The 70,300-nt window shown below is 47.8% G+C and overlaps 1 protein-coding gene across 1 annotated transcript; it reads right to left on the bottom strand.

The window, feature by feature from the left end:
* Window positions 1–31,209: 31,209 nt before the first annotated feature.
* Window positions 31,210–61,321, bottom strand: LOC142085227 (uncharacterized). The gene is made up of 13 exons (XM_075157018.1): window positions 61,255–61,321; window positions 61,000–61,124; window positions 56,818–56,856; window positions 56,422–56,433; window positions 56,057–56,127; window positions 53,873–53,998; window positions 52,505–52,540; window positions 51,561–51,687; window positions 47,691–47,745; window positions 47,370–47,382; window positions 35,931–35,990; window positions 35,370–35,514; window positions 31,210–31,414 (listed from the first exon to the last, which is right to left on the bottom strand). The coding sequence occupies exons 1-13, from the start codon at window positions 61,258–61,260 to the stop codon at window positions 31,210–31,212; spliced, it is 1,020 nt and encodes a 339-aa protein (XP_075013119.1). The 5' UTR covers window positions 61,261–61,321.
* Between the last annotated feature and the right edge of the window lie 8,979 nt (window positions 61,322–70,300).

Genomic DNA, 70,300 nt, shown 5'->3' with positions numbered 1-70,300 from the left:
ACTCGGTCTTTTTTCCTCGGTCTCTGCGTTTGTTCCTCGGGCTCTGGTTTTATTCTTCAGGCCCTCTTTTTGTTCCTCGGGCTCTGGTTTTCTTCCTCGGGCTCTGGTTTTCTTCCTCGGGCTCTGCTTTTGTTCCTCGAGGGCTAGTTTTGCTCCTCGGGCTCTGGCTTTGTTCCTCAGGCTCTGGCTTTGTTCCTCGGGCTCTTGTTTATTTCCTTGGGCTGTGGTTTTCTTTCTCGAGGGCTGGTTTTGTTCCTCGGGCTCTGGTTTTTTTCCTCGAGCTCTGTTTTTTTTCCTCGGGCTCTGGTTTCCTTCCTCAAGCTCTGCTTTTGTTCCTCGAGGGCTGGTTTTGTTCCCCGGGTTCTGGTTTTGTTCCTTGCGCTCTGCTTTTGTTCTTCGGGCTCCAGTGTAGTTACACGGGCACTGGTTTTGTTCTTCAGGCCCTGATTTTCTTCCTCAGGCTCTGGTTTTGTTCCTCGGGCTCTTTTTTTCTTCCTCGGGCTCTGGTTTTGTTTTTCGAGCTCCGGTTTTGTTCCTCGGACTCTGGCTTTGTTCCACGGGCTCTGTTTTAGTTCCTCGGGCTCTGCTTTTGTTCCATTCCCTCTTTTTGTTCCTCGGGCTCTGGTTTTCTTCCTTGGGCTCTGGTTTCCTTCCTCAAGCTCTGCTTTTGTTCCTCGAGGGCTGGTTTTGTTCCTCGGGCTCTGGTTTTGTTCTTCAGCCCCTGGTTGTGTTCCCCGGGTTCTGGTTTTGTTCCTTGGGCTCTGCTTTTGTTCTTCGGGCTCCAGTGTAGTTACACGCGCACTGGTTCTGTTCTTTAGGCCCTGATTTTCTTCCTCAGGCTCTGTTTTTTTTCCTCGGGCTCTCGTTTTCTTCCTCGGGCTCTGGTTTTGTTTTTCGAGCTCCGGTTTTGTTCCTCGGACTCTGGCTTTGTTCCACGGGCTCTGTTTTAGTTCCTCGGGCTCTGGTTTTGTTCCTCAGGCCCTCTTTTTGTTCCTCGGGCTCTGGTTTTCTTCCTCGGGCACTGTTTTTCTTCCTCGGGCTCTGCTTTTGTTCCTCGAGGGCTGGTTTTGTTCCTCGGGCTCTTGTTTTGTTCTTCGGGCTCTGGTTTTTCTACTCGGGCCTGGTTTGTTTCATCGGGCCCTGGTTTTGTTACTCGGGCTCTGGCTTTGTTCCTCGGGCTCTTTTTTATTTCCTCGGGCTCTGGTTTTCTTTCTTGAGGGCTGGTTTTGTTCCTTGGGCTCTGGTTTTGTTCCTCAAGCTCTGGTTTTCTTCCTCGGGCTCTGTTTTTTTTTCTCGAGGGCTGGTTTTGTTTCTTGGGCTCTGGTTTTTTTCTTCAGGCCCTGGTTGTGTTCCCCGAGTTCTGGTTTTGTTCATTGGGCTCTCCTTTTCTTCCTCGGGGTCTGGTTTTGTTTTTCGAGGTCCGGTTTTGTTCCTCGGACGCTGGCTTTGTTCCACGGGCTGTGCTTTTTTTCCTCGGGCTCTGGTTTTGTTCCTCGGGCCCTCTTTTTGTTCCTCGGGCTCTGGTTTTCTTCCTCAGGCTCTGTTTCTCTTCCTCGGGCTCTGCTTTTCTTCCTCGAAGGCTAGTTTTGCTCCTCGGGCTCTGGTTTTGTTACTCGTGCTCTGGTTTTGTTACTCGGGCCCTGGTTTCTTTCATTGGGCCCTGGTTTTCTTTCTCGAGGGCTGGCTTTGTTCCTCTGGCTCTTGTTTAATTCCTTGGGCTCTGGTTTTCTTCCTCGAGGGCTGGTTTTGTTCCTCGGGCTCTGGTTTTGTTCTTTGGGCTCTGGTTTTTCTACTCGGGCCTGGTTTGTTTCATCGGGCCCTGGTTTTGTTCCTCGGGCTCTGTTTTTTTTCCTCGAGCTCTGTTTTTCTTCCTCGGGCTCTGGTTTCCTTCCTCAAGCTCTGCTTTTTTTCCTCGAGGGCTGGTTTTGTTTCTCGGGCTGTGTTTTTATTCTTCAGGCCCTGGTTGTGTTCCCCGGGCTCTGGTTTTGTTCCTTGGGCTCTCCTTTTCTTCCTCGGGCTCTGGTTTTGTTTTTCGAGGTCCGGTTTTGTTCCTCGGACTCTGGCTTTGTTCCACGGGCTCTGTTTTAGTTCCTCGGGCTCTGGTTTTGTTCCATTCCCTCTTTTTGTTCCTCGGGCTCTGGTTTTCTTCCTCGGGCTCTGGTTTTCTTCCTCGGGCTCTGGTTTTGTTCCTCGAGGGCTGGTTTTGTTCCTCGGGCTCTGGTTTTGTTCTTTGGGCTCTGGTTTTTCTACTCGGGCCTGGTTTGTTTCATCGGGCCCTGGTTTTGTTCCTCGGGCTCTGTTTTTTTTCCTCGAGCTCTGTTTTTCTTCCTTGGGCTCTGGTTTCCTTCCTCAAGCTCTGCTTTTTTTCCTCGAGGGCTGGTTTTGTTCCTCGGGCTCTGGTTTTGTTCTTCAGCCCCTGGTTGTGTTCCCCGGGTTCTGGTTTTGTTCCTTGGGCTCTGCTTTTGCTCTTCGGGCTCCAGTGTAGTTACACGGGCACTGGTTGTGCCTTCAGCCCCTGATTTTCTTCCTCAGGCTCTGGTTTTGTTCCTCGGGCTCTTGTTTTCTTCCTCAGGCTCTGGTTTTGTTCCTCGTGCTCTTTTTTTCTTCCTCGGGCTCTGGTTTTGTTTTTCGAGCTCCGGTTTTGTTCCTCGGACTCTGGCTTTGTTCCACGGGCTCTGTTTTAGTTCCTCGGGCTCTGCTTTTGTTCCATTCCCTCTTTTTGTTCCTCGGGCTCTGGTTTTCTTCCTGGGGCTCTGGTTTCCTTCCTCAAGCTCTGCTTTTGTTCCTCGAGGGCTGGTTTTGTTCCTCGGGCTCTGGTTTTGTTCTTCAGCCCCTGGTTGTGTTCCCCGGGTTCTGGTTTTGTTCCTTGGGCTCTGCTTTTGTTCTTCGGGCTCCAGTGTAGTTACACGCGCACTGGTTCTGTTCTTTAGGCCCTGATTTTCTTCCTCAGGCTCTGGTTTTTTTCCTCGGGCTCTCGTTTTCTTCCTCGGGCTCTGGTTTTGTTTTTCGAGCTCCGGTTTTGTTCCTCGGACTCTGGCTTTGTTCCACGGGCTCTGTTTCAGTTCCTCGGGCTCTGGTTTTGTTCCTCAGGCCCTCTTTTTGTTCCTCGGGCTCTGGTTTTCTTCCTCGGGCACTGTTTTTCTTCCTCGGGCTCTGCTTTTGTTCCTCGAGGGCTGGTTTTGTTCCTCGGGCTCTTGTTTTGTTCTTCGGGCTCTGGTTTTTCTACTCGGGCCTGGTTTGTTTCATCAGGCCCTGGTTTTGTTACTCGGGCTCTGGCTTTGTTCCTCGGGCTCTTTTTTATTTCCTCGGGCTCTGGTTTTCTTTCTTGAGGGCTGGTTTTGTTCCTTGGGCTCTGGTTTTGTTCCTCAAGCTCTGGTTTTCTTCCTCGGGCTCTGTTTTTTTTTCTCGAGCTCTGTTTTTCTTCCTCGGGCTCTGGTTTCCTTCCTCAAGCTCTGCTTTTTTTCCTCGAGGGCTGGTTTTGTTTCTCGGGCTGTGTTTTTATTCTTCAGGCCCTGGTTGTGTTCCCCGGGCTCTGGTTTTGTTCCTTGGGCTCTCCTTTTCTTCCTCGGGCTCTGGTTTTGTTTTTCGAGGTCCGGTTTTGTTCCTCGGACTCTGGCTTTGTTCCACGGGCTCTGTTTTAGTTCCTCGGGCTCTGGTTTTGTTCCATTCCCTCTTTTTGTTCCTCGGGCTCTGGTTTTCTTCCTCGGGCTCTGGTTTTCTTCCTCGGGCTCTGGTTTTGTTCCTCGAGGGCTGGTTTTGTTCCTCGGGCTCTGGTTTTGTTCTTTGGGCTCTGGTTTTTCTACTCGGGCCTGGTTTGTTTCATCGGGCCCTGGTTTTGTTCCTCGGGCTCTGTTTTTTTTCCTCGAGCTCTGTTTTTCTTCCTTGGGCTCTGGTTTCCTTCCTCAAGCTCTGCTTTTTTTCCTCGAGGGCTGGTTTTGTTCCTTGGGCTCTGGTTTTGTTCTTCAGCCCCTGGTTGTGTTCCCCGGGTTCTGGTTTTGTTCCTTGGGCTCTGCTTTTGCTCTTCGGGCTCCAGTGTAGTTACACGGGCACTGGTTGTGCCTTCAGCCCCTGATTTTCTTCCTCAGGCTCTGGTTTTGTTCCTCGGGCTCTTGTTTTCTTCCTCAGGCTCTGGTTTTGTTCCTCGTGCTCTTTTTTTCTTCCTCGGGCTCTGGTTTTGTTTTTCGACCTCCGGTTTTGTTCCTCGGACTCTGGCTTTGTTCCACGGGCTCTGTTTTAGTTCCTCGGGCTCTGCTTTTGTTCCATTCCCTCTTTTTGTTCCTCGGGCTCTGGTTTTCTTCCTGGGGCTCTGGTTTCCTTCCTCAAGCTCTGCTTTTGTTCCTCGAGGGCTGGTTTTGTTCCTCGGGCTCTGGTTTTGTTCTTCAGCCCCTGGTTGTGTTCCCCGGGTTCTGGTTTTGTTCCTTGGGCTCTGCTTTTGTTCTTCGGGCTCCAGTGTAGTTACACGCGCACTGGTTCTGTTCTTTAGGCCCTGATTTTCTTCCTCAGGCTCTGTTTTTTTTCCTCGGGCTCTCGTTTTCTTCCTCGGGCTCTGGTTTTGTTTTTCGAGCTCCGGTTTTGTTCCTCGGACTCTGGCTTTGTTCCACGGGCTCTGTTTCAGTTCCTCGGGCTCTGGTTTTGTTCCTCAGGCCCTCTTTTTGTTCCTCGGGCTCTGGTTTTCTTCCTCGGGCACTGTTTTTCTTCCTCGGGCTCTGCTTTTGTTCCTCGAGGGCTGGTTTTGTTCCTCGGGCTCTTGTTTTGTTCTTCGGGCTCTGGTTTTTCTACTCGGGCCTGGTTTGTTTCATCGGGCCCTGGTTTTGTTCCTCGGGCTCTGGCTTTGTTCCTCGGGCTCTTTTTTATTTCCTCGGGCTCTGGTTTTCTTTCTTGAGGGCTGGTTTTGTTCCTTGGGCTCTGGTTTTGTTCCTCAAGCTCTGGTTTTCTTCCTCGGGCTCTGTTTTTTTTTCTCGAGGGCTGGTTTTGTTTCTTGGGCTCTGGTTTTTTTCTTCAGGCCCTGGTTGTGTTCCCCGGGTTCTGGTTTTGTTCCTTGGGCTCTCCTTTTCTTCCTCGGGGTCTGGTTTTGTTTTTCGAGGTCCGGTTTTGTTCCTCGGACTCTGGCTTTGTTCCACGGGCTCTGCTTTTTTTCCTCGGGCTCTGGTTTTGTTCCTCGGGCCCTCTTTTTGTTCCTCGGGCTCTGGTTTTCTTCCTCAGGCTCTGTTTCTCTTCCTCGGGCTCTGCTTTTCTTCCTCGAAGGCTAGTTTTGCTCCTCGGGCTCTGGTTTTGTTACTCGTGCTCTGGTTTTGTTACTCGGGCCCTGGTTTCTTTCATTGGGCCCTGGTTTTCTTTCTCGAGGGCTGGCTTTGTTCCTCGGGCTCTGGTTTTGTTCTTTGGGCTCTGGTTTTTCTACTCGGGCCTGGTTTGTTTCATCGGGCCCTGGTTTTGTTCCTCGGGCTCTGTTTTTTTTCCTCGAGCTCTGTTTTTCTTCCTCGGGCTCTGGTTTCCTTCCTCAAGCTCTGCTTTTTTTCCTCGAGGGCTGGTTTTGTTTCTCGGGCTGTGTTTTTATTCTTCAGGCCCTGGTTGTGTTCCCCGGGCTCTGGTTTTGTTCCTTGGACTCTCCTTTTCTTCCTCGGGCTCTGGTTTTGTTTTTCGAGGTCCGGTTTTGTTCCTCGGACTCTGGCTTTGTTCCACGGGCTCTGTTTTAGTTCCTCGGGCTCTGCTTTTGTTCCATTCCCTCTTTTTGTTCCTCGGGCTCTGGTTTTCTTCCTCGGGCTCTGGTTTTCTTCCTCGGGCTCTGGTTTTGTTCCTCGAGGGCTGGTTTTGTTCCTCGGGCTCTGGTTTTGTTCTTTGGGCTCTGGTTTTTCTACTCGGGCCTGGTTTGTTTCATTGGGCCCTGGTTTTGTTCCTCGGGCTCTGTTTTTTTTCCTCGAGCTCTGTTTTTCTTCCTCGGGCTCTGGTTTCCTTCCTCAAGCTCTGCTTTTTTTCCTCGAGGGCTGGTTTTGTTCCTCGGGCTCTGGTTTTGTTCTTCAGCCCCTGGTTGTGTTCCCCGGGTTCTGGTTTTGTTCTTCGGGCTCTGCTTTTGCTCTTCGGGCTCCAGTGTAGTTACACGGGCACTGGTTGTGCCTTCAGCCCCTGATTTTCTTCCTCAGGCTCTGGTTTTGTTCCTCGGGCTCTTGTTTTCTTCCTCGGGCTCTGGTTTTGTTCCTCAGGCCCTCTTTTTTATCCTCGGGCTCTGGTTTTCTTCCTCGGGCTCTGCTTTTTTTCCTCGAGGGCTAGTTTTGCTCCTCGGGCTCTGGTTTTTTACTCGTGCTCTGGTTTTTGTTACTCGGGCCCTGGTTTTTTTCATTGGGCCCTGGTTTTCTTCCTTGGGCTCTGGCTTTGTTCCTCGGGCTCTGGTTTATTTCCTCGAGCTCTGGTTTTCTTTCTCGAGGGCTGGTTTTGTTCCTCAGGCTCTGGTTTTGTTCCTCAAGCTCTCGTTTTCTTCCTCGAGCTCTGGTTTTTTTCCTCGAGGGCTGGTTTTGTTTCTCGGGCTCTGGTTTTTGTCTTCAGGCCCTGGTTGTGTTCCCCGAGTTCTGGTTTTGTTCCTTGGGCTCTCGTTTTCTTCCTCGGACTCTGGTTTTGTTTTTCGAGGTCTGGTTTTGTTCCTCGGACTCGGTCTTTGTTCCTCGAGCTCTGCTTTTGTTCCTCGGGCTCTGTTTTTTTTCCTCGGGCCCTCTTTTTGTTCCTCGGGCTCTGTTTATCTTCCTCGGGCTCTGTTTTTCTCCTCGGGCTTTGCTTTTGTTCCTCGAGGGCTGGTTTTGTTCCTCGGGCTCTTGGTTTTTTCTTCGGGCTCTGGTTTTTCTACTCGGGCCTGATTTGTTTCATCGGGCCCTGATTTTGTTCCTCGGGCTTTGGCTTTGTTCCTCGGGCTCTTGTTTATTTCCTTGGGCTCTGGTTTTCTTTCTTGAGGGCTGGTTTTGTTCCTCGGCCTCTGGTTTTGTTCCTCAAGCTCTGGTTTTCTTCCTCGGGCTCTGGTTTTGTTCCTCGAGGGCTGGTTTTGTTTCTCGGGCTCTGTTTTTTTTCTTCAGGCCCTGGTTGTGTTCCCCGAGTTCTGGTTTTGTTCCTTGGGCTCTCGTTTTCTTCCTCGGGCTCTGGTTTTTTTTTTCGAGGTCTGGTTTTGTTCCTCGGACTCGGTCTTTGTTCCTCGAGCTCTGCTTTTGCTCCTCGGGCTCTGGTTTTTTTCCTAGGGCCCTCTTTTTGTTCCTCGGGCTCTGTTTATCTTCCTCGGGCTCTGTTTTTCTTCCTCGGGCTCTGCTTTTGTTCCTCGAGGGCTGGTTTTGTTCCTCGGGCTCTTGTTTTGTTCTTCGGGCTCTGGTTTTTCTACTCGGGCCTGGTTTGTTTCATCGGGCCCTGGTTTTGTTCCTCGGGCTCTGGCTTTGTTCCTCAAGCTCTGGTTTTCTTCCTCAGGCTCTGATTTTGTTTCTCGAGGGCTGGTTTTGTTTCTCGGGCTCTGGTTTTTTTCTTCAGGCCCTGGTTGTGTTCCCCGGGTTCTGGTTTTGTTCCTTGGGCTCTTGTTTTCTTCCTCGGGGTCTGGTTTTGTTTTTCGAGGTCCGGTTTTGTTCCTCGGGCTCTGGCTTTGTTCCACGGGCTGTGCTTTTTTTCCTCGGGCTCTAGCTTTGTTCCTTGGGCTCTTGTTTAATTCCTGGGACTCTGGCTTTGTTCCTCGGGCCCTCTTTTTGTTCCTCGGGCTTTGGTTTTCTTCCTCGGGCTCTGGTTTTCTTCCTCGGGCTCTGCTTTTGTTCCTCGAGGGCTAGTTTTGCTCCTCGGGCTCTGGTTTTGTTACTCGTGCTCTGGTTTTGTTACTCGGGCCCTGGTTTTTTTCATTGGGCCCTGGTTTTCTTCCTCAAGCTCTGGCTTTGTTCCTCGGGCTCTTGTTTTATTCCTTGGGCTCTGGTTTTCTTCCTCAAGGGCTGGTTTTGTTCCTCGGGCTCTGGTTTTGTTCTTTGGGCTCTGGTTTTTCTACTCAGGCCTGGTTTGTTTCATCGGGCTCTTGTTTTGTTCATCGAGCTCTGGTTTTGTTCCTCGAGCACTGCTTTTCTTCCTTGAGGGCTGGTTTTCTTCCTCGGGCTCTGGTGTTGTTCCTCGAGCTCTGGCTTTGTTCCTCGGGCTCTTGTTTATTTCCTCGGGCTCTGGTTTTCTTTCTCGAGGGCTGGTTTTGTTCATCGGACTCCGGTTATGTTCCTCAGGCCCTGCTTCTATTCCTTGAGCTCTGTTTTTTTTCCTTGGGCTCTGGTTTTGTTCCTCGGGCTCTCGTTGTCTTCCTCGGGCTCTACTTTTTTTCCTCAAGGGCTGGTTTTGTTCCTCGGGCTCTGGTTTTCTTCCTCGGGCCCTGCATTTTTACCTTGAGGGCTGGTTTTCTCCTCATGCTCTGGTTTTGTTCTTCGGGCTCTGGTTTTATTCCTCGAGGTCTCGTTCTCTTCCTCGGGCTCTGGTTTTGTTCCTTGAGGGCTGGTTTTAATCCTCGGGCTCTGGTTTTTTTCTTCGGGCCCTATTTTTGCTCCCCGGGCTCTGTTTTTTTTCGTCAAACTCTGCTTTTCTTCTTCGGGTTTAGGTTTTCTTCCTGAAGCTCTGGTTTTCTTCCTTGAGGGCTGGATTTGTTCCTCCGGCTCTGGTTTTTGTCTTCAGGCTCTGGTTATGTTCCTCGGGCTCTAGTTTTGTTCCTCGAGCTCTGGTTTTGTTCCTCGAGGGCTGGTTTTGCTCCTCGGGCTCTGGTTTTGTTCCTCGGCCTCTGGTTTTTCTGCTCGGGCCTGGTTTGTTTCATCACGCCCTGGTTTTGTTCCTCGAGCTCTGGCTTTGTTCCTCGGGCTCTTGTTTATTTCCTCGGGCTGTGGTTTTCTTTCTCGACGGCTGGTTTTGTTCCTCGAGGGCTGGTTTTCTTCCTTGGGCTCTGGTTTCCTTGCTCGAGCTCTGCTTTTGTTCCTCGAGGGCTGCTTTTGCTCCTCAGGCTCTGGTTTTGTTCTTCAGGCCCTGGTTGTGTTCCCTGGGTTCTGGTTTTGTTCCTCAGGCTCTACTTTTGTTCTTCGGGAATTAGTGCAGTTACACAGGCACTGGTTTTTTTCTTCAGGCCCTCGTTTTCTTCCTCGGATTCTGTTTTCATTCCTCGGGCTCTTGTTTTCTTCATAGGACTCTGGTTTTGTTTTTCGAGCTCTGGTTTTCTTCCTCGGCCTCTGTTTTTCTTCCTCGGGCTCTGGTTTTGTTCCTCGAGCTCTGGCTTTGTTCCTCAGGCTCTTGTTTAGTTCCTCGACCACTGGTTTTCTTCTTCGGGTTCTGGTTTTCTTCCTCGAGCTCTAGTTTTGTTCCTTGAGCTCTGGTTTTGTTCCTCGGGCTCTGGTTTCCTTGCTCGAGTTCTGCTTTTGTTCCTCGAGGTCTGGTTTTGTTCCTTGGGCTCTGGTTTTGTTCTTCAGGGCCTGGTTGTTTTCCCCGGGTTCTGGTTTTGTTCCTTGGGCTCTGCTTTTGTTCTTCTAGCTCTAGTATATTTACACGGGCACTGGTTTTGTTCTTCAGGCCCTGGTTGTGTTCCCCCGTTCTGGTTTTGTTCCTCGGGCTCTGCTTTTGTTCTTCGGGCTCTAGTGCAGTTACACGGGCACTGGTTTTGTTCTTCAGGCCCTGGTTTTCTTCCTCGGATTCTGGTTTCATTCCTCAGGCTCTCGTTTTCTTCCTCAGGCTCTGGTTTTATTTTTCGAGCTCCGGTTTTCTTCCTCGGGCTCTGGATTTGTTCCTCGGGCTCTGGTTTTCTTCCTCGGGCTCTGGCTTTGTTCCTCGAGGGCTGGTTTTGCTCCTCGGGCCCTGGTTTTGTTCCTCGAGCCCTGGCTTTGTTCCTCGGGCTCTTGTTTAGTCCTCGACCTCTGGTTTTCTTCTTCGGGTTCTGGTTTTCTTCCTAGAGCTCTGGTTTTGTTCCTTGAGGGCTGGATTTGTTCCTCCGGCTCTGTTTTTTTTCTTCAGCCTCTGGTTTTGTTCCTCGGGCTCTAGTTTTGTTCCTCGAGCTCTGGTTTTGTTCCTCGAGCTGTTTTTTTCATCCTTGAGTGCTGGTTTTGCTCCTTGGGCTCTGGTTTTGTTCTTCGGGACCTGGTTTTTCTCCTCTGGCTCTGGTTTTTTTCCTCGGGCTCCGGTTTTGTTCCTCGGGCCCCGGATTTGTTCCTCAGGCCTTGCTTTTGTTCCTCGAGGGCTTGTTTTGTTCCTCGGGCTCTGGTTTTTTTCCTCAGGCTCTCGTTTTCTTCCTGGGCTCTGGTTTTGTTCTTCGGGCTCTGGTTTTCTTCCTCAAGGGCTTGTTATCTTCCTCGGCCCCAGTTTTCTTCCTAGGGCTCTGATTTTGTTCCTCAGGCTCTGGTTTTCTTCCTCAGCCCCTCCTTTTGTTTCTCGGGCTCTGGTTTTGTTCCTCGAGGGCTGGTTATCTTCCTCGGCCCCAGTTTTCTTCCTCGGGCTCTGATTTTGTTCCTCAGGCTCTGGTTTTGTTCCTCAGCCACTCCTGTTGTTTCTCGGGCTCTGGTTTTTTTCCTCGGGCTCTCGTTTTCTCCCTCGGGCTCTGTTTTTTGTTCCTCGGACTCTGTTTTAGTTCCTCGGGCTGTGGTTTTGTTCCTCAGACCCTCTTTTTATTCCTCGGGCTCTGGTTTTGTTCCTTACGCTCTGTTTTTGTTCCTCGGGCTCTGGTTTTTTTCCTCGGCCTCTGCGTTTGTTCCTTGGGCCCTGGTTTTCTTCCTCGGTCTCTCATTCTCTTCCTCGGGCTCTGGTTTTGTTCCTCGCGCTCTCGTTGTCTTCCTCGGGCTCTACTTTTGTTCCTCGAGGGCTGGTTTTGTTCTTCGGGCTCTGGTTTGGTTCCTTGGGCTCTAGTGTTGTTACATGGGCTCTGGTTTTTTTCCTCGGGCTATCCTTTTGTTCCTCGGGCTCTCGTTTTCTTCCTCGGGCCCTGCATTTTTACCTTGAGGGCTGGTTTTCTCCTCATGCTCTGGTTTTGTTCTTCGGGCTGTGGTTTTCTTCCTCGGGCTCTCGTTCTCTTCCTCGGGCTCTGGTTTTGTTCCTCGCGCTCTCGTTGTCTTCCTCGGGCTCTACTTTTGTTCCTCAAGGGCTGATTTTGTTCCTCGCATTCTGGTTTGGTTCCTTGATCTCTAGTGTTGTTACATAGGCTCTGGTTTTGTTCCTCGGACTATCCTTTTGTTCCTCGGGCTCTGTTTTTCTTCCTCGGGCCCTGCATTTTTACCTTGAGGGCTGGTTTTCTCCTCATGCTCTGGTTTTGTTCTTCGGGCTCTCATATTATTCCTCGGGCTCTCGTTCTCTTCCTTGGGCGCTGGTTTTGTTCCTTGAGGGCTGGTTTTGTTCCTCGGGCTCTGGTTTTGTTCTTCGGGCCCTATTTTTGATCCTCGGGCTCTAGTTTTTTTCGTCAAACTCTGCTTTTCTTCTTCGGGTTTAGGTTTTCTTCCTCAAGCTCTGGTTTTCTTTCTGGTGTTACTTGAAAGTCACATGTGCAGTCATTGGCGCTTCTACTTAATTCGACTGTTACAGGGCAGATCTTTTCTTGTGATTTCTCTTGCTCTCTTTACAGAAAATAAGTTTTACAGCATAGCTCTGCTCTGGAAAGGTTAGCAGCTATAGCTAAACACTGAGAAAAGCTAACCAGTGCTGTGTGCTTTTTTTCAAAATAAAGAGCATGCACAAGTTCAAAAATGTTTTCCAAGAGATAATATGGAGATGAATTAAGAACATAAACGAATTAAGCTTGGCTCTTCCTCCTTCACTTTTTTCACAGGAGGTTCCATTCGAGGAGATTTTTCACAATCGGTGTCCACCTTCTCTTGGGAAGCTTTAACTGGTTTTATTATATTGTCTTTCTTAGGGGGAACAGCCACTTCTACCTTCTGCTTTGTCTTGTCAATTTTTGCTTTTGGCTTATCCTTCTCTTTTTTCTCCTTTTCAGACACCAATTTGAAAGCAATAGAATCTGCTTCCATAGGCTCATCTCTCACAGGGGTGGCATTGTCTCTGCTTGGGAGCATGAACAGGGAGTCCATTTTAACATCTTCTGTTGTAACTGGCTCTCTTGGATTTTTCACACCTTCTAACAACTCAGCATCAGGAAAGCCTTCATTCTCATCCCCTTTTCTTCTCTTCTGGTATTTTTAATGTTTATTTCCTTTGTCATCTCCCAGTGGATTTTCCACCTCCTTCTCTTTTGATTTTATAGGATCTTTGATGCCATGGCTCTCTCTTCCAGAAGGTTTTTCAGGGTAATTTCCAGCTATCTTACGATTTTGGTGGCTCTGCCCACCACGATAATCCTCCCTACGTCCCCAAGCATATGGATAGAGTGAGAGAGAGTGTTGGTACCATTAGGTGGCTAGGCAAGCACAGAGCCCCAGTGTTGGTGGGGCTGTGAAAGGGCTGCCAAGGGAAGGTGAAACAAAGTGAGAAAACATCTCCATGTTGGAGATGGCAGACAATGAAAGGAGACAATAATCCTGCTATGTTGACTGTAGCGCATGTGTTTGACTTGCTTCTGTAGTCAAGCAGACTTGGAGTGCTCCCCCAACCTCAGTGAAGGGGCATGCCGGAGAGGACAGAGGAAGGATCAAGCCCCCTTAACCAAGGGTTTTGTTGGTCTCTGCTTCTTCAATGATTCAAACCTTAATATCTGACAGGAAAAGGGTGGTCCCACTGACTTATGTTTTCTGTTGTCTTGTAGTTATTAAAAATGCCAAACGGATCAATAAATTAGCTCATTAGAAGAAATAAGTCACGTGAATGTTTCCTTGTTTTACATCTGTCTTGAAAAACATTTCAAGTCACACTGAAGTTGTAAAGGGAAGGTCTGGATTCGTCCTGTTTGTACTGATGGGCTACGACCGCCCCTGCTAAGACCGCAGATGGAAACTGGCTGTGTCTATACTCCCGTATGGGCTCTCCTTTATTGTCTGCGGACAAACAGATGTATTTACTGTCTTACACATCAGCTTGCTGTCTACTTATGAAATGGCCTTCAGTTCAGATCACAGGCCTATGCACAGGTCACGCTTAGATTGTTTTCTGTTTCTCTTGTTCTGTTTCTTTCCTTTCTGAACATCCTTGCCAAGATCTACACAGAAATCTGAGCATGACATCAGTTTGCCATACCCGCGCAGAAGGATGCTTGCAGGCGCAAATGCATTCCTCCCTCTCCCTCCAAGTGTGGACAGCTTGAGGTAGACTTTCAGAAGGTACCAGCTCTTCTCTGGATTCTGATTCGTTCTTTGCTCATGAAACATGTTAATATTTTTTTAGGTACTCCTTAGGGAGTGTGGCAGGTGCACCTGCCCTGATGAAAGACCAGGGGCATCAGGACCGCAGTGCTCTTACTTTTCGTGCCCTTACTTTCGCACCTTTATGGTGGCGAGTGCCAACCGTCATGTACACACCTTGGGTGTCACATATACACCTCGGGCAAGGAGTAAGAAAGTTAAGGCCCTCAGCCAATTAGAACTGGCCACAGATCACATTTGACTAGGGTATAAATGGAGCCCCGCCGGAGGACAAGTCGAATCGGTCCTTCTCGGAGCAGCGGGTCTGCAGTTGGGGACTCTCCGCTTGGGTCGGGACACCGCCCAAGAAAACTCCTCGAGGTTGAGAGCCCTCATCTTACAGGTGAGCAAGTGTGCACATTTTGGATCCTCATTTCTAAAGCCAGCTGTGCAGTATTTAATTCCTTGTACACCATCCTGAACATGTGGTTTACCGATGGTGTCGGAGTGTTGAATGATTTTGATGAGCCTCATTTCTAGTTAGCTTTCTGCTAAACAATTTTGGTTTAAATAAAGTTTATTTTTGAATCTATCACCTGCCTAATTTGATTTTGTGAGCCTCCACGACATTAAATTGGCATAGTCAGCAGGATGGTGTCAATAGAGGAATTATTACGGAGGCACGGCTGCAGCCCTTCTTCCCCAGGTATAAAATGGGCAAAGGAGAAGTGGTTCGACCCAGCAGCAGTCGCAGAGAGAGTAGAACGGAAATAATCAAAATGGTAGAGGTAAAGGGACCATGTGTGCCATCCTGGGTGCCTGTTTAATTCAAGCATAAGATCGTTACAATTTTTCGGGAATATTAGAAAAGACCAATTTAAAGAAGCAGTTAGAAATTGATTGTTTAAAAGGAGAACTGGAAAGAGAAAGAGAGTGGACGTGTCTTTTAGAAAAAAAATTGAGGTCATGCTAGCACAAGTGAAAAGACCCCCCAGTGTTGTACAAATCTGAAAACTAATTGCGGGTGCAGATCCCGAGGATTGGGATGGAGATACCTGGAGAGACCCTGATGAAAACAGTTCCGAGGAATTGGAGGGAAAAGAAGTGCGACCTCTTATTAAAACAGAGAGGCATACGGGTCCGCAAGGCAGGAACCCCCAAGCCACCGTCCATTCCACCCCCTGGACAGGACCCGAGCTCAGTGAATTACAAGCCAGGTTTTCCTGCAGACTGGGAGAAATGGAAACCGAGTATTTGTGGCGTGTCTCTTTGACAGGGGGCAATCGGATACTGTTGAGTGATGTCGAGGCTAGGGGATTTTGGGGCCCCGGAGTGTTTCTGAGTGATGGACCGGCAGGCAACCAGTCGATCAAGTCCTGAGTGGCTTATTGGGCTGGGGGTATGGACCCCAAAGAGCAAGGGGAGCCTATTGCCATCCGAGTAAAAGGATTGTCAGAGTTAGCAGAAGGAGTAAAAAAGGCTGCGTGTATTCAGGTGATGTATGAGAGGGAGCAGCAAGGGGTACCGATGGCTGCACTGGTGGACCCCAGCCACCTTAGACCTCTCATTGGAGGGCTACTGGACGCCTTAAAAATACATGTTCAGTCTCTCAGAGAAAGGATCCAGAGGGCCATAGAACACAATCAGCAAAACCCTCAGGATCTGTCCATGCACGTACTGACTTGGGCGGAGACGTTACACAATATCGTCACTCATGGGCGCGAGATGGATGGACTGATCCCGGCAGTGGCATGGATGAGAATAGGAGGGTTCGACAAGCCAGCCAAAACCCCCACCCCAGATGGCCTCCCTGCAGGGAGCTCGTACCTTCCTGAGATAGACCGGATTGAGCCCATGATCCAGGAAGGAATGACCTTTGGCGAAAAGCACTAGCGCTTCACAGGCAACCCACTGACCATATCGAGAAACTGGTGGAATTGCTAGAGGGGAAAACCAAAGATCAAGGGAAAACAAATGGCAACCACCCTTCCTCAAGGTAGCACAGACACAATTAACCCTTTTGCGTCCCTGCGAGGGGAACTGAATGACTTGAAAAACTAGAAGCCGTGGTTTGGGATTCAGGCTGTTCATTCCGCATGGTGAATTCCTGCCAATGGTCCGCTGACAAGGAACCTTATATACATATCCTCATGGGTCCAAAGCAAATAAGTTTAGAGTTCTTAATTGATACAGAGGCCCAAATTAGTGTTCTAAATAAGCAACAAGCCGATCAGTTAGGAATGAAACCATCGAGAAAGACTGTAAACAGAATAGCAGTGATGGGTGCAGCAGAAAAATGTCCCATAGCTCTGACTCAACTTTGGCTACCTGGAGAAAAGCAGATGACGGCCATGGAGGTGGCTTTAAGCCCTTATAAGAGAAATATCTTGGGATTTGGTGTATTCGCAAGCAAGCGGTCTTATTTACCTAATGGCAAGGTGTGGAGTTTTGGAAATAGAGGAGCAGAGGCCGTCCATGTTAGGACCCTGCAGCTTGCTCCTGTGCTACCACAATCTAAATTAACCTGCGTTTCTCAATATCCACTACCAACCGCAGGTAAACGGGGCATTTCAGAGGTAATTAGCGACCTCGAGAAGAGACAGATCATAAGTCGCACACAATCCCCTTATAATTCTCCAGCCTGGCCAGTTCATAAGCCAGGTGGGCGGTGGCGCCTAACGATTCACCATTGAAGATTAAACAATAACACCCCGCTGCTAACGGCTGCCATCCCAAGTCTAACCTCAATAGTAACAGCAATACAGGCAGCCACCCACCCGTGGATGGCTGCCAAGGATGTCAAGGATATGTTTTTCATGATCCCATTAAGAGAAGAGGATAAGCCTCAGTTTGCCTTTAATTGGGAAGGGACCCAATACACCTTTAATCGACTCACACGAGGATACAAACACTCCCCTACTATTGCCCACAATGCCTTGGCCAGACTCCTTGGCACAGTGGAGGTGCCATCAGGCGTCCACATATATTGGTACATGGACGACATCCTAGTTGGTGGAGATAATAAAAAACAGGTCGGGCAAGTGGCCGAAACCATCTGGAACCAGTTGACTAAAAACAGGCTAGACATTCCGCCTTCCAAATGTCAAGGTCCCAGACAATAAATTGAATTCCTAGGAGCCTGGTGGATAGCTGGAGCAGTTGTGGTACCCGATGACACTGTCAGCTATTGAGAAACGGCAAACTCCAGGCAATAAGACAGAATTACAGCAATTAGGTACAATGGGCTATTGGAGAAAACATATACCAGGGTTTTCGGTGATTGCCTGCCCTTTATATGACTTGCTCCGAAAAAATAAGGAATGACATTGGACTCCATGACATACAGAGGCTCTTAATGTCCTAAAGGATGGACTTAAGACCTGTCAGAGGCTAGGCCCACTACACTTACAAGACCTGTTGAAGGTAGAACCGGGGTTTGCAGAACATGCCTCCTATTGTGCCTAGTTCTTTCTCATTAGTATGGGAGAAGTCTACCTCCATTGACTGGGGAAAAAAAAATCTAACCTCAAAAGCAAACTTTCAGATGGCAAAATTTAGGAAAGACAAACCCCACACTGGCTTGCACTCCATTCAGTCCAGAGTTTTCACTGGCAATTAGTGGAGGTCATTGTCCTAAGTCCTTCTATTTTGTGTCACAATATGTCTCCCAAACTTGGTAAGTTCCTGTAAAGGAACTGTAAAATGATGTCAGAAAGCTGCTGCCTCCACCAGATTCGGGCACCCCAGGATTCCTGCTCTCCAGCCCCTGGAGCCCATCCTGGTGCACCCTGAGGACTCTCTGTCCCGGGCCAATGGATGTGGCTGCTGCTTTCCCCTTTGCAGGATCGGCCAGTAGGACGGCTGAGGTGTACACACACACACAGAGGCATACAGGAGACACCAGTATGGCCAGCCCCACAGACTGCCACAACAGAGCATTGCCTTGAACCACACCCATGTGTAAGACTACCAGAACTTGCATAAAAGGTAAGTGGAGAAAGTCAAGTCCCTCTCCTCCTCTCTGGCTAAACAGGACTGAAGCTCACTGGTGAAAATGCACATGGTATCGCTTTCTGGATTCACAAGCCCGCCCACCTTCACAGATCCCTCAAATGTCAGCATGGGCCCTCCATTCATCTAACATCCCTGCCCAGATCCTGGGCCCTCTCACTTGCCCAGTGTAAAGCAGTTTGTTTGGTTAAATTGCGTAGATCCTGCTTGCAAAGCCCCTGCATATGGCACAAGATGCAACAAAGGCACCCAGTAAGAGCAAGTGACATCAGGTAGCTAAACTGATATTTTTCAAGAAGGCAAAACTGCCAATCAGTTTTTTCACACTGAGCCAAATCTTAATGCTTGTGCACGGTTTTTGCTTGGATTCTGTTCAGCCCAAGCTCAGGGAGAGTTCACTCATTCAAGTCTATCACCGTTTCTTTGCTAGAATTCTTACTAGTAATAGTACTAGACTGACTACACTGTTTCTCCTCTGGATTTTCTGTATCAAATTGGACTGTTATCTGACACTGTACACTAACAAAGACTGGAAAAGATCAAAAAACCAGCAACAACAACAACAACAAAACCATGCCAGTTCCTCTGAAAAACCCCAATGCTCTCCATGGCACTAGATAAAATTGGAGCACTTTACCTGCTAACAGCTGCCAGTATTTTTGCTTTCCCTTTGCTAAGAATTATTTTAAAAGCTTTCCTCATTGCATTTATATTGTAAAAAAAGATCGTCAACCTACAGAGGAAAAGATTACTGGTAAAAAATTATTTTAAGCCCCTGCTCTCACTATATAATTCATCAAAACCCATCTTCTTAATAGACACTACAAAATTTTCTGAGAAGATTTTAGTTTATGAAGGGTCAACGTTCAATATATTCCTTACCTGCTTAGATTCACCTAACAAAATGCAAGCCATTCTTGTTCACCATTTGTCAACCTTATGCATGGTTTTTTCAATCTTTACTTCTACCAAACAGGATATAAAATATGGTGGCTCGTCTTTGCCAGAGGAAGTACAAAGAGAAGCTACCATGTTGGCAAAAGATGGAGAGACAGTGGCACCACTTTAAAAAGCAGTGCCCATAAGGTCTGAGAACACCACTTTAAAGAAAGACCAAGTTAACAAGCAGGTGTGACAGTGTGCTCCCCCTGCCTGCGACCTGACCTTTTCCTGTAACCCTGCTTAAGCCATAACCACCTGTGGTGACGGTGATAAATGTGTCTAATGGATGCAGATAACAACACAATAGGCGATGCATTCACCTAACCACAGTGCTGATCGATGTCTCACTCCAGCCAAATTTGGAAGAAACTAACGTCTGCAGTCGGTATGTAAATATGACTATGAGTCAATTATCTTACCTCCATAAACAGTGAGCAGTTCAAGAGCCCTTTGAGCTCTCCTGCATGGCAGCGGGCTGCACGCCAGGATCTCCCCCTGAGTAGGGATGCCTCTCAAGGTTACTCCTCGAGGTTGAGATAATCCTTATCGCACCAGATACTTGGTAATGACTTGGAAATAAGCATGCTGAAACTTTGAAATCTTAGCAAAGTGATATAAAGGATTGATTGCACATATGTAATCCTTTAGACATAAATTATTGACCGAGTCTGGGACTAAGTTTGGATCTAGCCACACCTAGACTCCTCTAAGGGAAGGAGTTTAGAAAGCAAGGGGGTCCTTTCTGAACCTCGTGACTCAACAGGAGGGTCTCCTTGACAGTTTTGTCTGACCCTGTCCTCTATGCAGTAAATAATCGCGTGTACCTTGCCATCGAATCTTGTTAACCACTGTCATATTTACCATTGAATTTTGTTAACTCACTGTCTTACATCAATAAGCATATTGCTGCTTCTCTCTTACAAGTGAAGTGCACCTTTCACTCCTTCCTCGACAAGAGGAGAGAGAGCATTTGGAGACAGAGCTTGGGGAAAGGCAGCTCAAAAACCTGGAAGAAGTTGTGAGAAAACAGCAGGAATGAGGCCCAGGACGCACAAGAGTTGGAGACCGATGGTGACCAGGCTGCGCACATCCTCCACCTCCAAAAAGAATTGCTGCTGCAGAGGCTACTCTTCCTGAAGTACATCCTGGAGTGGTTCGAGCACCCACGTTACCCTGCAGTCCCCAGAAAGCTGCCATGACGCAGGCAGGGCCATGGGGACCCAGTCCCGGCCAGACGTTCCACTGCCCCCAACCCCAGCTCCCGACGTAGGGCAGCAGCCGGGGCAGGAGAAAGTTTTAATGACTGCAGTTTTCTGTCTCTTAGTGACCCAACTCTCTTTCAGTGGAAAGAAATGTGATCTTCTGTGCAGCATGTCGAAATATATTAAAACGGATGTCTGAAGTCACTGGCATCATATGGAAGAAATCCCATTTCTGCCTGCTGGTGAGGAGAGGAAGCAGGTAGTTAACTCAGAGGCAGATGTTTGCCTCTGTCTAAACAAGGCTTCAGGTCACATGGCACCTGTCTAAACAAGGCTTCAGGTCACATCACTCTTTGGTGTAACTGCTCTTCCAAAGAAAAACAATCATCTACAAATAGCAGATAAGTGCTTACACTAACACAGCCAGCCTCAGCTGGCTGTCTGGACTCTTCCTGTCCCCCTCGTGGGGATGTTCCTCCCCTTCCCATATGCTCCTCCCGTGTCTCCCTGAGCCATTTCTCATCGATGCCAGTGTCCACCCCAGCCATGGCAGGGGCGGTGTGCCCAGGCAGGGTCCGGACGGGCGGCTGGACCCACTGCTCTTCCACCCCTCGGCTCACTGGGTCAGGGGTCCTCTCGCCCAGGCCCCCCAGTACTCCCGTCACCCCCACTCCCCCGTTCTGCCTGCCACCCGTGCCCCCATCACCCCTAAGTTTGGTTCCCTCCCATGTCCCTGGTCGGTGCAGGGGTCCTGGCACAGTGGGGGCACTGGGGGAAAGTGCATGGGGGAAAGCACCAGAGGGGTGGTAGGGCTGGAGCTGCCGCGGGCTGGCCCCTGTGCCTGCCCTGACTGGTCCCCAGAGGGGCCATGCCATGGTGGGAGGGGGCAGTAAGGGCCCTGTGGGTGGTGGGAGAGCGTGGCAAGGCCCCGGGCCTGTGGGGATACACTCCCCCCGTGTCATCCGCACACAAAGACCCTGACCTGGGGCCACTGGGCCTAACCAATGGGGCTGGGGTCAGCTGGGCCCGGGGCTGAGGCCCACCCCATCACAGCCACCATGTCACGGCCACCAGCCCCCCGCGGGCACCGGCACCTGTCCCAGCACCACCGTTCCTGACCCGGGGGCCCCAGGAGGTGACAGGGCCCCAGGGTGATGTAATTTGGCAGTGGACTTTGAGGGTGTGGAGAGGAAAATTGCCAGCTCTTGCAGCTCAGGAGATATTATTTTCAATTAAAATAACCAAAATGTCTCATGATGTTCAAAGCCAGACTAGTCAAAAGAACACCAAAAGGCTGTCAGAAGAACTGCATATTCACAGGAGATGGCATTAGATGACCGATGATTGTTTTCTTATACAATTCCTATGTTTAAGAAGGCACTAACCCCCCAATTTTATATTAAAGATGTATTTCATTCATATCCAGCTTCTCATCTGAAGAACTATTGAGGGGTAAAAGGGAAATGAAGCACCATCCAGAAGGAACCTCGTTTTTACAAATGTTTTATAAATGTGGTCTGCTGAGTGCCAGGACATACCATGTAAGGCCACGTGCCCCCCCTCCTCTGTGTGCTGGGGGCCAGGACACATGTATAAGGCCACACTCGCCCACCCCTGGCTGACTGCAGGTGCTGTCTCCGCTCCTGCATGGTCAAGGGAGGCAGCAGCTGCTGAGCGGGAGTGACGTGCAACGTTGGTGGCTGTTGGTGGCAGTGTTTGGGTGCCATCCCCGCAGCCCTGAGCCAGCACATTGCGGGACAGGGGCTCGTGGTGCGCAGCCGCCCCTTGCGCTGCCCAGGCCTGGCGCTGAAGGACGAGCACAAGCGGCAGCTGGAGGGAGCGTGGGCTGAGCTCGAGGTCGAGCGGCTCCGCTCCCAAGAGCTGCTCTGCCACTTCACCGCTGAAACTTGCGAGCTGAAGGAGGCGGCAGAGCGGGGCTGCCGGCTCCTGGCCGAACGGCTACGCTCCAAATGGGAGCAGCGGCAGGCATGGGAGCTCCAGCAGCTGCGGGAGCTCAACCAGCAGCAGCGCTCGAAGGAGGCTGAGCTGTGCGAGGTGCAGGGGATGCTGCAGCAGCAGCGCGGCGACGCCATCCGTCAGGCACGGGACCTGCAGCAGCAGCTGGCCAAGGAGCTGGTGAGAGGAGCCTGGAGCAGCAGCAAGGCTGGCGGTAAGCTCCAGGACGTCCTCAGCAAGCTGTGTTGGGAGACCAATGGCGAGCAGGCCGCCCACATCCTCCGCCTCCAAGACGAACTGCTGCTGCAGGGGAGACTCTTCCTAAAGGACATCTTGGAGCAGTTCGAAGGCGAGCAGCCCGCTTCCTGCAATGAGGCCAGGGCCAGGGCCACAGCCTGGCACCATCTGCAGACCCTCCTGAGTGCCAGGTCCATCGGGCCCTGCTCTTTGGAGAGCCTCATGGCGTCTCACTCCGGCAATGGAGAAGAATAGCAGAAAACCTGCAAGAACTTAAAAGATGCTCGCTTCCAGGAGGAAGAGATCAGTGTGGAGGTTTTGCTAGAGATTGTGGGGCAAGACTTGGTGCTGCACTGCTTGGAATCCCCGCCGCAAGGAAGGACTGGCAGCGGGCGGTCTGTGGCAGAGGTGGGTGTTGCGACCGTAGGGCAGCAGGAGGACTGCCTGCCTGGTAGCACTTACTGCTGGAGCAGAATGCCCATCTCTGGAGTGTCCTGAAGGACCTCGAGAGGTAATGCAGTGTCCTTCAAAAGAACTGTCTTTTGAGGAAGGCAAGCTCTCCTGAAGTGTGGGAGGAAGCGGAGAGGCTCAAGCAGAAGACTGCTAAGCTGGGTCTCATTAGCAAGCAGCTGGGAGAAAGAGCCAGGCGACTGAGAGAGGCCACTTTCCAACCTGAAAACACCATGCTAAAGACAGACCTAATGACCAGTGTGCCTCTGGAGCTAAGGGATTACTTGCAGGATGCAGATGATGAAATGAGTTCCTGCACCAGAAATAATAGCACATGGTCTTGACAAAGGACTCTGTGGTCATGTGTTGGCTGACAGACTCAGGTCAGCTAGAAGCCTTGGCTAGAAGTATTGGAAACAACAAATAAAAGAATAATCTTTAGCCGCTTCATTTCTTCTTTGGGAGAACAAGCCTCTTGGCTTTAGTATGATGCTTATGTCCTGGACGTGCAGTTTTTAATCCATTGCAGACAGAAATGGATCATAGCCCCAGAGCCGCTGGGGGAAGTCTAGCAGGTCTTCTGGGACCTTCTTGGTGACACAGATGTGCTGGCTGGGACCTCTGCTCACCAATATCGTGTGTGTCTTAACCACAGCTGTCAGCACCATGATGTTGAGCATTGCCTGCTACAGAGTACTTACGCCTCCATCGAGGACCACAAGCCCTGAGGCTGATGATGGCTGTTGGATCAGTTTCCCCCCCCCAGATGGAAACACCTCTCACTGCACTGTGCTGAGACCAAGGAAGGAAAAAGCAATACACCCCCGTACATCTAAAGGCATGCTACTCCATTCAAAGGTAAATTTGATTTCTTTAGATAAACTGCCTGGCCAGTTAAAACTGCCTATAGATTATAACTGCCTATAGAGTATACCAACTTCATCCACCCTTACCCACCCTTACCCTTTTGACATGCTGAGTAATGTGGAGAGTCAGGTGGACTTAGACACACACTGTGTCCTGGTTCTGGCTGGGACAGAGTTAACTTTCTTCCCAGTAGCTTGGGGTGGGTGGGTGTGTGTGTACTGTGTTTTGCGTTTGGTATGAGAGGAGTGTTGATGGCCCACTGATGCTTTGGTTGTTGCTAAGTGGTACTCGCACCGGGGACTTTTTGGCCTCCCATGCTCTGCCAGGTGCAGGGGAAGCTGGGGGCGGGAGGTAGCATAGCTGGGGCAGTTGGGCCGGAAGCTGGCCAAGGGGGTATTCTATACCATGTGACGTCATGCTCAATATAAAAACTAGGGGGGGGGATCTCGCCCCACTGTTTGGGACACGTGGTCAGCGGTCGGTGAGCAGTTGCATTGTGCATCACCTGCTTTGTATACTCTGTTATTGTTGTTGTTATCATTGTTATCATTACTGTTCTACTTTGTTTTATTTCCATTATTAAACTGCTTTTATCTTAACCCACGAGTTTTCCTACTTGTGCCCTCCCGATTCTCTCCCCCATCCTACCTGAGGAGGGGGGGTGAGCAAGCGGCTGTGTGGGGTTTAGTTGCTGGTTGGTGTTAAACCACGACACACTGCTACCAGGGGACTGGTTTTTTAACCTATTTACAAGTATCTGTTGCTTTGAAGCTGCTCAAGGGCCAGCATGCTCTCCCTTACTACTGGAGGTTCTTGCTCTGTGCAGGCACTAAGAAAAACATTTCTGGCAATAGATTATTTTAAACTGGTAAAGCACAGCAGAACATACCGTTTATGACCTCCTGAGAATTCTCTCCCAGACAGATCAGGAACAAGGACAAAACTTTTATATTTAACATGCATTTGAGTTACATGACTGTTAAACATACAACACTACCAGACATTTCACTAGACTGAAGGCTGGCAGCAGTGTATCAGGACAGTCCCTTCTGGACACCTCACTCCTGGGTAGAAATTCTAGAGACTTCCTTTATTTTAGTCCATAAAACACTACCTAATTTAATGCCAGAAATCCAAAGAGCCACAGTAAGGGTTTGGTTTTTCATTTGGGAGGATTTTGGTTTTTTTTAACAGAGCATAGCCAATAAAAAGCAAGCAAACAAACAAAAAACCTGAGGTAAGCCCCTGAGGCACTAATGAGGAACACAAGTTGAGCCCAAGCTCAACCCCAGGAGCAAGCAGGGTGGCAGAGGGGAGAGGACGCTGCTGAGTGACCGGGCTGTGGGGCAGGAGGCTTTCCTGGCACTGCGGTGCTGCTCCTGCCTGGCACGGCAGCTCACCCAGCAGGACCCGGCAGCTCTTCTCTCCTGCCGGCAGCGCAACTGCAACTCAGGTTTTCCCTAAAGACCCAGTTCTGCTCCGAACCCAAGCTACAGCTGCGTGTCCACCAGCACCCTGCCTCTCAGCAGCACCGGAGGGATGGAAACGCCAGCCCGGAGCAGACACCAGACCTGTCCCACCTGCTTCACACAGCATCCCTGCATCACAGGCATCTCCTGAAAAGGCTGGAGCGTGCAAGAACAGTTTTTAAATGTGTTTCCACGACGACCAGGCAATTACAGAAAACAGATTCAGCGGAAGAAAACCAGGGAAAAGGAGGAGGAAATCAGTCTGCCTAGCTACATGAAATTGCTACGAGAAACAAAAAGAGATGCAGGACAAAGCAGAACTGAGCAGGATCTTGAAGGCGAGGTGAAGAAACAAATAGGCAAGTTGAACTACATAAGAGTTCTGAAGAGGAGCATTATTTTGTTTAAATCTTGATTTAATTCTTCATTATGAATTTTTCTGATTATTAATTCTATTTTCACACAGGCATTTTTTCAACATTTAAGAAGATGCAGCTGTTACAAGTGCACAGCACAGACCAGCCTGTGACAATCCCCATTGTCTCCTTCCGACGAGGAGCAGCCCCAGGAGCTGCCCTTGGGCAGAAAGACGGTGCAGGAGAAGCACGGAGCAGCCGCTGCAAGGAAGGAACCGGGGACTCGCCAAGGCCGCACTGGGGTGTTTGGCACTGGGGCAGGAGGGGTGGGTCAGGGTTTGGATACTGGGAAGAGGCAGCAGCAAGGCTGCCTTAAAAGCCTGGATGCACAGGTGACCCCAGAGAAGCACCAACAGTCATCTAGTAACGAGGTGACAACCTGCAGACTGACAGCAAATCAGGTGGTACAAGCTCACAAAGAGAAACGATGGCAATTGGTTACATCACATTTATAGCAATCAACAGCCACAACGTTACTGCAGTGAAGAGCAACTATTTCGTGCAGAGCTGTTGAAGAGGAGAGAGGTGGAGATGGAGTATCTGACTTCGGAGGCTAAAGCAGTGCCACCCGCGGCATGAGGTCCTCCTGCTATTTTCAGTCTTAGAGCAAGTGTTGCTGCCGTATTTCCCCATCAGGAGCACTCCTGGTTTCCCAGCACTGGGAACAGAAACTTGTACTTTAATTACTTTTCAATTACTTTTTGTACCTTAATTACTTTAGATTTCTGTTCTGCCCGCAGATGTGAGGAGACTATTTGCTAAATGTGGAGCAGGTCATTCAAACCTGAAAAAAACAGATTTTCTCTTTTGAAAAATGTGCAAAAAGCTTTTTTTTTTGAAAAAAGCTCACCACAGAAACCGAACTCACTTTATCCTTAAAGCCGGAGAAGCAGCAAGGCTCTGCAAAGGCGTTGGGCTCCAGGACATGCCCCTGCTCACCCCTAGCCTCTCCCAGCACCTACGAGTTGCGAAAACCCGCCCGGGGCCAGCTCTCGCCTTCGGGCTTAACACCGGTTTCTGATCGATGCATCTTGGCTCAGGCCACTCAGACCCTCTGAAACACCACTCCAAGACTGTTTAATCACATTAAAACCACCCAATTCAAATCCCCACAAATAGCAGAAAACATTAAACGTGTCATTTTTTTCATATTTGAACTAAAAGTAAAGTTCCCGATGTTCTCAATTATAGCAGATATGTTTACTACATCTTTTTCTAGTTCACTAACTCCTAACCATGGGACAAACCATCGTGCAAAAGAATGAAATAGACCTGTGGGTCTATCTATTAATGGATTATTTCTAACTCCCTTGCGTCTTCGAAGGTATGTTCTTAGCCACATTTTAGATTCTAATTTCTCAACCGCAGTAATGTTTGGTACTACTGCTCCCAAGGTACATATTCCTGACCAATTTGGTGGCAGGATCTTACGGGCCGCGTTTCCACAAATCCAATACCAACGTCTTCCTTCAGGTACCGGCCATTCAAAAGGGCTTAGACTTCCGATATTTATAGTCTTATTACAATCAGAATAATTTCCAACAAAGTCAGTTTCTGTTAGGCACTTGATTTTGTCCATTCCTTTCAGGGGGCTACACCGTTGTACACATGTACAATGTTTTTGTCTTGGAGCTGGAGTCTCAATTATCATCCATAAAGTACTAGCTGGTATAGTGAGTGTTCCCAAATAAGGGAAATCCCTTCTTTGAATGCTCTGGAAAATGAGTGCAGGCCCAACAATCCGATTTATTAGCAATTTGGACTGTTCTTTGTACAAGTCTATATATAAGTTTCTTTCCCATGGATTCCATGATCCCTCATGGAGTAGTCCTATCTGAAAACAACAAAGGAATATCACCCCCCTTACTTCCTTCATTTCTTATTCTAGAAAAACCAGTATATTTACAGAAATATATCAATAAAGGATAAAAGCAGTAGTTGAAACACAATACAAAAATACTAAGCCTTGCATACAATCTAATTCAATGTCAAAGTTCCAAGTGCAATTCATTAGATTCGAGAGAGCTTCAGCCTCAATGGTCCTGTCTCTTCAGAAGTCCATTCTCCTTGCGGAGCTTTCTTTACACAAGTATAACGTATCCGGGAGTCTATGTCCTTCACCTTCTCAGCAGTGTAAGTGGTAAGCAACACCAAATAGGGTCTTTTCCACTTCTCCTTTTAAATGCATTCGGTCTCCTTTTTCTACAACTAAACTAGTAGGGTATGGTTTCTCATATAATATTTCAAAACGGCTTACCCCTTCCCTAACTCTAGGAATAATTCGAATTCTCATTAATGCTATGGGCAGCACATTTACCCACCTCATCTGCATTTCTTGACACAGCTTTGAAATCTGTCTCTTTAGAGTCTGATTCATCCTTTCTACTTTTTCACTTGACTGGGGTCTCCAAGGTGTATGTAAATCCTATTGTATTTGTAAAAATTTAGTTACTCCTTGGACTACTTCTGCTAAAAAATGAGGCTTATTATTGGAAGATATCCCTTCCGGTATACCAAATTCTGGAATTACTTCTTTGAGTAAAACTCTAACCACTTCTCTAACCTTGTTGGTGCGACATGGGAAAGCTTCAGGCCATCCAGAGAAAGTATCTACCAAAACTAAGAAATACTTAAACTGGTGACATTTTGGCAACTCAGAAAAATCTATTTGCCAGTGTTCCCCGGGGGAATAACCTTCTTTCACTTTTCCAACTGGAGGTTTCTTTTGAAATTTTGGATTGTTCGCACAACACCATTGACATTGTCGTACAGTTATATTAGCTAATTTTTGCATTTTTGGTCCTATAGCATATCTTTTAACACTTGCTACTAAAGTGTCTGCTCCTGTGTGTGACTCATTATGAGTTTTCTTCATTATCTCTTGTAGCATTGGAGCGGTAATTAAAACCTGCTCATCACTAGTTACCCACCAACCTTCCTTTGACTTTGTGCTTTCTAAATATTTAGCGAGGAAATATTCCTCCTCTGAATATTTCAGGGGTTCCCACTGAATTTTTCTTGGAGGGATTAATGCTCCTATTAGTTGTCTTCTCATTGCAATCTTTTTAGCTGTTTCATCTGCTTTCTGATTTCTTTTAACTACTTCTGTTTGTCCTTTTTGGTGGGCTTTGCAATGTATAATTGCAACTTCTTTTGGCTTTTGGACAGCTTGTAACAATTTCAAAATTTCTGATCCATATTTAATAGGAGTCCCTTGGGAAGACAATAGTCCATGTTCTTTCCAAATGCACATGGACTACTCCAAATGCGTATTTAGAATCTGTATATATATTTACTTTCTTGTCTTTAGATAGCTCTAATGCTTGGGTTAGAGCGATGATTTCTGCTTTCTGGGCAGAAGTATTTGGAGGTAATATTCAGGCTTCAATTTCGTCCCGCAGGGTTACCACAGCGTATCCAGCTTTTCGCTCTCCATTAACCATAAAACTACTCCCATTTGTAAAGAGTTCAATTTCTGGATCCGTTAGTGGCACATCCTTTAAATTAGGTCAGCTAGAGTATACTTGTTCCAGTTCTCCTCTTTCATCTATCGGTATTAAAATGGTGGGATTCAAAGTTGAAGACATTTTCAAAGTTACATCATCCTGTTCAATCAGCACCACTCGATATTGAACCAATCGACTAGGAGAAATCAGTGATACCCCTTTTGTTCGAGGACGGCAACCACTGCAGGTGGTACAAAAAGTGTAATAGGTTGTCTCAAAGTTAATTTCCGAGCTTCTTTAAGTAATAGCACCACCACAGCTACTGCTCTCAGGCATGCTGGCTATCCTTTACTTACTTCATCCAGCTGTTCGGAAAAATAGGCTACTGGCCTTTTCTAATTTCCCAAAGTCTGGGTCAGGACTCTCAATGCCACATGTTGTCTTTCATGGACATAGAGTGTAAAGTCAAGTCCAGTAAACCCAGGGCAGGGGCTCTCATCAACTCAGTTTTAATAGAGTCGAACGCCTTTCTGCATTCTGCTGTCCGCTCCAGAGTTTCTCCAGGTTCTTTAATAGCAGCATATCAATCAAACTGAAATTGGGTGTCCACAGCCTGCACCATCTGGCCATTCCTAAAAACCCTCGCAATTCTTTTTTTTGATCGGGGGGGAGCTATTTGACAAATAGCTGCTTTTCATTCTGCTCCCAATTCTCTTTTTCCTTAAGAAATTAAAAACCCCAAGTACATTCAGTCCTTGCTCCGAGCAAGATGTCATCCACATATTGCAACAAAGTCGTGGAAGGATTCTTACCTTGCCCATCTTCCGGTCCTTTAGCAAGTACATTACCAAGCAGTGTCGGGCTGTTCTTGAATCCTTGTGGTAACACAGTCCAGCAAAGCTGTATTTTCCTCCTGGTGGTAGGGCTCTCCCATTCAAAGGCAAGTATTTTCTGACTTTCTTCTTCTAAGGGAATGCAACAGAATGCGTCTTTTAAATCCAATACAGTAAAATATACCTTATTCTCAGGAATAGCAGAGAGTAAGGAATATGGATTAGGTACCACAGGATGCATGTCAACCGTAATCTTATTAATTTCTCCCAAATCTTGTACCAGTCGATATTCTTGGGTTCAGGGCTTCTTAACTGGTAAGATGGGAGTATTATCATAGCATATTGTCTTTTCCTTACCAGCTGAGCTCCCAGTTTCAACTCTATTTTTATTGGAATGGCGTTCTTGGCTCGTCCTGCTTTCTTAGAAGCCCATACTAGGGGTATCACAGTGTCCAGGGTTTCTTCTGGGATCCCGGTCTTTTTCTTTCCTTAGTCAGCAGACACAATTGGGCCTTCCATGCAGTCTCCTCAGGCACATGTAGCTGAGCAGACTTATCAGAGAACGTTCGTTGAGCCTTTAATTTACACAATAAGTTGCATGCCAATAATGGCAGAGGGCATTCTGGCATTCATGAATAGAAATTCATGAGTCAAAGTAGGTTTTCCAGTTGTACATTCCATAGGTTTTAAAAATGGCCTAAGGGCTTGTTTTCCCATGACCCCAACAATTGGCATGTAAGTTTTACTTTAGGGGTCCTTTTACAACTAGTTACTACTGAGTGTGTTGCTCCACTATCTACTAAGAAATCTATAACTTCATTCCCCAGCTTTACTGGAACCAGGGGATCAGCTGGGGAGATCTTAATACTTTCGCCTGGTCCTCTTCATTCAGAGTCAGAGGTTCCCAACATAATCAGGTTAGCAACTTTCTCTTGCCTTCCTTTCTCCATAGATTCAACAAAGAGTTTTTCCCTCCGGGACATTCATTTTTCCAATGTTTCTCCTTTTTACAAAAGGCGCACTGGTTAGGGCCCGAAGGGGCACGGTTTGAGGGATTCTGTCCTCACCCTACCCTGTTCCATCCGCTTCCTCCTCTCTCTGACTGAATTTTCAGTGATTGCAGCTGCTAGCAATGAGGCTTGTAATTTTATTCCTTTCTGGTTTTTTTTAAGTTTTTCTCTTTTTTCTTTTTTTTTAATCATCTCTATTATTGTACTCTATTTCAATTAATTGTGATGCAGGTATTTCCCCAGCTCCTTCTACTCGCTGCAGTTTCTTTCTAATATCAGAGGCCGATTGTCTCATACATCTATTAGCCTCATCCTCTGGATCTAAATCCATCCATCTATGAGCAGTTTTACAGCATCTTTCATAAAAGGCCGAGGGGTTCTCCTCTGACCCCTGCCTTACTTCATGTTTACACATCTTCAGCCTCCCCACAGTCCTTAACACATTCCTTTCCTTTTTCACATCTCTCACAACAATTCTTTTTCCTTCTTTTCCCATTAGCACTTCCTGCTAACGTACACATTCCATTTGCATCATTCATCACCAGTTTACATTTCTTTTGCCACTCAGGATGTTGCCTCAGAGTAAAGAACGTGTCACCATACAATACCTCATCTCATTTTCCTTCCCTCCTTAGAAACAGCATTAATTGCAATAAAGTATTATAGTTCAAAGTTCCATTCATTGGTCACTTCTCTCCGTCTTCTAGTTTATATAATGGCCACCATTGATTACAATACTTAATCAAATCATGTCTTTTTGTGGTCTCTCCAGGGGATCCTGCAATTTGTTTCCAATGTGTTAAAATGCAACCCAAAGGTGATTTTCTTAAAATTCCCCCACCTGTAGACGATCTGCCACCCATTTTACATACAGGAAACTACACAAACAAACAAATTTTTTGCACAAACCACCACCACAAATATTCAATCACTATGACAATAGACAATACCTTTACACAAAACAATCCAAGGGGACTTGAACCCCTGTGTCACTCTCAGCAAACAGACAAATATTTATAATAGTTACCGCGGGCTTATTCAGATTTTACCTTAAGCGGGGACTCTAACCCCTTCCAAACCAAGCAGGGACTCTAACCCCTTTTGAACCAAGCGGGGACTCGAACCCCTTCCCAGGTTCTCAACCCAACCCTGTGGAGTTTTCGCTGCGACTTACAGGCAGGTAACCAAATTCCTGAAAGAATTCCTTAATACTCACAATTAGTGGTCTTTGCTCAGGGGCTCTTCGGTCCAGGGATCGGGAGAAATCCTCTCCAAGAATCCCTCGGTGCTGGCTGAGGTTCCGCGATGCCAGGATCCATCGAGGCTCAAGAGCGATGTCCCATCTGGGTCGCCAAAACTGTTACCATAAGTCGGTGAAATAAGAACTCTCCAAGACTCAATTTTGGAGTTTTAGAAAACAGGCATTCTTTAATGCGGCGCCGGGCGCACAGGGTATCGCTCCACCTAGTGTGCGCACCAAATCACTCAACCATAGAAGTTATACACAATTAGCATATACATATTCATTACATTTCCGATAAATAATCTAAATATTCATGTTATTTCCCAGAATTCATTAACATATGCAAAAGTCTTTGACGTATGCGCCTTTATATCCATAGGTGGTCTTTCAGGGTCTCCTGGTGGTCTTTCAGGGTCCTCTGGTGGTCGTCGATAGTCTTCCTCACAGTGTCCTTTAGTTGAACTCAGTCTTCACGCATGCTCAGTTTTAACCCTTGGCTTAACTAGCGCAATTCTGATTAGCACAAACTAGCTTAGGCTGGCACAACCCCCTTATCTATTCTACTCAAGATACAAGGTTAGCTTCCTCACCTATTTTATGCAGAATATGAAGTTTCAAGGCCTTTTTATCTACTGAATGTCCGGCCTGTCTATTCATAAAGCATTCCTAACCCATCTACATCATTTCAACTGAAGAATCATATGTCTCTTCACTGTTCCTTTGTAATTGGTATCAGTGCCACAGCGGGATTTAAACGCCGAGAAACTGCCCCTGCCTGCGGGTTTCTTAGCATTACGCATTATTAGATAATTATTAAATAACAATTACATTATCAATAATGCTTAGCAAAATACTAATAATGCTTGAATTGTTGATTATTAAAATGAGCAGGCTTATTTCCAGCGGCTGTGGCAGCGAGTGCAGCTCAGGCAGTCAGAGCCTGGCCCAGCCAGCCGGGACCCTCCAGGGCTGCTCTGGGCATGCGGGTCCCCCCCTCGCTCGGTGGCCACCCCCATGACATGGGACCGATGGAGCTGATCCACGGGGTCAGCTGTGATAAAGCCTCCCCCTCCTGCTGAAGAGAGCTGAGCGATGCGAATCTGCTCTGGGTAGCAATTAGACCCGTTACGTTTCTCCTTCCAGGGTTCATCTGGCTTAATTTTGTAACTCCTCAGTAAAATGAGGAATGTGCTGTTCCCACCACAGTTAGCAGCTCGGCGCCCCCATTAAACCCCATCACAGATGATCCATCAGCAGAAGACTCTTCGTTCTGACAAGAGGAGGATGGCAGCAAGCTACAGCACACCCCGCACGTCACTGCTCTTCCCGAGAGCCCACCAGCACAGGAGCCCATGATGCTCAGAAACTGAAAAACAGAAACACAAACTCTCATGTTTCTGTTTTGAAGGAAAATATGGGGAAGGGAGGGGTAGGGCTGTCGCTGTGGATGTGCTTCCTCCTCCTTAGGATGCCTCCTCCTTAGGAGTCCTCCTCCTTAGGAGTCCTCCTCTTCCTCCTCCTCCTCCTCCTCTTAAGGAGTCCTCGCCCTCCTTCTTCTCCTCATGAGCTCTTTTTCTCAGTAGTCCTCCTCCTCCTCCTTTATAGGAGTCCTGCTCCTTCTCCTCCTCCTCCTTTATAGGAGTCCTCCTCAGAAGTTTTCTTCCTATTCAGGAGTTCCCCTCCTCCCCAGACGACTCCTTCTACAGAGTTCTCCTCCTCAGGAGTCCTTCTCCTCTTCCTCCTCAGGAGTCATCCTATTTTTCTTCCTCTTCCTCCTAAGGAGTCCTATTCTTCCTCCTCCTTCTCCTCCTATTCAGGAGTCTTCCTCCTCCTCCTCCTTCTCCTCCTCAGGAGTCCATCTCTTCCTCCTCCTCCTCCTCAGAAGTCCTCCTCCTCAGGAGTCCTCCTCCTCCTCCTCCTCCTCCTCCTCCTCCTCCTCCGGAGTCCTCCTCCTCCTCCTCCTCAGGAGTCCTCCTCCTCCTCCTCAGGAGTCCTCCTCCTCCTCCTCCTCCTCCTCAGGAGTCCTCCTCCTCAGGAGTCCTCCTCCTCCTCCTCTTCAGGAGTCCTCCTCTTCCTCCTTCTCTTCCTCCTCAGGAGTCCTCCTCCTCCTCCTTCTCTTCCTCCTCAGGAGTCCTCCTCTTTCTCCTCCTCCTCAGGATTCCTCCTTCACCTCAGGAGTCCTCCTTCACCTCCTCACAAGTCCTCTTCCTTCTCCTCCTCCTTCTCCTTCTCTTCCTCCTCAGGAGTCCTCCTCTTTCTCCTCCTCCTCAGGATTCCTCCTTCACCTCAGGAGTCCTCCTTCACCTCCTCACAAGTCCTCTTCCTTCTCCTCCTCCTTCTCCTTCTCTTCCTCCTCAGGAGTCTTCCTCTTTCTCCTCCTCCTTCTCTTCCTCCTCAGGAGTCTTCCTCTTTCTCCTCCTCCTTCTCTTCCTCCTCAGGAGTCATCCTCTTTCTCTTCCTCCTCAGGAATCCTCCTTCTCCTCCACTCAGGATGTCTCCTTCTACAGAGTTTTCCTCCTCAGGACTCCTGCTCCTCCTCAGAAATCCTCCTTTTCTTCCTCCTCCTCAGGAGTCCTTTTCCTCCTTCACCTCCTCCTGAGGAGTCTACCTCTTCCTGCTAAGGAATTCTCCTCCTCCTCAGGAGTCCTCCTTCTCATCCTCATGAGTGCTCCTTCTACTCTATAGGAATTCTCCTCCTTAGGAGTCTTCCTCCTACTCAGGATTCCTCCTTGTCTAGATTGTCCTCCTCTTCCTCCTTCTCCTCAGGAGTCCTCCTCTTCTTTCTCCTCCTTCTCCTAAAGAATCATCTTCTTCTTCCTCCTCCTCCTCCTCAGGAGCCCTCCTCCTCAGGAGTCCTCCTCCTCCTTCTCTTCCTCAGGAATCCTCCTCCTTCTACTCAGGACTCCCTCTTCTACGGAGTTCTCCTCCTCAGGAGTCCTTCTCCTCCTCCTCCGTCTCTTCCTACTCAGAGTCCTCCTCTTCCTGCTAACGAAACCTCCTCCTCAAGAGGAGGACTACTCCTCTTTGGGAGTCTTTCTCCTCTTCCTCCTAAGGAGTCCTCCTCTTCCTCAGGAGTCCTCCTCTTCAGGAATCCTACTACTACTACTACTACTCAGGATGCCTCCTTCTACAGAGTTCTCCTCTTTAGGAGTCCTGCTCCTCCTTAGGAGTACTCCTCAGGAGTCCTCCTTCTCTTCCTCCTCCTCAGAAGTCCTTTTCCTCCTCCTTCACCTCCTCCTCAGGAGTCCACCTCCTTTTCCTCCTCAGGAGTCTTCCTCTTGCTCATGAGTCCTCCTCCTCCTCTTCCCCTTAAGGAGTCCTCCTCAGCAATCCTCCTCCTCAGCAATCCTCCTCCTCAGCAATCCTCCTCTAGAGTCCTCTTTCTCTTCCTCATGAGTCCCTCTCCTGCTATGAGTCCTCCTCCTTCTCTGTACGAGTACCTTTCCTCAGGTGTCCTTCTCCTCCTCTTCAGTGATCCTCCTTCTCAGAAATCCTCCTCTTCCTCCTCAGGAGTTCTCCTCTTCCTCCCCCTCCTCCTTCTCCTCGGGAATCATCATCATCTTTCTCCTCCTCCTCCACCTCAGAACTCCTTATCTTCTTACTCATCAGGAGTCCTCCTCTTCCTCAGTCCTCCTCCTCAGGAGTCCTCCACCTTCTCACGTGGTCTCCTCCTCCTCCTCCTCTTTAGGAATATTCCTCCTTCTCTTCCTCCTCTTCAAGAGTCCTCCTCCTCTTCCTCAGGAATCCTCCTCTTCCTCTTCAGGAATCCTCCTCTTCTTCCTCTCAAGAGTCCTCCTCCTCTTCCTCCTCTCGCCAAGAGTCCTCCTCCCCTTCCTCCTCTTGAGGAGTCCTCTTTCTCCTCCTCCTCCTTACCACAAGACAAAAGGACATCTGTGAATGTTCCTTTGCCTTGGTAGACTTTGGTTTAACCACAGAAAAGAGGTATCCATTCTTCAAGATAATGTAGAACCTGAACTGCCAGAATCAAGCACAGTGTCTGACACAGGCTGGGCCATAGCCAGAACTGCATCTGCTCACAACTGCAGTATTAGTACCTTCTCCAGAACTTTGAGAGACCTCTTCCTTCTGACTCCATGTTTCCTTTGTTTTCCATTTGGTCCATTTGCTGCAGTAGCTGCATTGCACCCTCAGCCTGACTGGTTGCTGTTCTTTGTTCAAGGTTATATCCCACAGGTCCCCCTGTAAGAAACAGCAGCAAGAACAGAAATACAAGCTCGCTGTCTCCACACTCCCTGCATACCCAATGGCAGACCCTGAAACTGAGAGATGGGTCCAGACTCTGACTGACATGACACGTGGGAGCTTTCAAAGCAATCACAATGCAGACTGATTTGGAGGTAGGCTCCCATCTCATAATCCAGCTCTGAAAGAGCTACGTAGCCTAGCTCTATGGGTGGGAATTCGTTATGCAGGAAGAGAGTCTCGGCCAAAATCATGGGTGACCTACTGCTTTACAGTGGTTGTAATTCCTAACCTCACATGCTGGAAAATACCAAACACGATTTTTAAAGGAAAACTAATACCAATGTAATCCTTGCAGCTTTTGATCTAATATGACCAATTTGAATGAAACAATCCAGGAATTCCTTCCTTACAGAAACTCACTTGGTTACAGCCCATAGTAAGGGATGTCGGACTAAACTCACACTTACTTTCTTTGGAGGAATTGTGTATAGGAGACCAAGTGGAAGCTAACACCAAGGCTAACTTGTAACCCCTGGAACAAAGAACTGTTTTCTCAGAGGGTGCAGACAAGGACAGGAGACAAAACTTGATAAGGGGGCAGGGGGTGGAAATCCCTTGAGCCTGTCTGAGGAATGTCTCAAACACTCGCTAGACTGGGGGATGAATCCCAGGGAGGCTCTGGTGAGATAAAGGAATGCAACAAAAGGCATTATTCACCCTCTGTAGAGAGTTAACTGGGCCTGGCCTTGGGGGAAGAAACATGCTAAGTAAGATAAGCACCAAGAGAACAAAGACTGCCAGAAACTACTTGAACTATGGGTGAACTTTCCTAATTAGCATGTTAAGAAAACCACGCACCAGCAGGAAAAGCCCCCTACCCAGCAAAGCCCCTTCCTCACGGAATATGCACAGTAAAAAGAAAGGACACTGTAACTTCAAGTGAAGATGAGGCACACAAGAACCAATGGAAGCAAACTACGAAACTGCCACTGCAGCAGAGGGGCGGTTTGTAGTGAACAGCGGACATAAAAGGGGAAGGCAAGTGCCATGGGGTGGGGGAACTTCTGAATGAGCGCTCCTACAGACCAGTGACCTCCTGTTGGCTGGACCAATGCTGGAACCCGGACCGGTGATCTCTCTCTCTCCCCCCCCCCCCTCCTCTCCCTCTCCTCCTCTCTCCTTCTTTCATTCTTTTACCTTTTCTAGTAAGTAACGCAAGGCATAAACCCCTTCAGCTGTGGCGAGCAATAAGTTTTTCTGCTACCCAATTATTTACCAATGAGCCTAGCTATATGGTGATGTAGTGGATATAGTTTGTTAAGATTTGTTGCTTAAAAGTTAGGTAACTAGCAGGTGTTGTGTCTGTAGGTATGCAGATAAATTGTGTATCTTGGAAGCATTGTTAAGAAAGGAACAGGGAAGAGACATGAGATTCTTTGGTTGAAATGATGTAGATGGGTTGGGAATGCTTTATGAATAGACAGGCCGCACATTCAGTAAATAAAAGAACCTTGAAACTTTGTACTCTATGTAAATTAGACAGAGAAGCTAACCTTGTAGGGTAGATAGGGAAGGTAGACTGGAATAAGCTAGCTTGTTACAAGTGAAAAACATGTAAACCAAGCCAAGGCATAGACGGAGCATGCGTGAAGACTGAGTTCAACCAGAGGGCACTGTGATGAAGACTATCGACGACCACCAGAGGACCCGAAAGACCACCGAAGAGCACAAGGGCGCATGCATCAGAGACTTTTGCATATGTTAATGAATTCCAGGAAACGACATGAATATTTAGATTATTCTTTGGAAACGTAATGAATATGTATATTCTAATTGTATTTAGCCCCTATAGTTAAGTGGAGAGATCCCCTGTGCGTCCAGCGCTGCAATAAAGAATACCTGCTTTCTAAAACTCCAAACTGAGTCTTAGAGAGTTTGTTAGGAACTTATTTGTTTCAGATTGGCGCCCCAGATGGGACCTCCTCTGCTTGCCTGCGGGACTCACTGAGAAAAAGGACTCCCTTGGGTACCCCTGGAGACTTCTCCGGAGGGACTCCTCGCCTCATCCGGATCACCACAGGAGCAGACAAAGGACTATCTATTGGATGAAGATATTCTTTAACTCCTTAACTTTTGGGATTGGCCAATTTGGGCTCTCCGTAAGACGTAGGCAGAAGGTCCTACGCAGGACGGTGTATACCGAGGCACTAGCACCTTAGTGGTATACATTGGTTTGGGTTTTGGTTTGGGTTTGGGTTTGGGTTTTGGTTTTGGTGCACCCTAGTAGTATACGTATACATTGGTTTCGGTTCTGATTCTGAATAAGTTTGGAAGTATATGGAATTATCTGTATACTGTTGCTTGTTATGATTTTGGTACTCTAAATGAGTTTTGGGGTATACTGTGGTATACTGTTGTTCATAACGATTTGTTACTGCGGTAAGAGAATTTTGTTATTCTTTGTGTAAGAATTTTGTGTATATTATAATGGGCGGTAAGCAGAGTGGAGGTATCTTGAAGAAGAGTCCCCATTCCATGTCCGGGACAACCAGGGGATCAGGCCCAGCCAGCACGGGTTCATGGAAGGCAGGTCCTGCTTGACCAACCTGATCTCCTTCTATGACCAGGTGACCCGCCTAGTGGATGAGGGAAAGGCAGTGGATGTGGTCTACTTGGACTTCAGTAAGGCCTTTGACACTGTCTCCCACAGCATTCTCCTAGAGAAGCTGGCGGCTCACGGCCTAGACAGGTACACTCTTCGCTGGGTAAAAAACTGGCTGGACGGCCGAGCCCAGAGAGTTGTGGTGAACGGAGTTAAATCCAGTTGGCGGCCGGTCACGAGCGGTGTTCCCCAGGTCTCAGTACTGGGGCCGGTCTTGTTCAATATCTTTATCAATGATCTGGACGAGGGGATCGAGTGCCCCCTCAGTAAGTTTGCAGATGACACCAAGTTGGGCGGGAGTGTTGATCTGCTCGAGGGTAGGAAGGCTCTGCAGAGGGACCTGGATCGATGGGCCGAGGCCAACTGTATGAGGTTCAACAAGGCCAAGTGCCGGGTCCTGCACTTCGGCCACAACAACCCCAGGCAACGCTACAGGCTTGGGGAAGAGTGGCTGGAAAGCTGCCCAGAGGAAAAGGACCTGGGGGTGCTGATTGACAGCGGGCTGAACATGAGCCGGCAGTGTGCTCAGGTGGCCAAGAAGGCCAACGGCATCCTAGCCTGTATCAGAAATAGTGTGGCCAGCAGGAGCAGGGAGGTGATCGTGCCCCTGTACTCGGCACTGGTGAGGCCGCACCTCGAATACTGTGTTCAGTTTTGGGCCCCTCACTACAAGAAGGACATGGAGGTGCTGGAGCGTGTCCAGAGGAGGGCAACGAAGCTGGTGAAGGGCCTGGAGCACAAGCCGTATGAGGAGCGGCTGAGGGAACTGGGGTTGTTTAGTCTGGAGAAGAGGAGGCTGAGGGGAGACCTCATCACACTCTACAACTACCTGAAAGGAGGTTGTAGCGAGGTGGGTGTTGGTCTCTTCTGCCAAGTAACTAGCGATAGGACAAGAGGAAATGGCCTCAAGTTGCACCAAGGGAGGTTTAGATTGCACATTAGGAGAAATTTCTTTACTGAAAGAGTGGTCCTTTGGAACAGGCTGCCCAGGGAAGTGGTGGAGTCACCATCCCTGGAGGTATTTAAAAGACGTGTAGATGAGGCCCTTAGGGACATGGTGTAGTGGGCATGGTGTGTTGGGTTGACGGTTGGACACGATGATCTTAGAGGTCTTTTCCAACCTGTATGATTCTATGATTCTATGATTCTATGATTTGGTCAGGGTTAGAGCCCCCATTTGGTAAAATCTGATTAAGCCCGCGGTAAGTATTGTAAATATTTGTCTGTTTGCTGAGAGTGACACAGGGGTTCGAGTCCCCTTCGATTGTTTTGTGTAAAGGTATTGTCTATTGTCATAGTGATTGAATATTTGTGGTGGTGTTATGCAAAAAGTTTGTTTGTTTATGTGATTTCCCATGTGTAAAATGGGATGAAGTAATGTATGCAGATATGTTTTTCACTTTGCGAAACCATCTGGAATGGCACAAGGAGTGCGGTACAAATTTAGCACCTCAAGACCCTTTTGTATTGGCATTAGAAAAGGAACGACAGAAGGATCAGAGAAAGTCGAAGCAGTGTTGTTCAGCATGTAGCATTGGGCAGAGATGTTTGAGAACAAAGGAACAAGATAAAGAGGAAGAAATGGAAATGCTGATAACGCCCCGGGCTAGGTTGCTAGAAAGGGGGGCAGAGAGGGTGTTGACCCATCTCCCAGTGAGAGCGATTCAGAAACTGCTGAGAAAAAGGAAGGCAGAGGTTTTAGCCCTGTAGCAGGGAGGACTCAGAACAAAGGCGGCAGGGGTGCATTACCCATTCAGGCTCCTTCAAGGGAGGCTGTGGGACCGGAAGGTCCGGTAGTAGTTAAAGTCCCCTTTACGACTGCAGATTTGAATAACTGGAGACAAGCAGCGGGCAATTATCGAGATAACCCTGAAAAGACAGCCCGAGCTTTTGAGATGTTATAAAAACTCAAGATCCAGATTGGCGTGATTTAGATGCTGTGATGGGAGAGGAGTTTGACTTTGCATTTCTGGTAGACACGGCTGCCTCTTACTCTGTATTAAACCAAGAATTAATGTCCGTGGATGAGGATTTTGTGGCTGTGATAGGGGCTACTGGCTTCCTTTTTTTACAGCCGCTTAAATATAAGTTAGGGAAACAAATAGGGATATGTAAGTTTTTGTATATGCCAAATTCTCCAAAATCCCTATTGGGGCGAGATTTATTAGAACAATTTGGAGCAGAAATAATATTCAAAAGGATAGAGTGGCATTTAAAATTAAAAATGAACAATTAATCGAAGCCTTAAGTCTCGCTCTAATACAAACTGAAAAAGCAAAACAAATACCCCAAGAAATTTTAGATCAGGTATATCCAGGGGTGTGGGCCTCCAGGATAAAGCCAGGGACTGGCCCAGTTAGAATTAAACAATATCCATTGAGGCTAGAAGATCGAAAGGGAATAAAAAAATAATCGACAATTTCTTGCAATTCGGACTACTTGTGGAATGTGAATCAGAGTATAACACTCTTACCTGTGAAAAAGCCGGATGGCAAAAGTTACAGACTGGTTCAAGATTTGAGAGCAATAAACAAAATTGTAGAAGATTTCCACCCTGTGGTAGCGAATCCTTACACATTGCTAACTAAATTAAAGAATAGTGATGCACGGAAACAAACTTTACAACTCACAAAGAGTTATAAAACAGGTATGTTTACTACTGCGCCAGGGTTGCACTGGGGAATTCTCCACCAAGAGTGCTCCCAACTAGTGTGCTGTTAGTCTTGGCTTTTATCTTTGAAACTATTACATATTCATCACAGTTCTTAGAAATCATTTACATGACTACACCTTTTACATGATTAATTACATAGATGCATTAGTTATTTTATTCCATGGTCTTTGCTGCCATCTAATGTCCTTTGCTTGCAATTTCAGTCCTCCAGGTGGTCGTTTACTTCCTCTGGTGGTCGTCTTGTAGTCTTCATCACTTGTCCTTTTGGTGAACTCTTGCTCTTGGCACTGCACACTACACATTATCTTTGTTCCGAACCATTAAATTGTTCTTAATGGTACTAGTTCCATCGTTGTCTCGAACAGTTCGTTTCACAGTCTTTGAGCTGCTTATTGATTAGTTACATTCCATTGTATATACCTTTAACACTTGACTACTTAACTAAATATTTCTTAAACATCTAGTCTTCAAACAATCTTAGTTAATCACCTGACTAAACAATCTAAAGGTCTAAGGATAATACTTTAATTAATCACTTTGAATAGCCAATCTAAAGGTCATAGGAATATTTAATTAAAGTATACAATAATTCAGCAGCATGGTTTCAATAGTCAGATATGGTTTACCATACTGCCTTTAAAGGATGCCTTTTCCTGTCTGGCTTTGGCAAAAGAAAGCCAAAAATTATTTGCATTTGAGTGGGAAAATCCCAATAGAGGGAGAAAGACCCAATTAACCTGGACAGTGTTATCCCAAGGATTCAAGAATAGTCCTGCTATCTTTGGTAATCAATTAGCACGAGAGATTGCACTCTATTACAATATGTAAATGATCTTTTAATTGCTACAGAAACAGAAAAAGAATGTGTGCAATGGACTGTAAGTTTGCTTAACTTTTTGGGATTACGCGGATATCGATTCTCTCAACAGAAAGCTCAGCTGGTACAATCACAACCGACATATCTTGGATTTGAAATCTCGGGAGGACAAAGAGAACTCGGAGCGGAACGAAAAGAAGCTATTTGCCGCACACCAGAACCTAGGATGGTAAAAGAACTCAGAACCTTTCTTGCAATGACAGGTTGGTGCAGATTATGGATATATAATTATGGACTTTTGGTGAAACCACTGTATGAACTACTGAAAGAAAATCCATTAGAACTAGGTTGGACAGGGGAAGCAAAGAGAGCATTTTAACAGTTAAAAATGGAACTTATGAAAGCCCCAGCCTTAGACCTCCTGGATATTTCAAAACCCTTTTGGTTATTTTCTCATGAGAGACAGGGCATAGCGCTGGGAGTGCTTGCTCAACGATTAGGACCCTACAAGAGAGCGGTTGCATACTTCTCCAAACAATTAGATGAAGTGAGTAAAGGATGGCCCGGATGCCTGCGAGCAGTGGCAGCGGTCGTCCTCAACATTCAGAAAGCTCGCAAGTTTACTATGGGTCAGAAAATAACGGTATTGGTCTCTCATACAGTTTCAGCAGTGTTAGAACAAAAGGGGAGTCACTGGCTTTCTCCTTCTTGACTTTTGAAATACCAAGCTATTTTGGTCGAACAGGATGATGTTAACATACAGACTACTAACATTGTAAATCCAGTATCTTTCCTCAGTGGAGGTACCTCAGAACCTGTGATACATGACTGTTTGGAGACAATGGAAGCCGTCTATTCAAGTCGACCGGACCTGAAAGAAGAACCACTAAAGGACGCTGAGGACTCATGGTTCACAGACGGAAGCAGCTTTGTGAAGCAAGGAGAATGTAAGGCTGGGTACGCTGTAACTACCACCCATAAGGTAACAGAAGCTAAATCTTTACCTGTTGGGACATCTGCACAGAAGGCAGAAATAGTTGCTTTGACTCGAGCCCTAGAATTATCAAAAGGGAAGAAAATTAATATATGGACTGATTCTAAATTTGTTTTTGGGGTGGTGCATGCCCACGGGGCCATTTGGAAAGAACAAGGATTACTTACAGCCCAAGGAAAACAGATAAAACATGCAAAAGAAATTCTACAACTCCTAGAAGCTGTAAAATTGCAGAGAAAGTGGCTATTATGCATTGCAGAGGACACCAAAAAGGTAACACTGAACAGGAAATTGGAAATAAACTGGCAGATCATGAGGCCAGACAAGCCGCAAAAAAGATGGAAGTCGAGGCATTGGCTTTGATTCCAGACGGTAAATTTCAAATATTAAAATTAAATTTATGTTCTGAAAGATATTCAAAGGAAGATAGGAATTTGATTGATGATTTAGGAGGAAAAGAAAAAGACGACGGATGGGTATATACACCAGATGGACGTATTATAATACCTTCCAGAATATCGTGGAAATTAATTTTAGGTGAGCATGGCAAAACTCATTGGGGAGCAGATGCTTTGTACAAGGATCTAAACAAAAGAATAGTAGGTTGCAATTTGTATACTGTGGTGAAACAAGTGACGCAGCAGTGTGAAATTTGTTTGAAAAACAATCCTAATACAACCAATAGGGTACAGGTAGGGACAACTGGAAAGGGTAATATCCCAGGGCAACAATGGCAAATAGACTTTTCTGAACTCCCAAGGAAAGGGGGGTATGGGTACTTGCTAGTGTTAACAGACACATTCTCAGGTTGGCCAGAAGCTTTCCCATGCAGAACAAACAAAGCTCGAGAAGTCATCCGAGTATTGCTGAATGAAATTATACCTTGATTTGGAATACCAGCAGTAATATCATCAGATAGAGGTACTCACTTTTGCACACAAATAGTTCAACAACTTAGCAAAATGCTAGGGATTGAGTGGCAGTTACATACGCTACATTGACCCCAAGCAAGTGGGCAGGTTGAGAAGACGAATCATTTGATAAAACAACTCGCTAAAATTTGCCAAGAAACTAATCTATATTGGTATCAAGCGCTTCCACTTGCGTTGCTTAGGATCAGAACAAAACCAAGAACTAAGGAAAGCATAAGTCTTTTTGAAATTCTGTTTGGAAGGCCATACCAATTGCAATATAGAGGAGAAGATTTGAATCAGTTAGGAGAAGGATATTGGCAACAGTATATGATTGCTCTAGGAAAACAATTGGGCCAAATAGAAAAAGTTGTGTTAGGAACCAGAGCTAGGGGCCTAGACCAACTGGTTCACCCTTTTAAGCCAGGGGATTGGCTTTATGTCAAAGTTTTTGCAGGTCAACCGCTGGAAGAAAAGTGGAAGGGACCGTTCCAGGTGTTGCTGATGACCTTTACTGCGATCAAGATCAAGGAGCAGACACCCTGGATACACCATATTCGTGTGAAGAAAGCTCCACCTGGAGAATGGACTTCTGAGAGGACAGGACCATTAAAGTTGAAACTCTCTCGAATGCAGTAAATTACACTTGGGACTTTGATGTATTATATACTGATACTAGTTTTTGAGTAAGGAATAGATTCCTGGCTTCATTACACTAGAATAAAGAAAGTGCTTCCTAAACTGTGGACATCTATGTCTAAGGGACCATTGAAATTAACTTTAAGACGTACCTGATGAGTCACTGGAGAAGCTGCTGAATTATTTGCAACATTTAAAATTTCATTTTAAAAGGGAAATCAAATTAGCTGGGAAATTGTAAATTCAAGGGCAGAAAATGTGGAGCCTGTTGATATTAGCTATGACGATCAGTAAAGCTGAACCCCAATTTTTACTGCCAAAATGGGATAACAATCAAAATATCTGGTAACTTTTAGCCCGAGAAGTAACCAACATGACTTCTTTTTGTATTGCAGCAGAGAATTCAGTGGGAGGAATGTACAGTTCTTGTCTCGTAGGAATACCAACTCCTCTGGAATTGATAAAAAACTACACTATGTTTCACAGTTAACTTATAATAGTATTTATAGTCTGGGACAAGGAACAAAATCCAAGGAGAGAGGGATGTTAAGAATTAAGGTACGAGGAACACTTCCGGCCAAACAATGTGTTGAATTTGTGAATTGCCCTTTTGGATGCGAAAATTTAACACGCTTACAACCCCCTTTGAGGTGTAACTCTACCCAACTTGAGAGTTATGCATGGGCTCATACCAAATTACCCCTTGGATGGTTTTTATTATGTGGGGGATTGGCATATTCTTATATTCCGGCAAATATAACAGGAGGTCTGTGTTCAATCAGGAGGATGGCTCTGCAGCTGATAAATAAAAAAGACTTAGAACATAGTGAACGAGTTAAAAGAAGTGTATACCAAGTATCAGAAGATTGTGACTCACAAGTCACCTTATACAGCCCAAGTGAAATGTCAGCTGCAGCTATCCTAGCGCCCTGAGTTGGGGTAGCTATGAATTACCATACCATAAAAAGGATTACCTATGCTTTAGTTAAAGATATAAATTATACCTCCCAGGCACTTTCAGCTATTGGTATGGAAATGACTCAACTAAAAGAAGCCACTCCTGAGAACAGGGCCGCAATTGATTATTTACTTCTAAGACATAATCATGGTTGTGAGGAATTCAAGGGTATGTGTTGTTTTAACCTGAGTGATAATTCGCAGTTAACTGAGAAAAAATTCAACAACAGTTGAAGAACTTGGCATCTGGATCTAAGTAACGAGAAGGATTAGATCTTTCTTGGCTGTTCTTGAGGCTTCCCAATTTTAATTGGCTTAGATAGTTGTTCATATTTGCAATACTGATCGTCATCCTAGTTATAATTACTTGTTGTATGATACAATGTATGTCTTTTTGTAGACCAAATGTCTATAGGTCAATTATGTGAGACTCACGGTGCAAAACATCATAAGTCTCAAAGAGAGGAATTGATATAGTGGATACAGTTTGTTAAGATTTGTTGCTTAAAAGTTAGGTAACTAGCAGGTGTTGTGTCTGTAGATAAATTGTGTATCTTGGAAGCATTGTTAAGAAAGGAACAGGGAAGAGACATGAGATTCTTTGGTTGAAACGATGTAGATGGGTTAGGAATGCTTTATGAATAGACAGGCCGCACATTCAGTAAATAAAAGAACCTTGAAACTTTGTACTCTATGTAAATTAGACAGAGAAGCTAACCTTGTAGGGTAGATAGGGAAGGTAGACTGGAATAAGCTAGCTTGTTACAAGTGAAAAACATGTAAACCAAGCCAAGGCATAGACGGAGCATGCGTGAAGACTGAGTTCAACCAGAGGGCACTGTGATGAAGACTATCGACGACCACCAGAGGACCCGAAAGACCACCGAAGAGCACAAGGGCGCATGCATCAGAGACTTTTGCATATGTTAATGAATTCCAGGAAATGACATGAATATTCAGATTATTCCTCGGAAATGTAATGAATATGTATATTCTAATTGTATTTAGCCCCTATGGTGAAGTGATTTGGCAGGCACACTAGGTGGAGAGATCCCCTGTGCGTCCAGCGCTGCAATAAAGAATACCTGCTTTCTAAAACTCCAAACTGAGCCTTAAGAGAGTTTGTTAGGAACTTCTTCATTTCAATGGAATAAAAGTCTTTGTTTATGTATAGACCTGGAGTGTCGTTTCACCTTAATCCACACCAAGGGAATTTATGAATCTGAGTCACTTCTCCCTCCGCACAGGCGGGACATGACATTCTGACAGGAAAAGTTTTGGGCTTACGAGAAGATGAGGGCTGTTTCACTACAGCAGTTTATCTGTGCAGGCTGAAGGTAACCATGCAACTAGGAGCACCTGAAATTGCAGGCCATTGTATATGCAGTGAATCCCTGCAGTGCAAATATGCTGGGATTGGCCCTTTGAAACCAGTTCTACAGGAGCAAGCAGGCAGTATGCCCTGGCCATCTGAGATTGCAAGCAAGCCCACAGACCACATTTGCATAAAGGCTCAGCCAGTTGTGGAGAGGTCCAAAAGGTTCCTGAAATGGGGGCAGCATGTCATCATGCAGAAACAGGCAGAAATCCAGGTATGATGCAACTGTTCACCTCCCAAGGAACAGGGGGAGAAGAAGCTGTTCCTTTTATACTACCAGGCAACTTCTTTTGTGGACAATCCCAAGAGGAGTGAGTTTGCCTCCTTGGAAAATACTCTCTCCTAAGAGTTGGAGAGGGAAAAAGGCCAGGAAGGCGCTAGGGTGGCAGGGATTTGAACTAAACTTAGAATGGGTATCAGTATCCAGAAAATGGATGAAATGCACTGGGACATTTGGGAGGATGGGCAACAGCCGGGAGGAAGAGAACAGGGGCGTTAGGGAAGAACCTGTGACCTAAAGGGTGTGCCAAACAGCAGCTCTGTCAGAGCAGCCTTCTAGCCTGTGGGCTAAAAGAGAAAGAATCTTCCACTCCTGCAAGGTCTTTGGAGAACAGTGGGTTTAGAAAGCAACTGCCAATCCCTCTGGAATGATCCTGTCATAAATCTGCCTTCTGATGCCATAGTGAGAAAAGCCATGATGCTGTTCAAAGAAGAGAGAGATGCCTGCAAGGCCATCTGCACAGAGAAAGGACACTGGTGCAGAGTGGCAAGTACTGACACTGACGCCAGTGTCAAGGTGTCAGCACCCACTGTTGGCCCTTCATGGAGTTCTGCACGAAGGGGCATCTGAGGTAAAAGAGGACTGGAGTCTTGAAGACAAGGCAGGGCATCCTTCAGGCTCATCTCTGAGAGGCCACGCTCACCCCTAGAGTTTGTACCTTGACAGTCAGAAAAGCTTGTGTCGTCTCCCTGTAAAACTCATCCCTTGGCTAAGTTTGATGAGCAGGAATCAAAAATGTCTCCATGCAGGTGATGCAGGTGAAAAGGGAAAACCTGAAGGCATTTTTATGCTTGCCACTTTTAAGAATCCAGGACTAAACAGGTGCTGTTGTCTCTTTCTGAATATTCTATACCTTACCATTTCAAATCCATGCTTTGCTTTACTCATATGGTGAACACGCTCAGCTCCAGTTCTAAAAATAAGTGAAATAAGTAAGAGCTTACAAAAAGTCACAAAAAGGAAGCAGCCTTGTAAATGGCTACTCCAAGTATTCCATTAGAAATCAGGATTTTAGTACCTCTAGCCAACAAGTTCTATACCCTTAATCTATATTTAGACTCATGTTGCAAAGTATCACTTAAAAAACGAAAATATGCACTCATTCCAGTATTAGGCTTTCTGCTTTTCTAGAAAAATCAACACGCAGTTAAAGAGAAAAAAAAGTGTTACATGACATGGAAAGGGGGATGAGCAGCAAGTTGAGCAAGCTTGCAAATCCTACATGGTTATTGACATAAAGAGACGGGCAGGTAGCAAAGAACCATAGAAGGATCTGACAAGAGTCGGTGATTGTCACAAAATAGTAGTTTTGAGGCCGCTTAAAGAATCACTGGCAAGGTATCAGCAAAAGTGATTTTAATAGGAATTTGTAAAAGCGCAGGTTAACAGAATTCGATGGCAAGGTTCACTATATTACTCATTACATGGATTAAGTGTACACAGGGAAAATCGTGTCAGAATTGTATTGGAATGATTTATAGAAAGACCGAGGACAAAAGGGAGACCCTCCTGTTGAGTCACGAGGTTCAGAGAAGACCTGGCTGGATCCACTCTTAATCTCAGACTTGGACAATGGCTTGTGTCTAATACAAAAAGGGTAAGGAGACCCTCCCGTTGAGTCACGAGGTTCAGAGTAGAAGCCTTTGCTTTCTAAACTCCTTCTCAGAGAGGAGCCTAGGTGCGGCTGGATCTACCCCTAGTCTCAGACCTGGGCAACGGATTTATACCTAGGAGTTATGTGTGTTTAGCAGCAATTTAAAGTTTTGAGGTAAATCATAAGATTCTAACAATATTTAATCATTAATCAATTTGGCAGCTACAGAGTAAGGTAGTCAAGTTTACTACAAATACTAAAACAACTTAACTATAGATTATACTTATCATTGATTATACACATAAACACACAAAAGATCTAGATCAATTTTTTGTATATATATATATATATATGAATATGGTACCAAAGCTAGATAAGTTTATAAGGGTATACCTGTTAAAAATTCGCCTCGAGTCTCGTGAAATAGTCACGTTAAATGCCTTGGCATTTCTCAACGGGTGAAGGGTTGAGCCCCGAGGAGTGTCTTGGCCGAGGAGTGTTTCAGTGATCCTCTGAATCTCACAAACTCAAGAGTTTGCGAAATCCGAGAGGCGTCCCACTCAGAGGGAGGTTCTGGGTGCAGCCCGCTGCAGTCCAGGAGAGCTCAAATGGTCTCACTAAGGACCACTGTTTATAGGTTCGTCAGATGACTGGCTTTAGTCATCCGTGACAATTCCCAAGATCTCATCAACAATGGTGCCATTCCCCTCAAATTACAACTCAGAGAAGTGTGTCAGAGAAATGATGGATTATCCCCAACCTTGTCCCCCACCTGGGTTAGGTAACGAAAGTTCTGGTACGGCCAGTGCTGTTCCTCACTCCTACCATGCAGGAGTTCTTGGAGAGTCAAGGGACACTTCACTGCCCAACTCGTTACAGGAGGGCCAAAGTTTATCAGGAGTTCCTGAGGTCATAGAGTGACACTGGGGAAAAAAAAGGGGGTGGGGGGAAGGAATGCACCACCACAGTCATGGAGCAATAAAATGGCAGAGGAAACTCTGTACAGAGAGGTACAGAGTGGGGATGCACGTGGGGAAAAACAATCCTGGCTTCACACACAAAATAGTGCTCTTTGAGCTGACCAGTATCACTGAGCAGTGACACCTGGAGATTCTGATAGCTCAACACACAACAGCACCCCAAGAAAACCCAAATCCAAATCCCCCATGAGGAATTATGAGCAAAAGAGCTTGTCCAAAAAGAAAAAAAGATCAAGAGGTGGTATGATTACAATAGACAAACTCCTTCCTGGGGGCGGGAGGCGGGGGAATGCTCAGACTGAATGAGGTCTTCAGTCTAACAGAGTACTCCGAAAAAAATGACGGAAGGCTTGAAGTTGATGCCTCACCAATTTAATTTTGAAATCAAGAATACACTTTAAAATTATTAACTGTTTTAATCTTTTCTGGAATAGCGTAACTGCTGGGGCAAGATATAGGACTAAGAGAGAACTGCCAGATTGGATCATGAAGTAGCCTTTTCTGGCCTTGTATCTTATGAATCTACAACTCATGTCTTGGCTAAAAGAGATTAGAAAGCATTTGAGATCCTGGTCTCATTCTTCACTCATTTCCAGCAGTTTTAGACTGGCAACTGATGGGGGGCGGGTGGCAGGGTGAAAGGACTACATTTGTATGAGCAGGAAAAGAACGGGCTTCAGCCTTCTCCCGTTACAATCTCTGCATGAAATACATTTGAGAATTGGGTAGAATATAAGGCAACAAGGGAGATGAATTGACATGGTCTGTACATTGCCATAGAAGGGGAAAGGTGAGAATAAACACTTCCGATCACAACGCTGGATCTGAGACTGGCTGCCACGTACTTGTGAATATTAAGTACAGACACAAATTTTCTTTCTTTAAAAGCTACACTCTATGAAAGAAAGACTCCTGCTAGACTATAACTAATATTGGGCCTGCCTCTGAAAGGTAGTCAAGAACTAAGCTTAAAGTTCGCCATCATGAGCCAGCATTGCACCCTGGTGCTGAAGGTGGCCAACAAAATCCTGAGCTGCATTAGGAAGAGTTTTGCCAGCAGCTCGAGGGAGGTGATCCTTCCCCTCTGCTTCAGGGCTGCTGAGGCCAGTCTGCGAGCTCTGTCCAGACTGGGCTCCCCAGGACAAGACTGGGGTGAGCCCAGCAAAGGGCCACAAAGATGATGAAGGGACTGGAGCACTTTTCGTATGCAGAGAGGCTTTGAGAGCTGGGACTGTTCAGCCTGGAGAAGGCTCAGGGGGGATCTTATCAATGTACACCTGATGGGAGGGAATGAAGAAGAGGGAGCCGGGTTCTCTTCAGCAGCGCCTTCTGGCGGGACAAGAGTCAAAGGGCACAAATTGCAAAACACGAAATTATATCTGAACATAAGAAAAAACTTTTTGACTACAGCTGTGGTCAGGCACTACAACCAGTTGCCCACAGAAGTTGTGGCGTCTCCACCCTTGCAGTCCACTCAAAACCTGAGGGGACACATCCTGGGCAACCTGCTCTGGGTGACTCTGCTTGAGCAGGAGGGGTTGGACTTGATGATATCAAAGGTCCCGTCCAACCTCAATGATTCTGTGAAATCCAGAGATAGAGATCTACTTTGGAATCACCGCGAGAAGTTTAGTTACCAAACAAACCGATGGGAAAGATGTGTGATAATCCTCATGTGCACACACAACATGTGCAATTCCATGAGACTTTAAAGCATTTTGAAAACAGCAAGCTCAAATGTGTTTTGCTGTCAGCCTCAAGCTGAGAGGCAGCATTCATCAGCCGTCTCAGAGGAACAGGCTGGGAGGCAGCTAGAAAACTGTTCCCAGTTCTTCCCTTGTCATCCCTGGCTCAGGTGTGCAAGTCAGTGCACTGCTTTGTTTAGTTGCTGAGTTCTCACCCTGCTGTGATTCGACAGATAATGTTAACACAAAGGCGTTAAACAGGAAGACCTCTAGTTAATGGCATGGGAACCTGAAAGTATATGACTTTTCTCCAAATATGGGCAATGCTGCTTAGATTCTGTCACCTATGGAAGAGAAGGAAGAAGAAAAATGGGGCAAAGGATCACTCAGGAATGAAATATGAGGAAGGTACAAGAGACATTAAAAATACTGGTATGTGCCCTGGAAGACTATTTTGTAGTCAGCTGACCTGTCCATACCCGACTGTGGACATGAGGTTCCTGGTCCGACTTCCACTCTTCTCCTCTTCACTGTCTCTTCCACTGCAGCACCTTCTGACACTTCATTTCTTCTCTTGACCTTCGAAACATTGCAAGCTTGGTATTGATAAAGTTTGATTTTAACTTTTTTATTTTAGAATAAAATTCAGAGTTAATATATATTCATAAAAAAAAATACATTCATACTTCGCAAAACTGTTCATATTTATACAATGAAAACCAAAAAATGATTCAGGAATAAAAGATTAGCTTCCTTATTCAAACAGAAGATAAGCACTGAGAGGCCACCTAGAGAATTATGCTCAACAGTTTTAAACAAAAACCACTGCTTTCCAGCACATCCTATTTGCTCCATCTTCAGAGGAGAGCCTCTGAATGTAACTAGCAGGAATGTAATGCTAGCAGAGATAGAAAAATTCTTTTGGGGAATTTGGACAGGACATCTTCACTAATTCACTCCATCTTCAGACACTTACCGTATTGAAAACAAACCTATCCTGAGCTCTCATTAAACAAAGAATTTCCTAAGAAGCTTAACTTTGTTGTTTATCACATATACAGCACCTAGGAAACTACTTAATTATTCAGAAATATCAATCTCATACAGACTTTCACAGTGAAGAAACCATTGGACAGCTCAGCTCAGAGTTGTAGAAAATAGATCTAACTGAAGCCAGCAGGGCTCGCAGGTCCTGAGGCAGGGCTTCCTTCAAAGTCTGCTGGAATTGACAGGAAAATTTCTCTCAGCTTGGATGGTTCTAGGTGAGAATTCCGTCCCACTTTACATTGCCTGACTGACACCTAGAAATAGGAGAACTGTAGCATTGCCCATATATATATTCTGCTTCTCCAGATTACTTAGAATTAAAAAAAAAAACCAAAAACAACAACAAAACAAAAACACACACACAACTTTCAAGCTCATAACTGGCCTTGTTTACATCTTTACCTGTAACAGAGGTATTATAAAATTTGGTGAATATTTAGACTGGACTTTCTTTAACCAACTTAAAAGTACATTTTTGCATTGCACCTCACTTTTTGAGGACAAGATAAACTACTTAGAAACAATGCTGGACTTGCAAATGATATGTTGAAATTGAAAAACAGCAAATACAGCTCTTTCAGAACTAGAATTCCTGGCTATGAATACCACGTCGATGGGATGGGGACAATTGCTTTTCTTGAAGAAGTTGAAGGAGGCTTCAGAAGATAAGAAGGAAGTGAAGAACTGTTAGCATCACTCTGTGTTTTGGGCACCAGGTGGAAGATGCAAGGACATCTGGAGCATAGCCTCCAGAGAATATTGGCCAGCTAACCTCTGATCCATACGTATTTTTCTGAAGAAAAATCCCTGCCAACGGAAACTGGAAACGTCAGTGCCTGAAAGCAACAGCATGTTATGCTGTGCATAATTTTAGAATAGAAACACTGTGCAACTATCTGGGGAGGGAAATTAAATACTGGAGCAAGGTGTACAGGGCAGTGAGTGAATTCTCCACATTTAGAAGTTTTTACATCCAAACATGTGTGTTTGATAGGGGATGCTACACGCAAACAAACGGGTGAGACTAAGAAATGACTAGTTGTTTATTTTATAAAGAAGATCAGATTATCTACTAAGCAGTCTTAAGAAAAACAGCAACTTTTCTCAGGGACCAATAATCAGAACAGGAAATAGTAAGAATAAACACGCGGTTTTCACAACAGAGGAGGTTAAATGTAGGGTCCCACAGAGGTCTCAGCTGGGGCCTGAAGCTGTTCAGGGAATTCATAGAAAACCCGAAAATGACACACTAGTGAGGTGACAACATTTGTTAATTACACAAAAGACATTATTACCATTATTACTATCATTATTTAGAAAAACAGATGCATTCTTTCATTAGGAAAATAGAAACAAAGAGTGTGAAGTTGAATGTCAACAAACGTAGACAAGCATAAGGAAGAAAAACATGCGTTCCATATACACATGCTGGCTCCAGCCTAGCTACTGACATTAAAGAACGAAGGTTCGGAGCCACTGGGCATTGCTTCATAAAAATACTAGCTGAAGAATCAGCAGTGGTTGAAAAGGCAAAGAGAGATTCAGGAAATTTTAGAAAAGCAATACAGGACAAAAGAGAACACATTGTTATGCTCTATTTCAAATCCACAGCCATACTGCACGCAGTTTTGCTCCCTCTAATTCAAAGACACAGCAGATGAAGGGAAAGGGAAAAGCAAGACATAGATCATAGATGTTTCCAGAAATTACCCAAACATAACCATAGTGACTTACCACAAGATACATTTCGCTGAAAGGAGTTGAGTTCTAGATACACAGAGCAAATGAAGGGATAAGGCACAAGATGGACATTCTCATGTTTGAATCTCATCTTTGATACTCTCTCCCATTTACTCAAACCTGATAGCACTAACATTTCAAAGGAGCAGCAGTCCTGACAATGTCTTCTTGTAAAGCCTCAACAGTCATACCACATTGAATATACGTATAAGGGAGCAAATACAATCTGTCAATATGAACTTTGTGAAAAAACACTAGTAACATATGACAAGAAACTTTCAGCCAGGTGACTCCCACAGCGGGTGATGAACTAAGAGTTATGCTACAGCCCGACACACAGATTGCAGGACAACTCATCACGCCAGGCCTCTGAACTTGCAGTTCGCATCAAGGCCCAGTGCTGGCTGAGCATGTGGATGGACTTCCAAGTCCTAGAAATAGACCTTCGTGAATCAAACACTCCTCAAGCACACAGGAAAAACTGGCAAACCAAGCAGAGGCTTTGTTCGGGTGCCTCCTGTCTGACGATGCTCTTGGCTACCTTCTCTTCCTGGCGGTAACAGGAGTAAGTTGCTATCAAATGAACCAGCTTCTGACAGAGAAAGAGGATGACCTCCTTCTCGTCTGTTATTACGAGCTGTGGCAATAATGCAGCCTTCCAAGACTGGAAGGGAATGCCTTGGAGGCGGAAACACGTGGGTGTTCATTACTCCTGGGCACCCAGAACCACAGGAGGTGATGCCAGAGGGCCTGATCTGATTCACAAATTGACGCACCTTAGGACGGAAAAGGCTTCTCATTCAACTAACTTCCTTTTCTCTTCAACAGGAACCTCAGGAGAGTAACTTCTTAACCCTACAGCAACTACAAAAGGAACATTAATTTAATTAAATAGAATTAAATAATTCTTTAATTTAATTATTGTCAATTCAAATTAATACGCTGCAGAATATGCATCAGACATGGCTAAGTTCTGTCCAGTTGCGCAAGCAAGAAGAAAGAGATGAAGGCTAGCTAGGCCCTTGATGCACTCTGATGAAAAAATATCTAGAGGGAGGAGGAGCCTGTAGTAAAGCTGCTGGCCAGAATAATCCAACCTCGAATGTCTCAGCACTTATATAGCAAAAGTGAAATCCCCAGGAAACTACACTCAACAAAGCCTGTGCATGCCAATATTCGAATATTAGCTTCCATATGCCTATGCTGTGCAGTGGCACAAAGCTTTTACAGCGCTGTCTTTTGACAGCAGGCCAGACTGACAGCAGCTAAATGCCCCTGTAAACTCTAGGGAAGAAGGAAAAACTCTGGTGATTGGTCCCAAAGGAGTAAGCGGGATGAGCAAAATAAGGCGAATACTGTGTGGAGGACATTTGCTTCACTTTTATTTCCAGACTTCAAAGACTACATTGAAGAGGGGACCAGGATAACTGGATGACAGTCCTGAAGGCTTTGAGTGTCCAAAAGCCTGTCTAGTCTTCCAACTATCTCAGCTCAACTACTTCTCCTCGTAAAACTTGCTCTGTGAGGTGCTTTTTGCTTCTCTCAGCCATCTATGTTGGTGCGTAAGCACATTCTCACATTTGCTCCCACCCAAGAAACAACTCTTATACTCAACATCCCTCCAGGCAACATAAGATTTCATGGGAACACTATCCTGTTCTCTCAAGTTCAAGCTCAAACTTCTTCCTGTACAGACTGAAGACGGCTTTGCAGGTACAGTCCATCCCCAGAGGCTCATGAATATGACTTAATCCTAATGTACCTTAGAAGAAAACTACTGCAGTCTTCTCTACTAGTGGGCCACTGTTGCTGAGCCTGTAAGGAGCGTTTTATGTTTTATTAACCTTTTTAAGCAATGCACTAGCTTTCCTTGCAATCGCATTAGCTGGGCTTCCTGTGATTTTATATATACACGTTCATTTTCTCTGGCTAAATCTGATTTGGAATGCAGGGGTGTTCATCTGAAAACACTGCAAAACACTCTTTTCACATCAGTTCTCTCTCTGGTGAAGGCAACAACTGAGGAGGATCTTCAGCTAAAGTAAAACTGCAAAGCTTAAAGGTGTCATACTCCAGCTAAAGATCTGCACGCTGCTAGACATGAATGTTGAATTAAGCAATGCCCAACAGATACAAGTCATTGAATCTTTTCTTTTATGAGTAGGAAAGAAAGGATACACGGAAAGATAGTGAAGCGGTCTGTAGAAAATGAATGTAAATCATCAAGATTTCCAAGGATTACTTGAACGCTTCCTGGAGAGGCCAAAAAAAGAAATGAAGGAAGAATATTAACACTATAGCCACAATTCCACTGTCAAGGACAGTTTCAAGGCTTTGGAAAAAAATTAAAATTACTTTACAGTTTGCTTGAATCATGGAAGAGCAGGTTGGTCACAAAGTAATGGCATCATTGAAAGAACATCCACTGGTTCCACTAGCTCCACAGCTACAAGGAAAGCATGTGCAATTTAGCATTAGATTAGCCTCTGTCAAGCTAGCTCACCAGTACTGCCATGGCTCCTGAAAAAATAAGAGGGTTTGACAGCTGGTCAAGCCTGAGAACTTAAAAGCAGTGGTCAGGTCTGGGGCTGAAAGAGAAACCATGGGATTCAGAATGAATCTGAACAGGAATCAGAAAGGAATGGGGTGCAACTAGCTTGACAAATAGGGGTTTTCATTTGCCCAATTTTAACAGTCAATAGCGTCTTTGAAATATTTCAAATAAAGGCGTTACTCGTCTACGCGAATTCTGCCTGTTGATGACATCTTTCATTTATGTCTTTTTTTTCACCCTCGTACTCTCCGGAGAAGTTCCCCATTTCTCACACTTGAAATGTTGCATTTGACAAAATGTCCTCAGTCCCATAACAAACAGAAGATTTGCTCAGCCTAACATTCAGCTAAGGTCCCGTGGAGCTGCTTCATCTCCTGCCTCTAACTCCTTGACAGCACTTTCAATGTGGTCGAGACCAGGAGTGCTGTGAAACAGAGAGAGTTAGCCCCATACCAATCAAAAATCAATGGAGGTACATTCATTGTAAGAGTTTAAACAGCAACAAAACATCATTCCCATTGCACAGACAAAATACTTAGCAGGCAGGTGAATTCCTAATTTATTGTTCTTAAAAAACATCCATTATTCCACAAGGACTGTTTCTTGTGAATTTTCTGCCCATTTATATTTTGTGTGTCTGAGGATACAATGGATGAGAGATCAGATGTTTTCAGTTGATCCTCAGTAACATTTAGGATTGTTTTTTTGACAAGATGCCCGCAAACCAGCACCTTTGTCCTCCAACCTATCGCGATTCTGCTCAAGGGCCTAGAAGAAGGAACGGGCAGGACACGTCTCTTAATCCCCTCCACAGTGCAAACCTGCAGAGGAACAGGCCTTCACAGCATTGGAGTCAGGCCCCGTGATGCTGGGAGTTGTGTACTGCCTGCACCAAACTTTGTTTCCAAATATTAACTATATCTTTTGTAAGCCATCTTCTTAAAAGTTGTTTGCTGCTAGGTATTGGCCAACAATAAAATGCACAGGGAGAGATAACATCTTAAAGAAAAAGACGTTCCGGTATATGGTCTGGTAGGCAGCCATTCTCATATTCTCCACATTCCAGGTCCCCAGCCAGAACCTGGTTAGAGATGAGAACCTTCCTTCCTCTTTAAAAAGGCGCTCTCCTTGCCTGATACAGAACAAGTTAATGAAAAGAATTACACAGCACGCTGCAGCAGAAGGACAGGTATCACCCACTCAAGATTTACGCTGTGGTCATGAAGTCTTCATGAAGCAGCAGGGAAACAAAAGGACGATTCAGGAAGGGACTTTGCCGTGGTGACAAGGAAACAAGGATGGAAAGAATGGAAGAAAGCAAGGCACCATCCAGGGTTTCATGACAAGGATGTCAGACCTGCTATCTGACTGCGGGGGATTCACTGGTTGGGTTGGGTGGGGCTTGGGGAGGAGGGGGTGATTATTTTCTTTTAAGCCTGCAGTGTAGCAATGCAAAAACGGAGTCATCTTTGAATTGTTAAAGAAGGGAAAAACCTTCATTGTTACCTGGTTTTCCCTGGGGATTCCAGAGACCTTCAGTGAAGATGACCTCACTCTAGCAAAAGCCTGCACACATGTGTAGATCATCAGCTCTATGATCAGCTGGGATCAGCTCTTGCAACTCTTTCAATGTTCTTTTGGGAACCTGTCCTCAGATCAGTCACCACCTTATTGTGGGGCAGGGAACAGGATTTTCACTTCCCAAATCCGCAGGCTGACTGATAGCACTGCTTTGGGCATAAGGCTATGTAAGCACTTAGGACTTACTCCTTTACTCTCTCTTATGAATTGGGAGTGAATCCACATGCTTTGAATAAGTACTCCCTATTCACCACAACCATGACACAACGGGGAAGAGTTTCATGAGTTCCGCTGTAAAAGGAGTTGCTTTTGCTATGTTTGACCGTGTTGATGTGAAGACTGACTTGAGGAGCTCACTACCAATTCCAGAAGTTATTATGAAACACAAAAGGTGCTGCAAAAGTCTCACGTCCTGTTCCCTCAAGTGTAACAATGAATTACAAGAACTGATGTTGCAATGCACACAAACCGTGAGACACGCGGGGGCAATGACAGACTGCCAAACTCCAACAAATGTAGTGCTCTCTTTACCATCAGGGGATCACACACCTGCAGACTGTTCAGACACATACGCACACTACTGGCAGTGCCTTCCAAAGGGATTACGCTGAGGCAAAGAGCTTAGTCACAGACAAGAGCAGCATTTCAAGGATCTTCTGAACGCTACACGACACCACAAGACAGACAACACAGCTTCCTCTCCCAAATCAACACAGAGAACAAAACAAGGAGGAGGGTTAATCCTCCTGGATCTGACACTATTCCAGCAAAATGCTAATAAGCAAAGCTAAAGAAACAATTGCATTTCAATTCACCCCGAAATAAAGTCATGCAACAGAATTTCAAAGAGCCAGCCTACTTCTACAAAGGAAAAGGGAGACCAGCGTTGCACGAGATTTAATGTAGCTTCACGTCTGGAGACTGCCTAATTGGCGTGATGTTCATAGCACACTCCCTTCAATTCTTCTGCAGCTAACAACAGTCACTTCCAGAGTAAACCCAGGCTCTGGCAATGTCTGTGCACATCTGATTGCAAAAGGAAATCCACTCACATTCATGAAACCACTCTATTGGCAGATGCTTGAGTCATTGTCTATGGCATTTTAGCTCTGCTGCAACCTCATTGGCATGAAAACAGTGTTTTTGGCATGGCACAATGCTGTCCTATTTCTCTGATGCAGGGACACTTGCTGACTCAAAAGCATCTCAGTCTTGGTTTCTGCATGGTCACCACCATCTGAAAAGAGATTTAACCCCAACAGTTTATAAGACTTTCCAAAAGCCTTTGAGGGCATCAACCCTGAACTGCTGTCTGCTGATGATCACAGCCTTGAAGGATGTACACAGGGAGCCAGATTATGCGGAGCCACTGCTTTGGTTTTTTTTAATTAATATTTACGAATACTGTCATTATTAGTTATTTATCACAGGCTGAGACAGCTCAGATCAAGTTTGAGCTCTACAGAACACCTCTTCAGCAGGACACAATCTATAAGCACCTGGTTTGGACTACTACCCTTAAACCTGAGCAGCTCCATCTCCTTTTCCCAGAGTAGCACAAACTTCTGTGATTACTATAGCCCGCAGCCTCCAGGATTCTGAGTCCTCTCTCAAATTAAAAGCTCCAGAGCTCCTTGAGTGAGCTGGTCAAGGTTCTGCCCACTCGCAAAAGCACTTGCCCATCATCTCTGCGTGTCTGACCAGCAGACACAAGCAGATTCCTCCAGGACAATACCCTCAGGGAAAGTCTTTTTTTCACCTCTAAAAGATCACCCTCCTTTCTTGTTTGGCATCTTCCCCACCTGACCACTCAGGACCCTGTGCTTTAGTTACTTTGCTGGCCACTAACTAGAACTTCCTATTTGAGGCTTACCACACAACTGTTACCTCCCACAACCCTCCTACTCATTGTCCCCTGCACACCCAAAGGCTCTTTTCCTTTCTCTTCCTTGCATGCCTGTGGTACCACAGACTAAAATACTCTCCCTTCACTCTCATTTCTCAGGCTTGACACTACAGTGCCTTCTAGAAACTGAGAGAAGCGGTCATCCTGAAAGTCCTGCTCAGCCCCTCCGCCTGCAGGAGAGGCACGCTGTTGTTTCAAAACAACAGGACAGGTTTGTCACAAACACATCTGAAATAGGAGTGGCAGCGGAAAGGGAACCTTGAGAGAAAAAATCCCGAGAGCACAACAAACATCTACTGCCAGCAGCCAGTGGGAGCTTCCAAAGCCTCTTCCTACACCCACACTTGAGCGCTAGATTGCAAGGCCAGCGAAAGGCACATTGCTAACAGCAGACAGCCCAAGAAATAAGTACATATGTTGAGTACAGAGCTCCAAGGCTATACTCGTTTTGGCTGGGATAGTCAATTTTCTCCATAGTAGCTAGTATGGGCTATGTTTTGGATTTGTGCTGGAAAGAGTGTTGATAACACAGGGATGTTTTCGTTACTGCTGAGCAGTGCTTACACAGAGTCAATACCTTTTCTGCTCCTCACACTGCCCCACCAGTGAGTAGGCTGAGGGTGCACAAGAAGTTGGGAGGGGACACAGCTGGGACAGCTGACCCCAACTGACCAAAGGGATATTCCATACCATATGATGTCATGCTCATCAATAAAACCGGGGGAAGAAGAATCATAGAATCATTCAGGTTAAACCATTACAAAGGGTCTAGAGCTTCTCAGTTAAACACTTATAAAATTTCAAAATGCTGCCAGTAAAAACAGCTTCTTTTTCCACTGAAGCACAAAATCCACACGTGGCAGTGAAACAGGGTCATTTTTTAGAGCTCAAATTACTCTCTTACGCCAATGCTTGGCCTGTGCCAGTGCAATAGTAATTTTTAAGTGGCCACTTTCACGGCCAGTGAAAGAAGGCAAGAAATGAGGAGCCCCCAAGATCTGAATTTAGGGTCTTGTATTAACCCACTGCTACCTGCAGTCATCAAACTGCAGGTTGACTTTTCAGCTTTAACGTGGTTACCTGCTGAATCTGCCATACCGGATTTTAAATTTGTACACCAGCCTGCCTGCATGAAGAAACCTCGTTTCAAGCAACGGACAGGTAAATGGTTTCAACAACATCTTTCTTTCTCCCTGAATGCCAGCCTAGGGAAGCAGGAGAGTCAAAGGTAAATTACTAAAACCCTTCACCACATCTCATTCTGTCATACGAGAAGAAAGGCTTACGTGCAGTTTTTGCTCTAGAGGACATCTGCAGAGAGAAGAGATTTCCTACCAGCATCTCCTACAGTCAGAGAATCGCTGATTCAAGTGCCCATTCCAAGACAGCAGGGTATTTTGGGGCAGGATCAGAGGACAGGCTAAGAGCTGATGGCAGCCCCGCCTTCAGCTGCCCTGCTCCGGAAATGTCACTACCAACGTCCCTGAAGCTCTGCAGGCCTCTCGCCCCGGGGCTGGCAGGAGAGCCCGGGCAGGACCTGTCGCAGCCCCTGACCGACACAGGCTGTGAGGGTCACCCCGGTGCTGTGGGTCCCGGCAGCACTCGGTTCTCTCCGCACCCGCACGTCTCCCCGGTGCCCCCGCTGCCCCCCGACAGCCACCAGCGGCAGGCAGTCCCCTGCTGCCCCGCAGCCCCGGGGGCGGGCGGGAGGGGCCGGGGCTGGCTGGGCCTGCCGGGGGAAGGCCGTGCCCCGCCGCGGACGCCGGCCCAGCGCCCCGGCCTGCTGAGAGGGGAGACGACGACGCCTCCTCAGCCCCGCTGCCGGCCTGCGAGGCCTCCGGGCAGCCCCGGCGCTGGCGACCACCGGGCAGCCCACTGCCCCACTGGAGGGGAGGCGCCCCCGCCACGGCCCCCAGCCCCGCCGCCCGCCCTTGCCTCAGGCGGGGCTGGGCCGGGGCTGCGGCCGCAGCGGAGCCGAGCCCAGCCGAGCCGAGCAGCACGAGCGGCGCCGGCAGAGGGCCGTGCCCCCCAGCGGCGCAGAGGTCCGCGCCCCGCCGCTGGGCAAGGGGCCGGTGCCCGCCCGGGGCGGGGGATCCCAGCGGCAGTGCCAGAGCGGGGGCGGCTGCAGGCGAGGCCGGGCTCTCCTCGGGCTGCTGGCGGTGACGAGGGGCTGGCGGGCAGGACTGCGCTGCTAGGGGTGGGTTGGCAGCCCTGCGTGCCCGCGTCCTCCCACTGGGCACAGCCCTGCCGCTGGTTTGGGGGAAAGCCCCCGACTGGCATGGTCGTGCCTTGAGCTGATCGGGTGGGCCCGAGCGCGACCGACTCCTGGCTGTGTGCACCGGGACGTGGCCAAACTCTGTCCACCGGGGACAGGGGATGGCCTCTGCGGTGTCTCTGACGAAAGCTGCCCCGTGGGGATGCCGGGGGGTCTCCTGGTCTAGTCAGAGATGGCTCCGTGCGGATGCCTGTGGAGAGGACCCCCGCCCGCACACCTCAGGTGCGGACAGGACAGCTTGTTGGTGAGCTTTCTGATCAAGGGGGACCCCATTTCAGAGACCCTGGCGACGCTTGCTCAGCAGCCCATTGCTGCATCATTCGCACAGCAGGACTCTGGGCAGGTCCCTGGGGACGCTGGCGACTGGCCCCAGCTGCAGAGGGGAAGGGTGGACATGGCATGGCGTGACGTGTCGTGACATGGCACAAAGTACCCTGTGTGCCCCAGCTCAGCAACCCCTTTCCAGCCCTGGTGTAGGTGTGGGAGGGGCCAGAGGGGCAGGACATGCTGGTGGCGGGTGCTGGAGGTGGCCAGGGCTGTGCTGCAAGAGAGGGCGTCGCAGGTGTGCGGCGGGATCCAGGAGACACCTTACTTGCCACGAAGGAGGCTGGGGGTCGATCCTCAGCTGCTGCAACAGCTCCTTTTATTCCCTTTCTGCACCACAGAGCTCCCTGCTGCACTTCTGCTCTGGGTCACCAGGGCTGCCACCTCCCTCTGCTCCAGGTCCCCACGGCCACGTGTTGCTCTACACCAGCTGCTGCTGCTGCTGCACTTCAGAGGCAGTTGCATTTTGGGGCTTGGAGCGCCTTGGGTTCCAGTGTGAGCCCAAAGTATCAGAGGAGTTGGCCTTTACCTTGTGGCAGGTCTTGCTACTAGTTTCAAAGGGTAGTCAATGTTAACTCTGGTGCCTAATGATAGTCCCTTGACAGTGGCCCTGGTAGCTCATCCCTTTCTCTCCCAAATTGCAATGATGTCATGTTTGCCTTTTCTTGGTTTAGGCACCTTTCATGCAAAGATTCCCAGAGATTTTTTCATTCCTCTGCCACACACACACAGCGGGATTCCTGGAGGGCCACAGAAATGCAACAGCAGCAGCGTTAGTCTCATCTGGGTTTTTTGAGAGGAAACTCCCTCTTAGAGAGCTGTCTTGAGCCTTTCTGGCAGCCACGTTTTACTTCTGAAACAGACACAACTGAAAAGCTCCGATGATCAGTGACCTAGGTGAGCAATGATCAAACAAAAGCCACTTTTTATCCCATGAAAGCCTAACAGTGACATTTGTCATTGAAGAACAATGTCCCTATTAGTTCTCTTGTGCCAACCACAAAAACAGATTTTGGTACAAAAGAAGAGGCTTCTGATTAACTAAATAAAAACCTAAACAAACAACTAAAGCAGACACTGATCTGCCTTCTTGGGGCAGGACAGTCAGAGTGTCACTTTGCTCTGTAAAGGACATCCTTTCCATTAAAATGAAGAGCTCCTCCTTGATGAACCATGAGGCAGTCAGTTCTCACTGGCTTCTGCCGGCAGCCCAGCCTCGGGATCCCAGACAAGTGCTTGCAGCACTTTGGTGCTTCTAGGGAGCACCTGGACTCCTCCTGCCTCTCAGGAAATGTCTATAAATCCCAAACATCGTTCTCGTAAAAAAAAAAAAAAAGAAGGTGTTCATGTCAACCTACAGGGAATGAGAAGGTCTTAAGCTTCTGGAATAACAATTTGCATTTTATTATCCAAAAAACCAGTAGAGTGTAAGCAGAGTCGGGAGACAAACAAAGTTGACATGGAGCCTCGCAAAAACTGCTCCGCCCTGGCGAGACCCCATCTGCAGTACTGTGTCCAGTTTGGGGCTCCCAAACAAATACATTAAAAAAAAGTCACTGACATACACAAGCAAACCAAGTGGAGGCCATCAAGATGACCAGGGGCTGGGAGTAGAGGATGCATGAGGAGAGGTGGGGGGAGCTGGATTTATTCAGTCTGGAGTAGCAAAGGCTTGTGGAGATCCCAATTGCTGCCTTCAACTACCTAATAGCAGAGTGCAGAGAGGACAATGCTGGGTTCTTCTTAGAGGTGCATGGTGATAGGACAAGAGGCAATGGGCACACGTTAGAACATTGGAAACTCCAACTAGGTACATGAGGGAGAAAAACTACCATGAGATGGGTCATGTACTGGAACAGAGCCCAGAGAGGCTGTGGGATCTCCATCCCTGGAGATACTGGAAGCTCAACTAGAGGAGGACCTGAGCAACCTCTTCTAACTGAACCTGCCTGGGGTGGGAGGCTGGTTTAGAGACCTCCAAAGGTCTCTTCCTACCTACATCATTCTGTGATACCAGCAGTTAACAGTTATCAAGAAAACTTCAGATACATTTCAATGAAACCAAGTGGGCGAACACACACTACTGCACACAGCTAATATCGTGTGAAAGGAAAACCCTGTTAGAAAAGGAGAAGAAGACAGAGGGTCAGTATACTAGAAGGTAACCAATTATATACCCAGGCCCGCAGTCCCAGGACATGCACCTTTTCTACTTCACCCTCCAGCTTTCTCATTGCACTCCACATCTTTGTGTAGGAGAAGAGAAGGCAGGACACGCCCCCAAAGGGATGAGTCTGTTTGGAGGATAACTTCTGAGGGTCTGCTCAATGCACAGAGCAGACATTTGCTCTTCACCTCATCCTGAGCAGTTCTAGCAATGCACAGACGGGCTGCCAGCTCTCCCCAGGCTGCTGGTGGTGACCGAGGACCTCCCTCCCTCTGCAGCATGTCCTGCGAGTGCCTTTCTGACTGCTGAGCTGGGGGAGTACACGCTGGGGGACAAGGCACCTGGTGAGGGTGGTGGAGGACAAAGGCCAAGTGGGAAGTGTCCTGCTGGAGTATTCAAAGCAGTGGCAGCAGGTGACAAACCTGTGTGGAAAGAAAAAGTGTCCACCTTACAGAGATTTCGGCGCATGTAGAGACAGATTTCCAAGTCTCTCTGCAACTCTGACAATCTGCCAGGTAGGGTCAGTGTTTCCAAAGAGCTCATCTTCCCAAAAAAGAGAATTAGGTTGGAAGGGACCTCTGTAGGTCGTCTGCTCCAACCCCCTTGTCTCAAAGTAGGGCCTTTTAGCTTCAACATGAAACCGCGGATGAATGTCGCTACCTTACAAATACAGAGGGCTATTCATTACGTTTGCACTGGCTCTGGGCTCCCACACAGGGACTACAGAAATGCAAACCCAAAGGACAGCCCCTGTTGCCAAGAGCTCACTCATCACGTAAGGACAGGTACCCAGCTCTCCCTCCAGTCCCAGTGTCCCTGGACACATGGCTCCTCTCCTCGCACAGTCTGATGTACAGCATCAGGTACAGCAGCACAGTCTGCCCAGGAAAACAACTGCAGATCAAGTGGGCATTATGCAAGAAAATCACGTCAACATATTTGTCCAGAAATAGGAATGAATACCCTCCCTCAGAGTAATGTCCCGACCGTGCTCCACGAAATCTACAGTGTCCTTAGATGCTGGCTGGAGCAAGCTAAGAAAATCTGAATGCCAACACCCATCAGGTTTCTGTGTTCAGCTCTAGAAAAGATTCCTGTTCGTCCTGTTTTCCTGTTACAGGAAAGCCAGTGTTATCTTTGCAGGGCAGGAAACAAAGCTTATCTGATATACACTTAAGCGCTACATGAAGTCAGAGCACAAATCTTTACAAAAACGGGGGTGGGGGGGAAGCCCGGCCCAGCCCCTTGGGAGCCCCGAGTGTCCCCAGGGAGCACAAAGCCTGGCAGCTGCCCTTCCTCACGCTCCTGTCCAGCTCCTTCTGCCAGCTCCTCTCTGGAATAGCAGGCACCAGCATCCTCAAACATCCCGGGGGCCGGGCCGGGAAGACCCCTGCCAGAGACAGCCCCGGGTGGTGCTGCCCAGAGCCCACCCAGCCCCGCTGTCCTCCCGCGGCACCCACCCTCACCCCAGCCCACGCCTTCTCCCCTGTGGGTTTGTTCCCGCGGCAGCTGCAGCAGGACCACGCTGCTCTCCAGCCCCAGCGTGCGGGGCAGGGCTGCACGAATGGAGTCCAAGGGGTCTCGTCCTGCGGGCCGAGACCAGCGGAGACCTGCGAGGGAAACCGCCGCGTACATCGCACAGACGGGAGCAGCAGCAGCAGGAAAATGCTCCAGAATTGTTCCACTCTCAGGGCAACGCTTCACGAGTGGGATGTACCGTCCCGAGAGCGGGGCTAGCCCAGACGCGGCTGGCTAATGAGCCCGGCGGCAGGGACAGGCTGGCCAGCAGCGCTGAGCACAAGGCAAAGGCTGCCGCGGGTGAAGCCAAGGGCGGGTCCAGGCTTAGCCCTGGCAGGCACTGTATGCCTCTAGGGAGGGCCGGAATCGGGAGAATCGGCTCAGTCCCTTTGCGTCCGTGGCCTTGCCATCAGGGCAATCGCTGCCAGAGACACAGGGACCCAGCCCCCCACTCCCTGGCCCCTGGCAGTGTCCCTCTCCATCTGCCCACTACCCTTGCCGCGGGCGGGAGGTCTCCCCGCCGGAGCGCAGCGGGACGAGGAGCTGCAGCGCCCGGTACGCGGTGCCGAGGGGCCGGTTCCTGCCCACCCTCCCTGCGGCTGGAGGAGCCGCACCGCGCCCGCAGGCAGCGCTGCCCGCCCTGCCCGCCCATGCCGCTGCGCCCCAGCCGGCTCGGCTCGGCTGGGCTCCGCTGGGCTCCGCTCGGCTGGGCTCGCCTGGGCATGGCTCGGCGCTCGGCTCTCGGCTGGGCTTGGCTGATTTCGGCTCGGCTGGGCTCGGCTGGGCTGGGCTGGGCTGGGCTCGGCTCGGCTCGGCTCCGCTCGGCTGCGCCTGGCTCCGCTCAGCTCGGCTCGGCTCTCGGCTCGGCTCGGCTTGGCGTCTCCCAGAGGACGGAGCCGGGGCAGGAGGATGGGTACAGCCGTGTACCCCTGCCAGGGCTCCCACCGCCTCAGCCAGGCTGTGCGCGGGGCCTGGCTGGGTACGGCCATCGGGTCCTCTGCCCTTGGAGACGGGGCAGGGATGGATGGGGCTGATCTGCTCCCGGGGAAGGAGCTGCTGCCCTGGGAGCAGAGGCGGGACGGCTGGGACCTCCCCTGCATCTGGTGGGGAGGAGGAAGGGGGAGCCGGGGTGCAGGACCGTGTGGGTGCTGGGCAAGCTGAGCGCAGAGCTCGTGTTGGCCAAGTCCCGCAGCGAGAACTGGGCTCCCGCGGGGCAGCGGGAGGAGAGCGGGTCACAGCAGAAGCGGAGAGCTCCGGGGTGCCTGGAGGCAGGGAGCGTGTGGGACTTGCTCCGTGGGCAGCTGCGGAGGCACCGGCAGGGGCAGAAACGCCTGGCCAACAGGTCCGTGGGCCGGTCCCGGCGGGAGCAGGCAGAGGCGCAGCCCTCGGGCATGCTCAGGCCGAGCCGGTGGGTGCCCCTGGGACTGGGTGCAGGGGGCCAGGCTCGAGCGCTCCTCTGGAGAGCAGCTCGTCCTGCTGCTGTCAGCACTGACCAACCCTCCGGCTGGATGTCAGCAGGGCCATGGCAGACCCTGCCGCTCCCTGGAGGAAAGGGCTGGATGCTGGCTGGGCTGGGGGGGACAGGGGTGCTCCCCTCCCTCTCTGCAGCCCCCCTGGAGCCCCCGGGCACGGCCCTGCCCTGGCCTGCTGCTGCTGGGGATGGAGGTCTGGCAGGGCGGCAGGTACTGGGCTGCCTGCTGGGAAGTGGGGATCCGGAAAGGGGCTGGGCTTTGGCAACAGGCTCCTGTGCCATCCCGGCCCGCGGGGACAGGCCCAGGGAAACCCAGGCTGCCGGCAGGGCAGAGGCTGCTAGACTGGGCAGCCCTGGGCCCAAGGAACAGGATCAGGCCCGGGCCGGTGGAGGTGCTCTCAGGCTGCGACCAGGACAAATGAGACACAAACAGCAATTCTGGCAGACGAGACCAATGCTCTGCTTTTGTTGCATGTACAGCTGGGCGGCAAATGGCAGCTCCTTCCTGATGGAGCATCACGCCTGCAGCCTTTCCAAGCAGGCCATGTTTTCACAGGGTAGAAGACCCCAGGTGACCTAATGCATGGAAGTCCTTGAGGTTCCCCTGCCGACCTGGCACAGGGAAGAGAGCAGGAGGGACAGAGGGCACAGCTGGGTTCCTGGTCCTGCAACAGCAGGGAATCCCTGGCCAGAAATGGCCCCAAGGAGTCCTGGCACATGGCCATGCTCAACGCTGCAGAGGAAGGCAAAAAACCCCTGGGGACCTGTGCCAATCTGCCCCGGGGGAAAATTCCTTCCTGACCCCAGAACTGGCGATCGGCTGTTCCCTGAGCATGTGAGCAAGACCTGCTGCCTGGCCCCCTGGGGCTGCTGTGGTTGCAGGGGACACCAGAACTCTCCATTCCGTTCCCTTCCTCCACCAGAGGCAACTCAGGGACTTCCTAGCATGGACACCTGAGATGGCTTTCTTCCTCGGTCAGGTCCAGTCATTCCATACCTGAGATTTTTTTCTCTTTGGGAGGAAACTGTTTCCTCCGGGATCCACCTAAGACTCCTCCCAGGTCTCTCTCACAGTCTTTTGACATCTCTCTACCCAGAGATCCTGGATTGCAGCCCCAGACTCCTCCAAGGAAGCTACCAAGGACGTTTTTCTCTTTTCGTAGAAGCTCCCTTCTCTGGGATTTAGCCAAGACTCCTCCCAGGAATGTCCCGGACTCTTTTGACCTGAGCTTTAGGGATCTGAGATCCGCGGTAGGAGCCCCAGAATACTGCAAGGAAGATACTCGAGATGATTTTTCTCTATTGGTAGGTGCTCCCTCCTCCGGGATCCACCCGAGACTCCTCCCAGGCATCTCCTGGAGTCTTTTGACTTCTGCTTTAGGGACCTGAGGTCCCAGGTAGCAGCCCCAGACTCCTCCAAGGAAGCTACCCAAGATGTTTTTTCTTTTTGGAGGAAACTCTCTCTTCTGGAATCCACAAAAAGACTCGTCACAGGCATCTCCCGGAGTCTTTTGACCTCTACTTTAGGGACCTTAGATCCGAAGTAGCAGCCCCAGACTCCTCCAAGGAAGCTGACCGAGATGATTTTTCTCTATTGGTAGAAGGTCCCTCCTCCAGGATCCACTCGACACTCCTCCCAGGCATCTCCCGGAGTCTTTTGACCTCTGATTTAGGGACCTGATATTCCGGGTTGCAGCCCCAGACTCCTCCAAGGAAGCTGCATGGGATGTTATTTCTCTTTTGGTAGATGCTCCCTCCTCCGGGATCCACTCGCAACTCCTTCCAGGCATCTCCCTCAGTCTTTTGACTTCTGCTTTAGAGACCTGAGATCCTGGGTTCAGCCCCGGAGCCCACCAAGGAAGCTACCCAAGACAATTTTTCTCTTATGGTAGATGGTCCCTCCTCCGGGATCTACCTGAGACTCCTCGCAGGCATCTCCTTGAGTCTTTTGACTTCAGCTTTAGGGACCTGAGATCCTGGGTTGCAGTCCCAGACTCCTCCAAGTAAGATACCCGAGATTAGTTTTCTCTGCTGCTAGAAGCTCCATTCTCCGGGATTTAGCCAAGACTCCTCCCAGGAATGCCCCGGACTCTTTTGACCTGAGCTTTAGGGATCTGAGATCCTGGGTTCCAGCTCCAGACTCCTCCAGGGGAGTTACCCAAGATGATTTTTCTCTCTTGGTAGATGGTACTTCCTCCGGGATCCACCCAAGACTCCTCACAGGCATCTCCTTGAGTCTTTTGACTTCTGCTTTAGGGACCTGAGATCCCGGGCTGCAGCCCCAGACTCTTACAAGGAAGCTGCCCGAGGTGATCTTTCGCTTTTGGTAGAAGCTCCCTTCTCCAGGATCCACCCGAGACTCCTCCCAGGAATGCCCCGGACTCTTTTGACCTGAGCTTTAGGGACCAGACATCTGGGGTAGGAGCCCCAGACTCCTCCAAGCAATATACCCAAGATGATTTTTCTCTTTAGATAGAAGGTCCCTCCTCCAGGATCCACCTGAGACTCCTCCCAGGCATCTCCCGGAGTTTTCTGACCTCTGCTTTAGGGACCTGAGATCCTGGGTTGCAGCCCCAGAGTCCTCCAAGGACGCTACCCGAGATGATTTTTCTCTATTGGTATATGC

Source organism: Calonectris borealis, chromosome 8 (genome assembly GCF_964195595.1).
Source record: "Calonectris borealis chromosome 8, bCalBor7.hap1.2, whole genome shotgun sequence".
Lineage (NCBI taxonomy): Eukaryota > Metazoa > Chordata > Aves > Procellariiformes > Procellariidae > Calonectris > Calonectris borealis.
This window is presented reverse-complemented; position numbering and strand designations above follow the sequence as displayed.

Bases quoted from the DNA above. Each gene is read 5' to 3' on its own strand.
- LOC142085227 (XM_075157018.1), bottom strand. The intron at 51,688-52,504 runs GTTGTGTGTGTG...ATCAATACCAAG, and splicing joins GGCCAGTTATGAGCTTGAAA to CTTGCAATGTTTCGAAGGTC. The intron at 35,515-35,930 runs GTAAGGAAGGAA...TGTTTCTTACAG, and splicing joins CTGTAACCAAGTGAGTTTCT to GGGGACCTGTGGGATATAAC.